This window comes from Silene latifolia, chromosome 10 (genome assembly GCF_048544455.1).
Source record: "Silene latifolia isolate original U9 population chromosome 10, ASM4854445v1, whole genome shotgun sequence".
NCBI classification, from domain to species: domain Eukaryota; kingdom Viridiplantae; phylum Streptophyta; class Magnoliopsida; order Caryophyllales; family Caryophyllaceae; genus Silene; species Silene latifolia.
In genome coordinates, this window is record NC_133535.1 from 112,652,346 (window position 1) to 112,724,434 (window position 72,089).

The window sequence follows — 72,089 nt, forward strand, 5'->3', positions numbered from 1 at the left end:
AAGAAAGGGTTCTTACAATCATTGTAGGAGGTGAAGATGGTAAATAGGATGCATACATAGCAATGTCACGAGCCAAATAAGAGAAAAAGGTGAATTTCGGGGTTAACCCGCTCGAGTCAAATATACCCCGCTCGAGTTCAGCCTCAACCCACTCGAGTTGATTTCGACCCGCTCGAGTTCAGGCTCTGGGACGCCCGTTTTCTCAGAAAATCGCCCGGGTTCTCTTACAGGAAGAATTTTTTTCTTTCCTTAGGTTTTAACTCGCGCGAGTTGGGCTCGGTCCCCACGGATTGATGTAAGAATTGGCCCAAAGCTCGAATCCTTCATTTTCTTCATTTCCTTGTATTTCCCATCTTCTTATTTTCATCAATTTCCTTCAAAAATGCTCAATCAAAATATGAGACCCCTCCTTTTCATCTCTCATGCGATGAATGCATGCAAGGTTACACTAAATGCAAGCTTGAGAAAGTATATTACAAATATTGGTTTGAGAAAGGACTCCACCAAACTAGGACAAATGACATATTTCATTATCCATGGAGCTTAATGCTCTTAGAAACCGATCAAAGGCTTTTGAATAGGCCTCAAATAATCAAAAGTAGGACCTTGGCCACTTCAAAATGGAATAGAGTCAATCCTCCACAAGGGGCTTTTCATTGAAATTTCTCCCCTTCACTTTGGCCTTTCCACCATAGCCTTTTTGGTTCTCCAAAATAGCAAGCTTAGAATTCTTGTCATCGGGAGGTTTCCATTCTCTCCCGTCTCCCTCAAATATGGTGATGATGATAGCATTCTGATTTATCAATCCTTCAAGAGTAGAAGGAGAATTCTCATAGCATTGATGACAGGCTAGATTAGGAATTGAGATTGTGGGTGCCAAGTCTCCACAAGTAAGCTCATTCCTAGCTTTGCTCTTGAGCTTCTCCACCAAGTACCTTTTATATAACAATTTGACCTCTTGGAGAAGGTGTACCATATCATCTCCAACAATCATAGGTTCCATGGTGGGTGCGGAAAGGTCTTCATAGTCAATAGGAAAGAGACGTTCATCTTCTTCATGGAAGCATACCTCAACCTTCTCAAGGATGGGCTCCTCAAGTGAGGCAATCTCACAACTCCATTCCTCTTCTTCATTCCATAAGTCATTGCAAGATACATGTTCCGCATAATCTTCTTCCATAGGTTTGTCATCATCACTATCTCCATACGAATCATAGATAGGGGCTTCACTCCTCCTCATCAACTCTTTCTCCAACACCTCAACATTCACATCAAATGAAACACCCTCATACTCACAAAGGTTAAGAGTATTTGGCTTACTCAACCCCATATCTTCCTCATCAAATACCACACTTTCATACTCATAAGAGCTCAAGGAGATTGGCTCCTCCCACTTCTTATCAAAGGTAACTCCTTCAAACTCGCATTCATGATCAATGTCTAAGGAATGGTGAGGAGTAGTTACTTGAGCTTCCTTTATTTGGGCAATTTGAATTGCCAACTCCTCACCATGGGTAACAATGCTTTGAAGAACATTGTACCTATTTTGGCTCTCCTCTAGCACTTGTTTGAAGAAATTTTGTTGATCTCCCATCATTTGGAGAACCATATTTTGAATGTCCAAGTTGGGCTCATCTTTTTGTTGTGGGTGGGTGTGAAAGTTCTCATATTGTGGTATTTGAAATTGGTTGTAAAGTGAGTTTTGGTGGGTGGTTGTTGTGGATAATGGGTGTGGTGACTTTGGTGGGGAAAGTTGGGGTAGTAGTTAGGACTTTCATTGTATGAGTTTTAAGGTAGGTTTGTGTTGACTTGCTCCTCAAACTCCCCATACCCATAGTCATACTCAAAAGATCTACCACATACTCCATATGTCAAGTTTTGAGCCATCATCATAGCTAAGACAAGGAAACAACTACAACCAAGGAAACTACACAAAAACGGTAAGAACGAACCTTGAGGAACAAGTTCCTCAAGGTTAAAGCACAAGAAACGAAATCCCCAAGGAACCAAGGCTCCTCAAGAAGAAGCACAACTAAAACTAGACAAAAGAACGATTCAAATACACAACACCGTCCCCGGCAACAGCGCCATTTTGATGAGCGTGTCGTTGTCCGCTCTCAAACACATTTATACCTAACTACTAGCATAGCAAGAAAGTCGGGGTCGAACCCAAAGGACGAGGGTATTTTTATTGTTCAATCTAATCGTAGTTGCGCTAAGGGTTGTCACAACTGAAATGGGTTGATGATTCTAAACTAATAAAAGCAATGGAAGTAAAACAAGCAATAAAGCAAATAAATATATAAACAAATAATAAAGGGATATTAGGATGTCATGGAATCATAATGGAATCATGGTAAGATAGCATAAATGAGCTATATAGATGCAAGCAATTTATTATTGTTGGAATTAAGTTAGTTCATGTCATATAATTCATAAGAAGATTTGGGTCCCGGAGCCGAGTCTTTTGTGACTTTACAACACCTACAAGTCGACTTAATTCTTCCTATTAAACTACATGTATGATAAACCAATTCCTAGGGAAACTTACGTCTCGGAGCCGAGTCGGTTAAGACTTTATAATACCTATAAGTCGACTTGGGTTTTCCCTGTTCAACAATATGCAAGGTCTAACAAGGCTTGAGTTGGTTTATATCTTACAAGCCTTGTTGAAAGGATAAGAGAAACATGCTAGGTTGTCAATCAAGCATTTCATCAAACATGATATATGCACAAGTTGAAGAACAATAAGCAAGCATTCATATGAACTCATTAAGCATAAATCTGCCCCATGATTAACTTCCATAATCTCCCACAAGTCCTAGTTAAGTAACTACTCACCTATTATCATGGAAAACATGTTATCAATGATGTCAATCATCACAACAAGTATAAACATGACAAGAGAGTGAAGAAATAAGCAATAAAGAGTAAAGAGTAAAGAGATTATACCAAACTTAAGATGAACAATTAGAAAGGAAAGAATAATAGAAGAAAACTTGATTGATTGATGAAGAGTTATCAATTCTCCAATAATAACCCAATAGTCTTCAATTACCCAATAATAAACTTGAACAATAATTAAGGAAAGATTAATGTGTAATTTTGTGGAATGATTGAGATTAATCTATTCTAATCTACTCCTAATGAAAGCTTTGCCTCTACTAAGAGGGCTCTCTCCTCCTTTGATTACTACAAATGGAGTATATATAGTGGTACATCATTAGGTTAAGCAAGGGTAGATTAGTAAATATCATGCTTAAGTGTTGAATAGAGCTTTGCAAGTCCCGCAGGGACATGCGCGTCCTAGCTTGCAACTCCCTCAAGGACACGCGCGTCCTGGCTTGCAAAGAAAAGCTTGCTGCATAACGATCCGCTCGTCCCGAATGAAAAACGCGCGTCCTGAGCATCAACTCGAGCGGGTTGAGATTGACCCGAGCGGGTTGAGGAACAACTCGAGCGGGTTGTTCTTGACCCGAGCGGGTTGAGCTGCAGAATCCTTTTTCTTGCTTTTATGCCTATGATGCTTCTATATACTCCTTATTTCTATCATCTTTGGTCATCATTCTTGCCTTCCCTTCATACTAGTCCATCTAAGATCATCAACAAGCCTCCGAATATGCACGAGAGGTGGGAATTCCACCTCATTATCTTCTTTCCTACGAGACATATAAAATGCAATAGGAAAGCAAATAGGAAGCAAATGACGAATAAAATGGCTATGAAATGCTATATTGGTATGCAAAATGAGGCTTAGTAAGGGGACTAAATGTGCGTAAATATGAGCCACATCAATAGGACACAACAGATGTCACATATATGCAGAGGAAAGACTTATATATATATATATATATATATATATATATATATATATATATATATATATATATATATATATATATATATATATATATATATATATATATATATATATATATATATATATATAGACATATATATTCCAATATAGAACATGACTATATTACTCTTTGAGTATTTCATATATAGTTATATAATAAGATCAATATTTATAATTGTTAATATATATAATAAAAATTAATAATTCCCTTCAAGGGTTATAATAATTCAACAACTTTCAAATTAGTTGTATCATTCGACTATTTGATTCACAATATACCATATGTTGGTCACATTATCACTTTGATCTAAAAAAATGAAGTAAATGTTCACTACTGGTGGAAATATCACTTCTTCTTTTTTTAAATAAACACATCATTCATGAAATTATCCATGTTCTTGAACTTAACCACTGTTGGTGGTATAAATTTCACACTTTATATTAGATCAGTAAAGCGATGTCATATTCGCTTCAGGGAATAATAGTCTTTAAATCAAATTTATTATTTTTTTTCGATTTGATATGATTCTCATTTTTTTAAGAATATCTCATATTTTGCAAATATCAATGTTTAATCCTGAGTTCATTTTTAATATTGATACTGGAAAATAATATTCAGTATACGAAAAGTGAAAATATATGCACTATGAACTACAGGCCACAATTTTCATTGTCATAATTTTTTTTTTTTATACTCACATTATGGACTTCAGGTCACAGTTTTAATATCTGTAAACATTATGAACTGCAGGTAATAATTTAGTATATGTAAACACTATGAACTTCTGGTCACAGTTTATTATTTTTTAGACAGTATGAACTTCGGGTCATAGTTTTATAATTTGTGAGCACTATGAACTTCTGGTCATAGTTTCAGTATCCGTAAATACTATGAACTTCGGACCATAGTATAAATGTTAATCAACTCGTCTATTATTCTTTTCTTATTCATATCGAACTTTTAGCATACATATATGAGTCTCACATGTCTTTTCATGAGATTTTTACTTATATGAGATATTTTCTTTCAAAACGTATTTGGCTCAAGTAAGGCCACATTATACATTAGGCTCTATTAATTTCTCTTTGCCTGGCTCACCAAAATACCAAATATCACATTATTAGGCTTAACATTTTGCCATGTTCTCGATCTCTACTACATGTTGATCAAGAGTGCTTATTAGATGTTACATTCACCCTAAGAAAATGATCAAATTTCAGATTTCATTATATTGTTCAACTTCAGATGAACAAAAATCAATTACAAATAAATTTACCTAGGTAAAGACCTCTTTATTCATTTGAAACTCAAATGCGGTTCATAAAATCACAGCTTTGAACTTTTGACCACTAGCATTTACATGTGGACTTCGGGCCGCTTACACTTAAACAATATGATTATATTGTATTTATAAATCGGTGTTAAATTATTATACACCGTTAAAACATTGAACTTCAGGTCAAAGTCATAATATGGATACATCTGTTTATCTTTATAAAATTTGGAACTTCAGGCCCAAAATATTATGATATGTTATTTTCAAAACTTGTTGACCACATATATGATACCAAGATCCAATAATATACAAAACTGATAAATTTCATAACATACGCCATAATAAATATCACTATATTCAAGCAAATATGTTAAATAGACATTAAAACATCCAAGTTTTAACAATTAATAAGTTATTAAATTACCCGGGGACACCATAACTGTAACACCCCGCGCTTTTCTTATATTTTAAATAAAATTTTTAAGTAATTTTATTAAATAATTATTATTTAAAACTTATTTTTATAAAATATCGCCGTGGTCGTATAACGATAATAATAGTGTAGATTTTAATAATATTCTCCGTCTTGAATTATAGTAGATTTGAGACGAAAATCCTAGTGGAAACCGACTCATTTTGAGTTATTGGGCTTGTATTGACTCATAGGCCTTTTCCTTCTCTTTTCTCTACACAAAACCCCAACTAAACCTTCACAACTTCATCTCCCTCACTTCTAATTTCTGAAATTCCTATACAAACACATCACCATTGTTAAACCATTTCCTCTCAACCCTAAAATCACCATATCTCACTCAATTCTTCACCAATCTCGTTCCTTTTCGCGCCATTCTCTTCCTTTTCTCGTCCCCCTTCTTTCTAAGTAATAAAGTTGCCATCTTCTCTCTTATTTTGAAATTCTTATCTTACAAGGATATGGATTCTTGACTTAATACCTTTATTTTTGTGATTAGGGGAAGACTTAGACAACCCGGAGGAGGATAGCTACATCATTGACGAGTCTTTAGAAGATTGAAGTGCAAAGAAGGTAACGGTGATGGGTTACTCGACTCTTATGTTAAAATTGTGTTGTTTTATGTAGTAATAATCTCATATGAATGTTAAAAGTTGTATCTTTCATGATTTGTGCTAATGTGTATGTTGAATAACATGCTTGTTTGCAAATTCTCACATGTTTGGGTGAAAGTCTCATGCTTTATCATTTAAATCCGTAATTGCCATTTACCTTCCCAAATATGTTGTTTTCCGAGTTAGAATCATGCTAGGATACGTAAATATTTGTTGGGAAACGACTTTGATTGGTTTCAAAGGGGTTTGAAAGTCATTTTTGAGCCAATCGCGTGCAGTGTTGTCCCAGCCGGTTGACCGGCCGCCGGTGCTCCACCCGGCTGGGAGTTCCCTGTAAGTTTTGACGATTTTCCACTAAGCATATATTCCCAGCCCGTGGGTCGGCAGTCGGTGCCCTACCCGGCTGGGAGTTCTATGTAAGTTTCATGGAATTTTGGTATTTGCTTGCGTTCCCAACCGGTCGGCCGGCAGCCGGTGCCCTACCCGGCTGGGAGCCTCCTGTAAGTTTTGTGACTTTTGTACTTTGGCATGTACTCCCAGCCGGTGGCCCGGCAGCCGGTCCACCAACCAGCTGGGAGAGCACTGTGAGTTTTTATTCATTTTTAGCATTGTTGTGTGCCCCAGCCGGTGGCCCGGCCGCCGGTACCCCTCCCGGCTGGGAGTCCCTTGTATCTTCCCTTTCATTCGTGACCTCTAATAATCATCGACTTATGCATGTATCTTCTTCCTTATTGATAAATTGGTTACTTTAATACTTATTCATGTTATGATCATGCAAAATTATTGACATTCTCTTTGGACACAAGTGTGACGATTTACATTATGTGACGACTTGACATTTCCTTATTTACCCTTTCGGACCTTTGGTTACGGACATGTGTGCCATGTTTCCGGATTGGGTTATCCTTCCGCCTCTTCGGACCTTTGGTTACGGACTGTGTGCCATGTTTCCTATTTGGGGTTACTCGACCTTTGGTTACGGTCTGTGTGCCATGTATCGAGTCTTGGATGCGCATAGGTCACCGCATGTCGAATCGGGTGACGTCCATCCCGAGAGTCTGGAACTAGGTTTAGACTAGGACCGTATTATGATCGTCGTCCTACTAGGAGGTTGGAGTCTAGGATGTAGTCTTGCGTGAGGTATCTCGGACATGCTTTAAAGGTAGCCTCTGAGTCGGATACTCCATCTATACTTTGTATTTGTCTTGCATTTGAGTCGAATTAACAGGTGACTGATTGACCTAATGATCCCTCTCTCTTCTGTGCATCCTTATTCCTATTTCACTATGCTTACTAATCATGTTTTTCTTGTTACCGCACGTATCTATCCTTGTGCATTGCTTGGTTGTTTAATTAAGTTCTTAATTACTTGTATTTTGACATATTATGGCTGGGAGAACCCTGAGTTACTCCCCACTGACTGTGGCTTTCATATTTATTATGAATGACAGGTTGATGATGAAGCTTAAGTGGGGAAGACCGTGTGAGCTAGCGAGTTCCTACCTCGGACCTTATTTAGTTATCACTTTAATAGACTCACCTACCTTTAGACTCATGTTCATTCATGGGATATCTTTTCCCCAATAAATAGACTCGTGTTGTAAACTTAAACTTAACTAACTAAACTTATTTATCGTGTTGGTGATACCTCGCGTTGGACTTCAATAGAAGCCTTAAAAGTTTTTAAAATTATCGTGTTTCCGCCGCGATTTACTAGTTATATTCGTTACCTCAACGAGGGGTGTCACAGTTGGTAACAGAGCCTATGTTGCTCCCGACGCACACACGTGTACCCCGACTTAAATTCTTAACCTGACCTTGAATAATGAATGAGAGATGGGTAGAAATTAAGGACCTAAGTTGGTAGTCTTTTTGTGAATGTTTTGTGGTAGGTTCTAACTTGTTTACTCTTGTGCGAAAAGATGGTACGACCAACCAATGTGGAAAATGCTATCATGCAAGCCCTCACTCAAGTGCTTGCTAATCAACAAAATGCTCAACCCGCTCCCCCTCCACATGAAGCTAACCGCCAAGGAAGTTATGCTTGGATTGCAAGTCAACTAGCAAGGAACAAGGCTAGGACCTATGGTGGTGAAGTGGATCCCGTTTCTCTCTCGGAGTGGTTTCGTGATATGGAGAAGAACTTCTCTCTCTTTGATGCCCGAGAGGAGGACAAGGTGAGGTTAGCCTCTTACTTTCTTGTGAAGGAAGCCGATAGGTGGTGGACTTTGACCGGTCCTACCGCTACTCAAGACCCCAACTTTGATTGGAGCCGCTTCAAGTCACTTGTGGAGACCCGCTTCTACCCTAAGGAGCTCAAGCAACAAAGATTGAAGGAGTTCATGGACTTCAAGCAAGGGAAGCTATCAATTCAAGCCTACACCGACAAGTTTAATGAACTTGCTCACTATGCCTCCAAGTTCGTGAAAGATGAAGAGGATCGTGTCTACTTCTACAAGAACAAGTTGAATCCTAAGGTGGAAAGCATGGTGATAAGAAGCTCAACTACCTTTGTGGAAGTCTATGATGATGCTATTTGGGCCGAAAGCTCTTTGAAGGCCATTGAAGAAGACTCGAAGCCCCACTCCTCTTCTCATTCTTACCGTTCTAACTTTCATGGTAAGAGACCCTTTGTGCCTTCTACTTCAAGCTATGCCAACAAGAGGAGGTTTGTGCCAAGGATACAAGACCTTGGAGGACAAGAACCAAGAGTTCAAGAACCAAGAGGACAAGCCCCCACATCAACTAATAGGCTTGAGAAGGACCGTAAGTGCTACCATTGTAGGCAAGCTCTACACCCCGGGATTGGATGCTATGGCAAACCCTTGACTTGCTTTCATTGTAAGAAATAGGGGTGTTCAGATTAAACCGAACCGCAATAACCGAACCTCAAAATCGAAAAACCGTCCATTTTTAAGGTTCGATTAACCGAACCGTTTCGACAATACGGTTCTTTGAACCGAACCGTTAACTTTATTATGGAAAAGGTTCGGTTAAGGTTCACAATTTTATATAACCGGTTAACCGCGAACGGAACCGTTTCACAAAAAAGTAAGCAAAAAATTAAAATATTATATAAAAAACTGTTCGTTCGTTTAATTTTCTTAGTGTATCCAAATTTAAAATTTCTTAAATTGATTAATGCTAAAGTTTAGCTTATTAAATTTATTGTTGGGTATAATATATAATGAAAATTTAATTAAATTATTAGAAAAAATTCCCAAAAATTAACGAAAACTGAAAAAAAGTAATATAGAACGATTATCAGTTAACCGGTAACCGAACCACTAATAACCGTTTAAAGTGGTTAACCGAACCGTTTATAACCGTTTCTAACGGTGCGGTTCAGGTTCGGAGTTTTGCCGAACCAAACCGTGTGCGAACCGAATTAAATTAGAGGTTCGGTGAACCGAACCGCGAATGAACACCCCTAGTAAGAAGCCCGGACATCGTGCCGTTGATTGCCCCGAGAAGAAGGATGCTCCTACTCCAAACGCTAGGCCAAGAGGAACCACCTTTGTCATGAGTCGAGCCGAAGCCGCCGCTCATCCCGATATCATTACGGGTACGTTCTCAATTTTTGATCAACCCTGCCTTATTCTATTTGATACCGGCGCATCTTTATCTTTTATATCTTCCAAATTTTCGGAGAAATTAGCCCTTGAACCTATTCCTAGTGAGGAAACTTCTATATCCTTACCTTCCGGAGAAATGTTCTCTTGTTCCCTTTCTTTCTCCGACATTCCTATCTCGATTTCGGGAACCTTATTCCCCGCTAACCTACTTCGTTTTCCCCTTGAGGAATTCGATGTAATTTTGGGTATGGATTGGTTGTCAAAGTATGATGCAAGATTCGAGTGTAGAGACCAAAAGATTTGCCTCAAGAGTCCGCTAGGCACCCGTGTGTCTTATAGAGGAGTCCGTTCCCAAGGAGGTGTGAAGTTGATTTCCGCTTTGAAGTTGATGAGTATGAAGAGGAAGGGTTACCAAATCTTTCTTTGTGTGGTGACTTCTCTCTCCCCTACCTTACCAAAGATCGAAGAACTGCCCGTGGTTTGTGAGTTCGCCGATGTCTTTCCCGAGGAATTGCCTGGGATCCCTCCCGAGCGTGATGTTGAGTTCTCTATCGACCTTGTACCCGGAACCGGTCCGATTGCTAAAGCCCCATATCATATGGCGCCAACCGAGTTGAAGGAGTTGAGAAAGCAACTTGATAAGATGATTGAGAAAGGATTCATTAGACCTAGTGCCTCACCTTGGGGTGCTCCCGTTCTCTTTGTGAAGAAGAAAGATGGATCCATGAGACTTTGCATTGACTACCGCGAGCTTAATCGTGTTTACCATCAAGAATAAGTATCCTCTACCAAGAATTGAAGATTTGTTCGATCAACTCAAAGGTGCTTCTACTTTCTCCAAGATCGATTTGAGATCCGGTTATCATCAAATTCCCGTTCGTGAGTCCGATATCCCTAAGACCGCCTTTAGCACGAGATATGGACATTTCGAGTTTAAGGTGATGCCCTTTGATTTAACCAATGCCCCTTCTATCTTCATGGACCAAATGAACCAGACCTTTAGTGAGTTCTTAGACAAGTGTGTTGTGGTCTTCATTGACGATATCCTCATCTTTTCCAAGTCCGAAGAAGAGCATGCCGATCATCTTCGTATCATTTTGGAGATCCTCCGTCGTCAAAAGTGGTTTGCCAAATTCTCCAAGTGCGAATTTTGGTTGTCTAAGGTGTCTTTTCTAGGCCATGTTATATCTAAGGATGGCGTCATGGTAGACCCTTCGAAGATTGAAGTCGTGATTGAGTGGAAGAGTCCAACCGATGTTGGTGAGATCCGTAGTTTCTTGGGTTTGGCGGGTTATTACCGTCACTTTGTGAAAGATTTTTCCAAGCTTGCTAGACCGATGACTCAACCTTTGAAGAAAGAGACCAAGTTTGTGTGGACCGAAGCTTGTGAAGGTGCATTCCAAGAGTTGAAGAAGAGGTTGACTACCGCTCCCGTGTTGACCTTGCCCGAGGATGGAGTTGATTTTGATGTGTTTTGTGATGCTTCTAAGATGGGTTTAGGTTGTGTCCTTATGCAAATAGGAGAGTTATTGCCTATGCTTCGCGACAATTGAGAGTTCATGAGGTGAACTATCCCACTCATGATTTGGAGTTAGCCACCGTGGTTCACGCCTTGAAGATGTGGAGACACTACCTCATTGGAGTTCATTGTCGTATCTACACCGATCATAAGAGTTTGAGGTATATCTTCACCCAAAAAGATTTAAACATGAGACAACGACGATGGTTGGAATTGGTGAATGACTATGACGTGGAGTTGTTGTATCATGAAGGAAAGGCAAATGTGGTTGCCGATGCCCTTAGTAGGAAGTCTACTCATTCCTTGAGTGTTATTCGTGTGCTCCCCGATGACCTTTGTGCCGAGTTTCGTAAGTTAAGTTTGCAACTCGTGGAAAGTGGTTTTGATCATCTTGGTGCTATGATCGCCGAACACCTTCTTCACCGTGAGATCCTTGATAGCCTTGTGGACGATCCTACCTTTAAAAGTTTTCAAGTCAAGCTTCTTGAAGGGAAAGCTAAGGATTGTGAGATTGATGCTAGAGGTTACCTTCGTTACCGAGGACGCATGTATGTACCCAATGCCGTTGATTTGAGGAAGAGGGTCCTAGATGAAGCTCATCTATCCCCTTATTCGATTCACCCCAGAGGAGACAAGATGTATAAAGATTTTAAGCTTCAGTTTTGGTGGCCTAACATGAAGAATGACATCGTGTCATACGTTGGAAGGTGTCTTACTTGCCAACAAGTGAAGATCGTGCATAAGAGACCTGGTGGTTTGCTACAACCTTTGGATGTTCCTTTATGGAAGTGGGAGTCCATTTCCATGGATTTTGTGATGGTTTTGCCTAAGACCGTTGGTGGAAAGGATGTCGTATGGGTGGTTGTGGATAGGTTGACCAAGTGTGCTAGGTTTATTCCTATCAAAGAGACTTGGAGTTTAGACCGACTTGCTAGTGCTTATGTTGAGGAGATCGTTCATTACCATGGTGTTCCTAAGGAGATCGTATCGGATCGTGACCCGCGTTTTTGTTCGAGATTTTGGAAAGCTTTACAAGATGCTATGGGTAGTAAGTTGTTGATGAGTACCGCTTTTCATGCCGCTACCGATGGACAATCCGAGAGGACGATTCAAACTCTAGAAGACTTATTGCGTGCTTGTGCCCTTGATTTTCATTCGAGATGGGAAAAGAGCTTACCTTTGGTGGAATTTTCTTACAACAATAGTTATCATGCTTCTATCAAGATGGCCCCTTATGAAGCCCTTTATGGAAGGAAATGCCGTAGTCCGATTTGTTGGGATCAAGCAAGTGACGTTCGTGACCTAGGACCCGACAAGTTAGCCAAGACAATTGATCAAGTGAAGCTCATCCGTGAAAGAATGAAAGCCGCCCAAGATCGACAGAAATCGTATGCCGATGTTCCCCGTCGACCCTTGGAGTTTGAAGTTGGAGATAAGGTGTTCTTGAAGGTGTCCCCGATGAAAAGATTAAAGAGGTTTGGAGTTAAAGGGAAGTTGAGTCCGAAGTACATTGGACCTTATGAAGTGATAAAAAGGATTGGTGTCGTGGCTTATAGATTGGATTTGCCCCCGAGTTTGGGTAAAGTTCATGATGTTTTCCACGTATCTCAACTTAGGAAATACATTAGCGACCCTAGTCATGTGTTGCGAAATGAGATTCCCGAGCTTGAGCCTAGTCTTTCTTTTGAAGAGAGACCGATTCGTATCTTGGATGTAGAAGAAGAAACTTGGGAGCCGGAGGCTACCATGCGTGTCAAGTACCCTAGTTTGTTCTCGTAAGGTAATGCCTTTCGTTTCAAGTTTCGAGGGCGAAACTTTTTAAAAGGAGGGATGATTGTAACACCCCGCGCTTTTCTTATATTTTAAATAAAAATTTTAAGTAATTTTATTAAATAATTATTATTTAAAACTTATTTTTATAAAATATCGCCGTGGTCGTATAACGATAATAATAGTGTAGATTTTAATAATATTCTCCGTCTTGAATTATAGTAGATTTGAGACGAAAATCCTAGTGGAAACCGACTCATTTTGAGTTATTGGGCTTGTATTGACTCATAGGCCTTTTCCTTCTCTTTTCTCTACACAAAACCCCAACTAAACCCTCACAACTTCATCTCCCTCACTTCTAATTTATGAAATTCCTATACAAACACATCACCATTGTTAAACCATTTCCTCTCAACCCTAAAATCACCATATCTCACTCAATTCTTCACCAATCTCGTTCCTTTTCGCGCCATTCTCTTCCTTTTCTCGCCCCCCTTCTTTCTAAGTAAGAAAGTTGCCATCTTCTCTCTTATTTTGAAATTCTTATCTTACAAGGATATGGATTCTTGACTTAATACCTTTATTTTTGTCATTAGGGGAAGACTTAGACAACCCGGAGGAGGATAGCTACATCATTGACGAGTCTTTAGAAGATTGAAGTGAAAAGAAGGTAACGGTTATGGGTTACTCGACTCTTATGTTAAAATTGTGTGGTTTTATATAGTAATAATCTCATATGAATGTTAAAAGTTGTATCTTTCATGATTTGTGCTAATGTGGATGTTGAATAACATGTTTGTTTGCAAATTCTCACATGTTTGGGTGAAAGTCTCATGCTTTATCATTTAAATCCGTAATTGCCATTTACCTTCCCAAATATGTTGTTTTCCGAGTTAGAATCATGCTAGGATACGTAAACATTTGTTGGGAAACGACTTTGATTGGTTTCAAAGGGGTTTGAAAGTCATTTTTGAGCCAATCGCGTGCAGTGTTGTCCCGCCGGTTGACCGGCCGCCGGTGCTCCACCCGGCTGGGAGTTCCCTGTAAGTTTTGACGATTTTCCACTAAGCATGTATTCCCAGCCGGTGGGCCGGTAGCCGGTGCCCTACCCGGCTGGGAGTTCTCTGTAAGTTTCATGGAATTTTGGTATTTGCTTGCGTTCCCAACCGGTCGGCCGGCAGCCGGTGCCCTACCCGGCTGGGAGCCTCCTGTAAGTTTTGTGACTTTTTTACTTTGGCATGTACTCCCAGCCGGTGGCCCGGCGGCCGGTCCACCAACCGGCTGGGAGATCACTGTGAGTTTTTATTCATTTTTAGCATTGTTGTGTGCCCCAGCCGGTGGCCCGGCCGCCGGTACCCCTCCCGGCTGGGAGTCCCCTGTATGTTCCCTTTCATTCGTGACCTCTAATAATCATCGACTTATGCATGTATCTTCTTCCTTATTGATAAATTGGTTACTTTAAGACTTATTCATGTTATGATCATGCAAAATTATTGACATTCTCTTTGGACACAAGTGTGACGATTTACATTATGTGACGACTTGACATTTCCTTATTTACCCTTTCGGACCTTTGGTTACGGACATGTGTGCCATGTTTCCGGATTAGGTTATCCTTCCGCCTCTTCGGACCTTTGGTTACGGACTGTGTGCCATGTTTCCTATTTGGGGTTACTCGACCTTTGGTTACGGTCTTTGTGCCATGTATCGAGTCTTGGATGCGGATAGGTCACCGCATGTCGAATCGGGTGACGTCCATCCCGAGAGTGTGGATCCAGGTTTAGACTAGGACCGTATTATGATCGTCGTCCTACCAGGAGGTTGGAGTCTAGGATGTAGTTTTGCGTGAGGTATCTCGGACATGCTTTAAAGGTAGCCTCTGAGTCGGATACTCCGTCTATACTTTGTATTTGTCTTGCATTTGAGTCGAGTTAACAGGTGACTGATTGACCTAATGATCCCTCTCTCATCTGTGCATCCTTATTCTTATTTCACTATGCTTACTAATCATGTTTTTCTTGTTACCGCACGTATCTATCCATGTGCATTGCTTGGTTGTTTAATTAAGTTCTTAATTACTTGTATTTTGACATATTGTGGCTGGGAGAACCCTGAGTTACTCCCCACTGACTGTGGCTTTCATATTTATTATGAATGACAGGTTGATGATGAAGCTTAAGTGGGGAAGGCCGTGTGAGCTAGCGAGTTCCTACCTCGGACCTTATTTAGTTATCACTTTAATAGACTCACCTACCTTTAGACTCATGTTCATTCGTGGGATATCTTTTTCCCAATAAAAAGACTCGTGTTGTAAACTTAAACTTAACTAACTAAACTTATTTATCGTTTTGGTGATACCTCGCGCTGGACTTCAATAGAAGCCTTAAAAGTTTTTAAAATTATCGTGTTTCCGCCGCGATTTACTAGTTATATTCGTTACCTCAACGAGGAGTGTCACAATAACTTTTATGTACCCACTCATATAGAAAAATAAAAAGGAATATCAACCATTTTGTCATAATCACAAATCATAGTAATGGTCAAATGAATAATGCCTTTAATGACTAGGATCATAATAGTGATATAACATATAGACAGAGAAATCATAGCTTTTATGATTATAATATTAGCCGTTAGCAAGACATAGCCCATCACAATTGAAAACAACAAACTTCGTAGAGTTTGGATTGATGGATCATGATTCATTATATAGAGTGATAAAAATATGACTACACTAATGATTTTATGCATACGAAAACAACAACTAATGTATAAGATTGAATATATAATGGACAATGCAAAAAATTGCTAAATAAAGTCTAGAAAAATTAGTTACTGCGATAAATATCCGATGAAATCATTCATAAAAGAAAAAAATAAACCAGAGATCATATGTTCTTAAGAAGTGCCACATAAATTCTTAAACAATTGTTTCGATTCAAAATTCGTTAAACTTGAAGTCACAATATAAGTTATATCATACTAGTAAAATGATAAACTAGTTTTGGAACTCGTGCAGTGCACGGGTGGTAATGAAAAGTATTATTAAAAGTAGAAACTTACGTATATATTGGAATGAGTAAATTACTAAATTTTAGAAAATGTTACTTTGTCTACCAATACACTTTTGTCTACCCTATTAAACTTTTGAAATACTCGACTTTTTTCTCTAGAATTTTCTAACTTGTGAGACGTGAAATCTGAAAAGCGGATATATAATTAGGGTCTTGATTTTCGCAGTACACATTTTACTCATCGCAGTACGCTATTGACAATTATACCCCTCTCATTTCCCCTCCCATTTTCCCTCTCTAATTTCTCTCTAATCTATTCTCTCTAATTCACACCTATTTTCCTTTAGTTTCAGGCACTCTATGGCTACTGTAGCGGGTTATGTGGTCGCCGACGGAGGGGAGAGTTCGCTGGCCGACCAGACCACCGACCATAGGGTTTCAGTGGTGGGTCAAAGGGTGGGTCCGTAGGTGGGTACCAAGCATAAAAGCAATAACACACACCTCTTTTTCATAAGATCTGCTAGTGTGCATATTTTCGATTTTCCGCCATCGAATTTATTGTTCCATTGGTCCGGAAATCAAAAATATCATATGGTGCAATTGAAAGTTGATAACCTAATTATAAAAGTTATTTTACCAAAAAACATGTCAGGGGATGTAGCCATTAATTTGTTATGCCATTAATTTGTTACTGTTCCAATTTAATCTCCGACCAACCACCACGTCAATCACCGCTATATGCTAGCGCCATCAACCGCTGCCATAGACCACCGCCTTATATATTCCACCGTCGACAACCACTATCGCCCTAAACCACCGGGTTTATTGACGTTAGAAATGACGGGATTGTGCGTGGGCGGATGGTTGGTATGGTGCGACGAGGGTGGGTTTGTTGGACGAGGTAGAGGGACGGTCTGGACGGAGGGTGAATGAGGGAGTTCGATCGTGGTTGAGCACAAAGAGCAATGAAGGAGGTTGCTACCACGAGGGGATAGGAACGGCAGTGTGGCATCGCGGTCTAATGGCGGTGATATGGCGGTAGGGCCGTGGGGGGTGTATGGTGGTGGGTTAGAGTAGTATACTACGTAGATCACATTTTATGTTTTTTTATTAGGTTTTTTGTGAACGTAGTATATGGTTTTCATACCAAGGGTAGGTAAGGGGAAAAAATGAGTAAAAAGTACTATAATGAGTAAAAAATGTACTGCGAAAATAAATTACGTATAATTATTGTAAATTTTATAACTTGTTTATTTACGCAAGATAGATTTGATTATACTCATTGTTGTAACCTTGCTTTTTATTTATCATATTACCCCTATTGTTTCTTCTCAACTCAATTCTCTAAATTCTCTCTCATTTCCCCTCCCATCTACCATCGTCTGGAAGTAGTGTTCGCCAACTGACCGACTACCTCAAGACTCATCAGCAGACCCTCCACCGCAGTGTAACCGCACTTAACACCTCAGACCACGACATCCCTCTCAAGTCTTAACCCCCCCCCCCCCCTCCCCAACCAACCCGGCCCCCACATAACCAATACCCAACAATTCATATCCTACTCCCTCCTGCCTCCACCATCCCTTACATCCCTCACCATGCCTCCAGCAGAACCACGTTCCCCGACCAAAACCCATCCATGATCCCTAATCCTTCTCGTAACCTTATGCGACTCCTTACCCCATCATTACCCATACATCACGACCTCTCCCCTATCACGACCTCCCACCAGCAACCCCGCCCATTCATTCGCTTTTTAAGTTGTCATTGAGTCATGTTACCACTTACCTCTCAACATTGTTAATCATTATGTCATGCAACACAGTTAATTTGAGATGAAAATTTGAGATAATTTTTTTTGCTAACACCTTAGCTTATTTACTCATTACCTTTCAATGTCATAATATTTTGCATTAGTTGTTAGATAATTTTATAAAGTCATTCGAACTTATAAAAAATGAAAATAATACTAAGTATCTAAATTGAATTTTTAATAGTTTTATATTATCTATTACTCATGATCTGAGATATATTATGTAATAATTATTTCTATTTTTTTTTTTGTAAAACCCAATATCAGAATAAAGTAAGATTATTTCAAGGTAATGAAATATTTTCTTTCGCATCTTTCGTTAAACGATGCACTTTGATTTAGTGAAAGAATTAAAATTTATTATTAGTAGCAAACTTACTCGTTATAGTTGTTTATGAGATAAGATTTTGACAATGACTCATTGGCTTGAAAAATTGGTTTAAAAAAACAGAGAGAGAATCTTGATTTAAAACTTAAGTTTGTTAATATTGCAATTTATAATATGAATTGACCCGGTTAAATATAATACGATCCTATTGTTTGTTGTTGCACACGGTCTATTATCACTAAATAACTTGAAAATAGCTTATACGAAGATGACCCAGACTCGACTATAATTCTTGCAAACCCAATATGACTTAACTCGAACTAATCCGATCAGAATCCGACCGGGTTGACCCATTTGCTAAGTCTAAACCCAGTGACCTATTTGTATGGCAGATGTAAAGACATTGTAGGTTGATACTTGGGTTTCATTTCATCTATTTCACATATTTTATAGTGGTGGGTGATATACTGAAGGTCATTTTCTATTTGTGAGAGGTAACCCACGTGCGAATGGATCTCAGGTTTTCATCAAATACAATGACAAAATTAAGATGAACAACATCTCGCAGTAGTAAGTACGTAATCATAATGCTGACCTCATTAAGTATATGATCAATGTTCCAATAGTTACCCTGGACAATTGGCATAACCTATATGTGTGGCAGAGGCGGAAACATGATGGTGCGGCGAGATGATGGTGGTCGAAGGTGGGTGGCATTTGAAAGTAACCATATGATCGTAGTGGACAATTTCGCACACATATTATAATTGTTCAAAGTAATAGAAGATCAGAAAGAGTAACAATTACTTGATACACTGCGGGGATACCAAGTCCTAATAGTCTAATACTCTTGGTGATATTAATTATTAAAGGTAAAAAAATGGATATTAGTGGCTAAAAACGGCAGAAGATAACATGCATTTTTTTTTTCCAAAAACAATTGTTATTCACTTATACTTCGTATTTGCTAAGTTCCTTCTCTACCAAAATCATACAACAGTAAATTTGGAAATGATTCTATGCTAGTATCTTTTCAGAATCACGAATCAAGGCTTAAATGTAACACCCGCAATTTCATATTTATGGGTAACATATTAAAATTGATAATTTAATAATATTCGATTTTATTTGGTATATTATTTATTTGGTTTTATATTTTCAAAATCGTGTTTTAGTTTCATAAAAATTTATTTGGTTTTGTTTTGACCCGAAAACCCCCTTAAAAATCGTGTCGTGAGTCTTTTAGTGCAAAACCGAGTCACAAACCTTGTGCCTTTGATTTTGGGCCTAAAAAAACCTATGGACCCTCTTTAAGACAACCAAAACTCCATCTTTTAGGGTTTTATTCTCAAAATTTCAGCAACTCTCCTTCATCTTCTTCCCTTGGAAAATATGTGTTTTCCTCCATTAAAGCCTTCACAAAATCAAACCTTAAGACGGATGCCATTGTGATAAGAGACAGTTGTTATACGCTCCTGGAGGCAGCTGTTATACGCTCCATTGTGATCACCCACCTAGCGGGGGAGGATTCTGGTTTAGCGGTTATGCTCCCAAGCGCAACGAGGACGTTGCATTGTTCAAGTGGGGGTGATTGTAACACCCCACGTTAATTGAAGAGGTCCAGTGATAAACTTAAATGACTAGTGCTTAAAGGGATTGAAAGTACTACTCATATCAACAAAGTGCACTTTCTTTTATGGTCATCCATGCGAAAGAACTCCAAAGTTAAGCGTGCTTGGCTGGGAGTAGTCTTAGGATGGGTGACCTCCTGGGAAGGTTCCCGGGATGCACATGAGTGAGGACAAAATGCGCTATAAAGGACCCGTGTTGATTTTTGGGCCATGTACACAGCCTGGTGAGCTATCATAAGTAACCGCTCCCGACCCGGTTTGGGCTGGGGTGTTACATTAAATTTCGGTTTGTTCAATTTTATGCACTTTCTAATATCTTACTTAAGGATTTTTAACCTGTCATTTTTAAAAATTTAAAAATTTAGTGGGGCCAAATAAGATGAAAAATTGACAATCATTAGTTATTAGTTACTAATTTGAATTATGATGATTAAAATAATTATGATTAAATTAAATGATTTTGAATCTATGAAAAGTTTAGGATAATATGATTTAAAGTAAGATTTCTTTTTTTGAAACTCACTGGAGGATTCTTAAAAGTATTCAAAAATATCATCATGTGTATATTCTACCCTTAATTAGTCATATTTAAAACTTAATTAGTCAAATTTAAGTAATTAATCAGCATGTTGTATATTCTTTAAAAGATACTCAAAAATTATCCTAAAATCGTAACTGAACAAATATCCTAAGATGTAGGCTGTAAAACCTAGGGAAATAAGTTGTAAAAGAAATTTTATGATGGTATAAGCTGTAAACGAAATTTTAGGATGATTTTTAATTGAGTTAGGAACATCATATATTATTGCCGTTATTTAAGTTTGAGATTTCGTATTATATGTCTAGTTGACGACTTGATTAGTTAGTAGACCTGGCAAAATCAACCCGACCCGGTTGACCCGACCCGAAAAGGATGACCCAAGACCCGAAATCGACCCGAATTGCTGAACCCGAATGACACCCGAAGCCCGAAGTGACCTGACCCGACCCGAAAATGACCCGAGCTTTCATGGACCCGTAATGACCCGACCAAAATGACCAATCCGAAACCACTCAACCCGAAAATGACCCGACAAAATATAACTTTAATTGACCCTAATAGACTTGAAATGCCTCTCTTCTCTTAATCTTTGACCCGAAAATGGCCTCGACCCGAATTAACTGGACCCGCTTGACCCGAAACACACCCGACCAACAAACCTGAAATAGACCCGTAACCCGAAATAAACTGACCCGATCCGAGCTAACCCGAAAAGTTGAGAAACCCGAAATGACCCGACCTAAACTGGCCCGACCCGAACCCGACCCGGTTGACCCGTTTGCCAGGTCTATTAGTTAGTTTGTATAAATGCACAACAATTATATATTATATATTTGTATAAATGGAAAATTATATATTTGTATAAATGGCAATCAATATTAAATATATCATGCCTAGTTGATTAAATATATCCCGCATATATAGGCTTCAGTTTAGGAAACCGTATCATATTTGTTAGAAATACAGCAAATGACACGTGGCGTATGAACAGGTGTTGACACGTGGCGATTAAATAGGTTGCTGGTTGTTGCTTTAATATAATATATGATATATGATATGATGTGGAGTAGGTCTCCTAAGAGACGGTCTCTCAATAGCTTATTGAGAGACTATTTTACAATTTTAAGAAAAAGTGGTAATAAAGGTAATAGAATAAGTACAAATCATGATTAAAGATAAAATGGGTACATTTATTATGTAAATAGGTACGAAATTACTATGTCACAATCAACAACAAAAGGGTCACGAAATACAAAGAAAAGGGTACAAAAGACTGGTCTCTCAATAACTTATTGAAAGACCGTCTCTCCCAAGTTTTAGTGATATGATATATGATGATATGATGATGTTTGATAGTTAACTAGTATAGATCCCGCGCAAATGCGCGGTAAATATAGGCCTTTTAATTTTTACTGTATTAGTTATAGATTTTAGATTTATATCTCACGAATTTTTATAAAAAATAATTAATAATAAAATTAATCAAAAGAATTGAATAATTCCACGAATTGTATTTTTTATGAAAATATTTTAACTACCTCACATTATTTTAATAAATTCTTTTTTCGTCACGAAGTTAATAATAGGAGATACAGTTTATATGTATAGATTATTTTAAATGGAAAATTAGTTTAATAAATGAAAATCTAATTTGTTTCCATATATAAGTTTGAGCACTTTGGAGGGAAAACTTTAGAGAAGTTTCTCTTAGTATATGAGAGGATTTATACTTTTTAAATTTGCACCTCATTAATATTTATCAGTTCACTTCATTATATTTTTATATGAAACAAAAAAATTTAAAATGGAAAACTAATAAAAAAAATTATTTAAGTTGTGATTTTTTTAGTGCATTTGTTTTTTTTGTCACGAAGCTAATAGTAAGAATGTGTCAAGTTATATTTTAAATGGAAAATTAGTTTTCTAATTTGTTTCCATATAAGTTTGAGCACTTTGGAGGGGAAACTTTAGAGAAGTTTTCTCTTAGTATATGGGAGGATTTATACTTTTTAAATTTGCACCTCATTAATATTTATCAGTTCACTCCATTATATTTTTATATGAAACAAAAAAATTGAAAATGGAAAACTAATAAAAAAAAAATTATTTAAGTTGTGATTTTTTTTAATGCATTTGTTTTTTTGTCACGAAGCTAATAGTAAGAATGTGTCAAGTTATATATTCTCTACAGTAATAATTATTGCATTACTGAAAAATTTAGCAACTTATAGTTTATAATTTAATATCAATTTTATTTTATTTTAATGAAAAAAACATAATTATGAATTTATTTAAAAAATTAGAGTTTATTTATAAGAATATATTCATTGAAAAGATAATAATGTAATGAAAGAAAATTTTACTTATTACCTTATTTAGCTAGATGCTTTTTGGAGGGAAAACTAAGAGGATTTTTATTCTCTTAGTAGTAAGGGGGATGATTATTAAATTTCTCTGTCAAACAAATACAACATACACCATTACACCGTATTACTTACAACGCATTTGGCAAGGAAGAGAACAAATACATCATAGCGATGAATCATATAAAAGCAGTTAGCATACAAACTTTAATATGTACGACTACTTTGGAATTCCAATTTAGCATGTGCATATGTAAGCAAAATTAATTAATTCAATATAAAATAGAATCATTAATAAAGATAGATAGAAAGAGCAATTTACCAACAAATCCTTGAAAATTTATAAATCAAAGGGTGGGAGATAGTGATCAAAACCCAAATCGTTGGTGATGATAGATTGGTAATATCCCCTCATTCGTACAATATAAATCTCTTGATTAGCTTGATTAGTAGAAAAAAAATAAGATCTTATACAACCTTTCTGATTATCAAATATGAATAATAGATGAATTATAATTTTAATCAATAGAACTCAGTTGGTTAGAATCCATCGTGCTGATAACGTGTTATAAAATGTAGAGAATGAGAGTGAGAGATGGTAGAGAGTTGTGTACTTCTTATTAGCATAAAGGAGCATATATATACATGATTACAATTGAGAGTTATGTCATAGGAACTTGAAGAGACAAGTCTAGAAGCATCCAACATTTATAGACATCCATACATCCATCTCATAACACATAATGTTTATTATTGAATGAGTTGGTAATAAAACAAAACCTCAATTGCAAGGAAATCATCAAAACAAAACTACCCACCAGCCATTGGCGTCCCCAAAGGGGGTGCAATGGCTGCAACTGCATCCCCTGAAAGTTTAATAATAAATAAAATTTGGTGCAGCATAAATTGAATGAATGTCAGGTGGTTAAGCGGTAAGACTTTTGCTTTGTAATTAATTGGTCATGTGTTTGAGTCCTAATTAGGCTTTTTTTTTACTTTAGCAATTTCCATATTTGTCAACAAATATTATGCCAGTTACCATAATTATAATGAAATTCCATATTAATTATCATGTATATTTACTTCTCCAAGGCTTTTTTTTTTGTGAATTTCTTAGTTCAAGCCTTTAGATTAGGAGTAGTTATTTAAGTTTTATATTCTTCAACTTTTAACTTAAATGTTTTTTTTTATGAACTCAAATCATGTTGTTAATCTAAAATCGACTACTAACTTGATATCGGTAGGTTGAAATTTTGCATCCCTCATAACTAAATCCTAGATACGCCACTGCCATCAGCCCCATAAATAAATAAAAATATAAAATGCTTATTGTGAGGCTTGAACACAAGTAGTCTAGGGGAGAGGCTCACAACTTTACCATTTCAGCCCTAACATATTACTACTAAAATCACGATCTTATTTATAGTTATATATGAGTATTAATGTGACACCCTTATCTAGCCTTAATTAATTACGTAAATTCTACAGAAAAACTGGTAGGATATGTTTGTAATTGGTTCAACTAGCCAAAAACCTGTAATTTCAAACTTTTATTTTCTAAACCAATCACAACATTTCCAACATTCCCAAGAGGCGGGTGCCAAAACCTGCAATGCTAACGAACTACTTTACATGCCATAGCTAAATAAGAAAATAGAATAATACAAACCAAAAATAGAAAAAGGAGACATATGTCCCTTCAAATTATATACAAAACCAAAAGGGTAAAAGGTTTACTAATAGAATAGCCAAAACTAGGTCCAAGGTTCCTTGCTCACTAGCTCGTCTGTGACCCCAACAAGCATCAACAACCCACAATCGCATTTTATACAAACACGAAAGCCACAATTCAGTGGGGAGTAACTTCGAGTCCTCCCAGCCACGAATCGTCAAAATTAATGTAACATGTAGTAAAACATGTAAACAATATGATAAACAATGTAATTATCATGTAAATCTAACCTATGACCCCTAAACTGACCAAACTAAACTATCATGTGAATCATATAATTCAAATAGTAATCCAAACTTTATCAATCAGAACCGGCTTACATCTCACCTATTACAGTTCATAAAATCACCATACAAGAAAGGGCAATATATCAAAGACAGGCATAACTTCTTAGCACGGTCAATAGTCACTCTGTAACTCGAGTCTATACCACGAGGTAAGGAAGGTAATCGAACCAGTATCTTGGCTCAGCGGTTAATATTAATAAAACATGGCCAAGAGACAACACAACCCTAGCCTAAAATCTGCGCAGACCTAGACATGCGGATACACACCACCGCACCCAAGACCCACAATTTTTCTAAAACAAAGTGAGTACCCTAAGGAGTCCACCAAAGGGTTGACTAGTACTTAAGCTGACCACTTACTATCAAAATAAGTAACTGAGGTCATGCCCCAACTTGGATATAAATCCACTAGTCAGGAACACAGAGGCTATCAAGCAGTGAACATATACTCGTCAAAGACTATAAAGACCTATCTATGATGAAGGCCGAAATACTCACCTAGGACCTAGTCCCAGCTAGTCCCAGCTTGAATACTTTAGCCCACACCACACAAGACTCACCACACAAGTCAAGTAAGACACCTACTTAACCATAAGAGGGCAACGAGTCCTACTTACCAACATAAATTCTAACATTCTATCATGTGAAAGGCTATATAAATGTCTATTCAGCATACAAATCCAACATTATCCTCAATAAGTATTAAATACCAATTTTCAATTCTAACAATATTAACCATATTAAAGGCTTCAGGGAATCTAGGGCCGTTTCTACAATATAAGAAGCTACTTAAATTCAACTAACTACACATGTGAAATAGAGATATAATAAATGGCCTAAAGCAAGAAAAAGGCCGATTATCTAATTCATTCAACCGAATTTTTACCCGCAACCCCAGCCCTGCGACAGTGCAGGTTAAATTAAATGGTGACCAATCACTCAATTAATCGACATCACATCGATCAAAGGGACTAAGGCTCGATTTTCGGACAATCATCAAAACATGGCAATTATTGCTATAAAATTTACCTTGAGCCTAATCATTACAATTTCAACTTATAAACTATCCTAACATGTGATAATTATCAATATAAGAATAATTTCTACTACTAGTATGATTCAATTTAAAAGTGTACTCATATGTGACCTATACAACTTTAACATTAATTAACCCGAAATGACCAATATTGTACGAAAAATCGCGAAACAAGCAACGGACCGACCCGGGCCAGCCGTGGGCCTGCCGGGCTGCTGCCGGGCCCGCTGCCGCCCCCCTACACCTCTCTTTTTTCCATTTTTGTTCAATAAAAGACCGTCTAAACACTAATTAATCGTTCCCAATTCAACTTTGTTAGCTAAAACTAACAAAAATACATGGATTAAACATGCATGCATCAAATTTAATCATGTGAAAATTATTACTCAAACAAAAATCACAAAACATCCAAAAACAATAAAGCATGTGACGATCTTTCGTCGAGTAACTCGAAATATGTTACCTTAAGCTAGAAAATGAGCAATTAGCACCTCAAAACCCAAACCCTAACAACAACTAGCCGCTATCCTCGACAATATACGAGTCCCCAAACTCGTCTTCCAATTCTTCACCTAAATAAACAATAAAAACACAATAAATAAGCATGAACACCGAAATTTCCGAAAATTTGTCTTAAAACAACTTCAAGAAAACTGAAATTAAATTATACCAGGTTGTAGATCTCGACGAGGGGATTCCGGAAAGGTAAATTTCGTGAAAATCCGATAAGAAATGAAGAAATTATGGTGATTTTAGCTTGAAAAGAAGAAAAATGGTGGTTTTGTATACATAGAAGGTTGAAGATGAAGATGACAAAGGAAATCAGAAAAAAAAAAGAAAAGGGGAAGGGGTTTTGGTCCGCGGGAAAGGGAGAAAGGAAAGGAGGGAGTCGGGTTTGAGTCGGGATTTTTCGAGTCGGTTTTGACTCGTTTCAATAATAATTAAAACCGTAAGTCAAATGCAAATTCCGACAAGACCAAAGTTTTTAAACACGAGATTACAAGAAAATTGAGTATTCATACGACCCATTTCCAAATTCGTTTACCCAACGTTCATAAGAATTGTCATTTTCCCTCCGATACGCCCTTATTTCGAAATAAAAAGCTTTACACGGTTTAAACTATTTTTAAACATCTCGAAACTATCAAAATAAATACTTTTCTTCAAAATATAATAAAATTATATTTCTTTGAATTATTTTTACTTTAAATACTTAAATATCAACTTTTATTTGATTAATAAATTATTTTCAAATATATTAACGATCCAAATTACGGGCGTTACAATCACCCCTCCTTTTAAAAAGTTTCGCCCTCGAAACTTAGAAGGAGAAATTATAGCAATAAGAAAATATAGGTATCTTTTCAATGAAACGGTGATACTCTTGTTGATCAGACAAGAACATCCATATTCATATCAAGATATAAAAATATTTCTACACCAATAAATGAGAAAACCCATTATTGGGACGTCTCCAACAACGAGATTTAACATTCACTAATGTTAAAACCATTGAAAATCATAAAAGCATTTTCAAACTTTTAGTTTAAAACTCTATAATAAGAACAATATCTTTACTAATTATGATTAAATAAGGCTTAGTAACTCGGGAAAAGAGTAAGAAAAGGAATCATTACACAAAACGAGAAATAGCTTAGATATCCAATCGAACACTAGGGTTGAAAGAGAGTGAGAAATCATGTTCAAATGTTATAGAAAAAGGTCAATTTGTAAATTTACTCCAAGTAAATGAACCAAAAGTTTACTCAAACTATATAGAATCTATGCAAGATGGAAAACAACTCGGGAATGAGAAGTGCAAGTCGCGATAGGGAACTCACACCCAACAGACAAGAAGGAATTGAACTTTTACAGGTGGAATTTTTGGATGAAGTCAATAAAGATGTCAACGAACAAGACGCTTTACTCAAGAGGTCAAATGAGTTCCATAAAGGCGAGCACAACGGAACAAGCAAGAATGACAATTGTCGGAGATCGGAATTAGGAAGATCGGTACATCGAGAAAGGTTCACTCAATTATCCAACCACAGAGTCATCCTACTAGGTCCTCCGAACATCAATAGGGCAACAACCAAAGGCCACACTAATCCAAAGAGCCCTCTGAACCACTCCTCGACAAGTCTACTCATAAGCTAATCCTTAAGACAATCCTATCCTCTACAATTATAACTTAACAGTTTCCCAATCAAAATGTTTCCACCAGTATTCTCCATCAAACAAACGCAAAATCCAAAGTCGAAACTAGTAACAATATTATACCCTTACCAAGATTCAATATTCTCAAACGCATTCATGCTTGAAACCAACCCACAAGCAACAAGTTGCACTATCTAATCCATAATTAGCACTAACTATAAGATAAATGGGTTCATCACACAAATCATCTGATCGGTTTACTCAAGGTTCACTATCCTACTTCCCAACAATATTCCAATTCCAATAGAAAGATTCCTCAAAGGATTAAATATAAGGTCCAAATTTACAATAACAATCCACAGACTTAACTATCAATCCCCAATTCCGTAAAGTAAGGATCAAATGACAAACGACAATCTCCGAACGACGATGCCCAAAACAAATCCAAAATAACCATAGAAATACTCCACCCAGGTAAACTAATCCCATCAGTCTCATCATCAAATTGAAACCAAAGTGGGTCTTATACCACCAAAACACGCGAACCTTAACTCGCAAGGAGACTACATCATTGCCATCATAAGAATTCCATCAAAAATCTAGCTCTCATATCGCAGGGTCAAATACAGACACAAACTCCTACACTAATTCCCGACAAAATCAAAATACAAAAATCCTCAAATCATATCCCACTAACTCTGTAAACATGGTCAACAAGGTACCAACTATACTAAGTAGATAAGGAGTTATAACGGAATAGAGGAACGGTAAAAAAATTTTTCGAAGGATGCATGAGCATGACAAGTTAGGAAACTAAGGAGTCGGACAGTAAAAATAACGGTTGCCAGAAAGAAGAGGTACTCGAGTTAAGAAGATATTTCGGGCAAGAAGAAGATACGTAAACTTCGGCATAAAAACAGGGTTCAATAAATGCTAAAGAGAAGGAAAGGAGAATAGAAGCGGCACAAAGAAAGGGTTACCGCTTACCAAACACTCATCCAAGCTTATGATCGATATGATAAGGTTACCTCACTAAGGTGCTCAACAAAGCCCCAAAAGTCTACCAAATTATAGGACTAACAAGGACTCCACAATGGTAGGTATTCCTCGACTCAATTGGTTCTAAGAGCCAAAATCAATTCACCACACAAATTCATTTGTTACTATTCAAGTCCCAAGGTATCTCCTTTACAATTCTCGTCATCGAACTTCACTTGCTATGTCATCCACAAGTACCATGGCTTGTTTACACTATCATCTCACCACTTTGTACTTCTAGTCTCCGATACCATAAATTAGAATCGCATCTTTGAACTCACGAACTACATCGAACAACTTTCCACCAAATTCCCAAATTCAGATATGATTAATAAGGTCAATAAGGGCTACTCTATACTAGATTTGGTCAACTCAAAAGGTTTAACAAACTAACTATTTCCAAAGTATGATACCAATCCATTAAGCAACGTCCATGTCCTAATGTATTCCTTTCATGGCCTACCAAGTTTGGGGCTAACTATCATTCCTTTAATTCTCCATAAGAAACATCGAGACTCTCAAATGAAGTCGCTTAGGTTCATTTCAACTTATGTGCTAAGGTAGTACCCACGCTCAATCACCTATAACAAACAAGCTCTCAAAAGACATAAATCCCAAAGTATATCTCAACTCCCTAAACTCTCACATTAAGCACAACTAACAAGATTAACCAAAGGATCCCAAGTTATATTCTCCTATACAACTCAAACCTTAAACAATCAATTTCTCAACTCCTTCACGCCCTCCAATGATACATTCTCTCAAAACCGGGTTCTCTTGAACAAGGGAACTATCCTGCGGAATAAAAGGAAGGTGTCCACATGGACTTTATTATAAGAAGAAAACGAACCTAAAAAGAATCGGGAGAAAGAATTGAAAGGTAGTTACCAAGGCGAGAGAAGAGGAATTTGAAAGACGAATAAACAACGAGATTGGAAGACTAAGGTAAGATTGCATTATCTACATCTATTGGAGAGCCATCTTACAAAAGAGAAAATCAATTAGTACCTAACAATTAGCAATCACAAACAGACTACCACATAAAATCCTAAATCTACCCATCCTACCCATCTCTCAAGTTTATTATTTAAAGGCCAAATGATTTTAAGTGGGGTGCACAAACGTGCGTCGGGAGCAAATAAGCTCTGATACCAACTGTGACACCCTTATCTAGCCTTAATTAATTACGTAAATTCTACAGAAAAACTGGTAGGATATGTTGTGATTGGTTTAGAAAATAAAAGTTTGAAATTACAGGTTTTTGGCTAGTTGAACCAATTACAAACATATCCTACCAGTTTTTCTGTAGAATTTACGTAATTAATTAAGGCTAGATAAGGGTGTCACAATTAATTATAGCCAAGTTGTCGTTATGCTCACTCGATATTTACACAAAATCTCATTACATGACCCACCTATCAACCCCACAATTACATGACCCACCTATTTTTCCCTCTTTACCCCTATTTTTCCAACTTTTTTTAAATTCTCCATTTTCGCCAATGTTACCTTTGATCTGGGTCAAAAGGAGTATATATATTATGTGGTATTCACCATATGACACTATTATATTCACTTTCAATAAGAACAAAAATTAACTACTCACTACATGTGTTTCTTCTTCTTTTCCAAACTACTAAATTTATTAAATTTAAAATGCTATCAAATTCATATTTTTCATCTATTTGTTCTCGAATTTATCAAATTATAGTTCTTAATCATTAAACTAGGGAAAAAATACAAATAACCACCACATATTTACGTATTTTTACAAATTACCACCACGTATTTGCATTTTTACAAATAACACCCAACCTTTCATGTATACTTCCCCAATCACCACTGTATATTTTTTCCGAGACTCATTTTTCTTATTTTTCTGACTCGTTAAGTAACTATTTATGTGAAATACCCAGATTACCCTTATCGATTGCTCCCACACAACATATCCCTCTTTCATATAATCCGCAAATCCCTTCTTTCCCCAATTAATTCCTAAATCCCCAAATTTAATGGAACGGAATCATTTTATCTACCATTCTTGCTGTTTAATACAAATCCCTTCATTTCCCAGCTTATTAATAGGAGTATATGGGTTACCCACAATTACAATTACAAGAATGTCTGTTCATAAAAGAAAAACCTCTCATTTTGATCCTAATTATCGTTCCAAAATTTCCACCTTTTCTGGATTTTCTAAATTCAAATCCAACAAATGGGATTTCACTCCTAAGCTGCTGCTTCTTTTTCAGTTGTTGTTGAAACTGTTTACGCCCCTCTCTTTTTCTTTTTCTTTTTTATAATGATGATGATGTTTGTCTGTTCTATCAGACGGGATTTCAAGTTAGATTCGATATTTTTGTATTAATTCAATTGTCTATCTTAGGAGGATGAATATATGCTGAAAATTGTTTCAATTTTTTAAGGGAAATGCTGGAATTGTGTCGGGGTTTTAAGAGTCCTTGGATGCGTGTTATGAATAATCAAGTGTTGTATTCTGATGAATTTATTTAGTTTGGTGTGGGAGTAATCGATAAGAGTAATCATGGTATTTCACATAAATAGTTATTTAACGAGTCGGAAAATAAGAAAATCGAGTCTCGGGAAAAATATACGGTGGTGATTGGGGAGTATACATGAAAGGTTGGGTGTTATTTGTAAAAATGCAAATACGTGGTGGTAATTTGTAAAAATACGTAAATACGTCGTGGTTATTTGTAATTTTTCCTTAAATTAAACACCGTATTTCACTAAATTCAAAGTGAATATAATAATGTCATATGGTAAATACCAATTCTTATATCCTACACCCATGTGTAGGATACTCCATACTCCCTCCAACTCCCCCACTTCCCATTCATCCTAAACTTCCTCTTTTTTATTTTTATTTTTAATTTATTTTAAAACAAAAAATTAACTTTCACTTTAAAGAAAGTTACCACTGTCATATTCAGTTTAAGTGTTACGTAGTGTTACATTCACAATATGACACTATTATATTCATTTTAAGTTTAGTGAATATGACATTGTTGTTTAATGAGTATGTGCGCTTTATATTGCGATATTCACAATATGACACGATCATAGTCACTTTCAGTTTAGTGAATATGATATTGTAGTTTGATAAATACGTATTATGTAGTGTGATATTCATCCTATGGTTCTATTTATATTCACTTTCAGTTTAGTGAATATGGCATTTATAGTTTAGTGAATATGACTTTATTTGTTCAAATATATTGAACAATAATCATGAACGTTTTATTCCATATCAAAACCGCATAATACAAATAAAGGAATAAAAATAATTATATGATATGATATGAATATGTCAATTACGTGATGTAAATATGTGAGGGAAAATAAAATAAATAATAAAATATATCAAATATGATCTATATTTGTACAGAAATAAAAATTGTGAATAATAATTTTTTTTTTTTCTAATTTATTATATTTAAGATTTATTCTTTATAAGAACAAATTAAAGAAAGAGAGTACCATGCACTATACTCCTAGGTGCATGGTATAATTTACCTTACTTTTTAGCAAAAGAAGTGAGTAATGTAATAGATGTGTATTTAGTGAAGTTTATAAATATGTTCAAATTATTTTAACGAAAAACATTTGCTTCAAAGCTAATAATGGCAACTTATAATTTTATTTCATATGGAGTATGATCAGTCCTTATATTATTAAATTTTACCGATTTAATTTATGTCAGAATTTGAGAAATTGTCGATTTTGCTAATATAAGTTTATACGTCAAAATTAATTTCACATATTTGATATTGGTTTAATTCACGCCATCATTTAATTTATATTAATAGTTGTAAATTTGGCGATTAACACACTATTTTTGTGACTAATCCGAAATAAATTAATATAATGGTATTAAAAGAAAGAAAACTATATAAATAGAAGATTTTTAAACTGAGTCAAATTTAAAAAAATACATATTCTCACGATACTTTGCGACGCATAAATTGAAAATGAATCAAGCCAAATGTTATTTTTTAGAGTTGATAGTTCAACTTATATATTCAAATTATAATTTTATGTTTGACCATATTCTAGGTTTGATTGTATTATACCCAATTCAAAGTTTTATCGTGTTATCCAGAAAAATTTGGAGAATGACTTAATCTTTTACTCTCTCTTTTCAACTGAATTCCATAACACGGTCACATATATACTAGTATACTAGTATGCTCTTTTCGAGTCCACCATCGTTATGGGATTTGGGATTTATGGTGTGAACTATGAACATATTCCGGGACTCTAATAATTGCCAGAGGTACGATATACGATAGTGGGCAGTTAGCGAGCATAATGATCCGATCAGTTCCACATAAAGGTTAGTCCTTATTTTCCTACAACATAAAAAAAAAGTGCAGGAACACTTCAATTAAATAACTGTCACGAGAAACAAAACTAGTTAATATAGACAAACCTTAATAATTAATATAATACTTTAATTTCATATGTAATCACTGAATTAATTGCGAGGTAATATTACGATTACTCATATTATTGATGGGGATGTAAGAGAAAATCGGAGACTAATGACTATAGCGACGACCGAGGATGCATGGGACACGCTAAGAATAGATGCACTATTGTATATTTATGTAACACGTTATAAAGAAACTACACTGTATTTGTGAATGACAAGAAATTATACATGTATTGATGTATATTGTGTTTGTCAATAGCCACATACTACGCACCACCAGTATTTTATAGATTATAGGGTAAAATTTTGATAGTACGCAATAAATATAATATCAAAGGTGATATCTCACAAAATACATTTTTATCAAGTGTTATTTGACAAAAAAAACACTTTTATTTAATTAATCCAAAAATTTGTAGAATCAAAAAAATAAAAATGGGGTGAGAGAGGCTCGAACTCTCGACCTCAGGATCACTCAACATTAGCTATGAGACCTACGCGCTAGCCAACTGCGCCACCACCCCCTTTGTTGAACTTTTGGCAATTAGTATTTTAATTTCCCCGAAAACGTATGTCATTCTCGATTTGTTTTATTGGGTTCATCGGAATGCATTGTCATACTTCATCCAAGGAGACAAAAATTACTCCGTATGTTAGATCATACAAAGTGATAAAACTGCATCTATTTATAAATAGTTCGGTAAGTCTCTTGTAAAAGAGTTTTACATTATTATATTGTAAAATTATATAACGAAATACTTTAATGCTCTTACTATAGAAAGTGACAATTGGTGGAAGTTATTTTAGTGGGACTTTTAGGTAAATAATCACTTAGTTTTACAATAATGGTTATGTAAAACGGTTCTATAGCGTTGAATCAGATGCATCCGTTGAAGGCGCCGGGACCAGACGGTATGAACGGCCTTTTCTATCAGACATACTGGCATATTGTTGGGCCTGCGGTGATAAGGTTAGTGCTGAACATTCTTAATGGGGCCCCTATTCCAGTCGGCCTGAATGATACTAATATTGTTTTAATACCAAAGAAGAAGGCGCCTGATAAGCTGGCTGATTTTAGACCAATTAGTTTGTGCAATGTGATTTACAAATTGGTTTCGAAGGTGCTAGCTAATAGAGTGAAGAGGTTTTTGAGTGATGTTGTGTCGGAGAACCAGGGAGCTTTTACACCCGGTAGGCTGATTAGTGATAATATTCTGGTTGCTTTTGAATTGTTTCATCATATGAAGAATACAAGGAGTAGTGGGGGTCATTTGGCGTTGAAACTTGATATGGCGAAGGCTTATGATCGGGTTGAGTGGGATTTTTTAGAGGCTGTTTTATGGCGAATGGGATTTCATGGGCGGTGGGTTAATACGGTTATGAGGTGTGTTAGGTCGGTGCGATATTCGGTGCTTGTTAATGGGCGTCGGTCTGATACCTTTTTGCCGGGTAGGGGGTTACGACAAGGGGATCCGTTATCGCCATATCTGTTTCTTTTATGTGCGGAAGTGTTGTCTGGTATGTTGAAAAGAGCAGCAGAGAGGGGGTCGATTCATGGTATTAGGGTTGCTCCTCAGGCCCCGAGTGTGTCGCATTTATTCTTTGCTGATGATAGTATAATTTTTGTGAAGGCTAGGGAGAGTGAGGCTAGGGAGGTTAAGCGTATTCTTGATCGCTATGAGCAGGCTTCGGGGCAGTTAGTGAGTTTACCGAAGACCACGGTTTCTTTTAGTCGTGGGACCAGTTTGGCGAGGAGGCAGCAGATAGGGGGTGTATTTGGAGTGAGGCAGGTAGCGTTTCAGGAAAAATACTTGGGCTTGCCGACTGTATTGGGGAGGTCTAAGAAGGGTCTTACGGATTTGATTCGGGACAAGTTGAGTAAGAAGTTGCAGGGATGGAAGGGTTCGTTACTCAGTAAAGCGGGTAAGGAGGTGCTTATAAAGGCAGTGGCCCAAGCTATACCAACTTATGCGATGAGTGTTTTTCGAATTCCGTCTAATTTCTGTGACGAGTTGAGGTCTCTTGTTTCGAGGTTTTGGTGGGGTACGGAGAATGGGAGGAGGAAGATACCTTGGGTCGCCTGGCGGAAACTATGTTTACCTAAATGTCGAGGGGGGCTTGGGTTTCGAGATTTTGTCAAGTTTAATAGTGCTTTGCTGGGTAAGCAGGCATGGAGGCTACTTACTGATGAGGATAGTTTGATGTCACGGCTATTGAAAGGTAAATATTTTCCTTCCACTTCTTTTCTGGAGGCAGGTTTGGGCACCAATCCGAGTTATTCTTGGAGGAGTATTTGGGAAGCAAGGTCCGTGCTGTCAGTGGGTTTACGGCGTAGGGTGGGAGATGGGCTCTCCACGGTGGTGTGGCGGGACCCGTGGGTTGGGGGAACTGGTTCGGGGATGATTATTTCGCCTAGGGGAGAGGCTGATCCGGGGTTACGTGTGGCGGATCTTATGGAGGAAGGGGGGAGGGGGTGGAATATTGAGTTGGTTGAATCTTTGTTTCTCCCGTTTGAGAGCGAGAGGGTTCTTAGGATGCGTGTTGGTGAGCAGCTGGTTCGGGATGAGTGGTTTTGGAGTGGGGAAAGAGATGGAGTATATACTGTTCGTTCGGCTTATAGACTTTTGGTTAAGCAAGATGGGGATGTGGAGGGACCGTCGAATTTTCTTTCTGATAGCTGGTTGTGGAATAAAATTTGGAAGTCACCTGTTTTGCCGAGGATAAAAGTGTTCATGTGGCAGCTGTGTAATGAGGCTATTGCTACTAGAGGTAATATTTCGGCGCGGATGGGTTCGATTGGGGGCGAGTGTGTTCGGTGTGGGGATTGTTTGGAGTCATGTTTACATGTGGTTCGTGGGTGTGGATGGGTTGGTGGCGTGTGGGAGGGGCTGGAGGTGGAGGTGCCGTCTTGCTTAGGATTTGCTAGGGTTCGGGATTGGGTGGAGGTTGCTTTGAAGGAGCTGGAGATACGGGAGCAATTGGTTTTCATGACTGGGTGCTGGGCTATTTGGGAGAGGCGGAATAAAGCAATTTTTGAAGATGGGGATTGGAGGGCGGATTTAGTGGTCAAACGGGTTGGTGATTTGGTAGATGAAATGGAGGGGAAGGGGAGTTTGGAGGACGCGGTGGGGGTCCGGGAGGTGGCGGCTGATGGTGGCGGGTGGAGAAGGCCGGATAGCGGGGTGGTGAAGGTAAATGTGGATGCAGCTGTTGTGGAGGGTGTGGGAGTAGGGTTGGGTGCTGTATGTCGAAATGATAGGGGGGAGGTTGAGTGGTGTAGCGTGGAACAGGGTTCGGTGGCGATGGATCCAGAAGAAGCGGAAGCAGCTGCTATTTTGTATGGACTCAAGGAGGCTCGAAGGAGGAATAATCGAAAGGTTATACTGGAAGGTGATTGCTCGAATGTTATCCATGATCTACAGCTGAGACGGAAGGGACGCAGTAGTATTTTTTTGATTTATATCGACATTTATGCTTTATGTAATTCTTTTGACTTTGTTTCGTTTAAGTGGTTGCGTAGAAGTTTTAATAAGGTCGCTCATGAGCTAGCTCATCTGAGACCATGGACTTTAGGTTCTCGTAGGTGGTTGGCGTCTTTTCCGTTGGACATTTCTGATGTAGTTCGTGCTGATTCTGATAATATATCTAATTAAACCCGTGTGGGTTTATTTCAAAAAAAAAAAAAAACGGTTCTATATAAGAATTATTGTAAATAATTAAAAGCAAGTACAAAGAAAGGAATTAGCCTACAAAACTCAAGTGTATTCAAAATATTAACCCCCTATAATTCTCTCCCTATTTTCTTTCCTATAGTAGATCCAAGGAAATTTTTCGCAATGCAGTCAAAATTCTCAAGTTTTTTGTGCACCATAAAAACCCCTCGAGATTACAAATAACTTAACTTGCTTCGCTAAGTTATGCATCTTCCAGTTTAAGGAGCAGGGAATAAAAATAGAGGAAACATAATGGAAATAAAGCATAAAAATGGTAATATCAATAGCTACGCCTTCGATGCTATGGTGATCGGTCTCCACTTCCAAGAGCTGTAAAATCAGCCGCAAACAGTCGAGAGTACAGCTAAGTGAAGCATCGTTTTATCAAGCACCCATGCTAAGATGTTCCACACCTCGATAGCTTCAGCTTGAAGAGGGTTTTGGCACAAAATTTCCTTCCCAAGCAATACCATTCCGTGTTACCGATAGGAGCATAGAAGACTGCCTATTTTTTTGTCCAAGCGACATCTACTTTTACCCTAACCATGGGACAGCTACAAATAACAAGAGAGGTTACAACTTGCAATCCAGCAATGAACCTTCGCCTTGCTGCTAATTCATCTGAAGGTCTAAAAGGGAATTTCTACCAAAGTACCAATATCCTCAATGGCATATTTTTCCCGCCCCATTTTGCAGGCATCTGGAAAACTAGCTCTATAAAATCCATGATACCTCTGAAAATCGCAGTATTATGCAGTGTCCAAATCATAGAAATCAGATGAATAAAGACCATAATTCCTCACGTTTTCCAATAAGCATCTTATCCAGTTAGTAATCCAGAGTTTTAACTTTGCAGTCAAGAGTCTCACGACCCATTCCACTTACAACATGGAATACAATCAAATTTTGTTGTTGTCTGATGGACATTGATAGCATTCCAAACTTCGTCTTGGAGCTTCCAGGAACTTCACAAGAGTGCCATTATTCCAACAACATATTTGAGTATAATGGATCAACAACGGAAGAAATTGGCATGGCGTTTCATCACTTTAAGGGACTAATAATCCAACCGGTGATGGGATTTTGTTTACGAACCCTAGATGGTCGATGAGAACCACTTTGTAGCCGCTCTAGAATTGAGTAAGTAATAGAGTCAGGAGTCAAACCCTGTTGCTTCAATTTAGCATAAAGATCTACAGCTTCACCTGTTTTGCCACTTCGCTCGAAGCAATCAAGCAAGATATTGTACGTCACTATATTTGGACAGCATCCTTGAGCAACCATATCATCAAACAATCTACTAGCCATCTCAACTTTATCTGATTTCCCAAAGCACTCAATAAGTGTACTGTAGGTGACCACATCAGGACTGAAACCCTTCTCCTGCATTTCCTGGAACCTCATGTGAGCTTCATCAACATCACCATTCTTTCCCAAACAATTAATCAAAGCATTGTATGAAACAATATCGGGTTTACAATCGCTCTCTTCAAGCTGCTCAAAGATTTTAATGGCTTCATCAACTTTTCCAGCCCGTCCAAAACTCGATATAAGAATATTGTAAGTATAAATATCGGGTGAAGGACCGTCAGTTATCATCTTTTCATAAAGGTCTAATAGATGGGAAATCTGCTTTAACCTACCTAGAGCAGATAATACTATGTTGAACATCATAGTATCACAGCTAATCCCCTTCTCATGAATCTTATTTAGTAAGTCGATTGCCTCAATTGTTTTGCCACCATTACACAAGCTCTCTAACATAGACACGCACGCTTCCCTGTCGCCCTTCTCGTGAAATGCCCACATGTTGCAAAAGAGACGGTGGGTTTCACTTGCATGACCTAGTTTTCCGAGCGTCTTCACAAGAAATGCATATATTGCTTTAGTTATGAATTTCTTTGATAGGTCAATAACCTCATCTAGTCTACCAAGTTGTCCTTCCGCAACAAGAAGAGTCAGAATAACACTATAGGTGAATTCATTTGGCCGACAATTGTTTTCTATCATCTTTGAGAAGAGAAAAATTGACTTGTCGACAATGCGATTTTTGGCAAGTGCCTCAATCATTGTATTATATGCCATTAAGTTAGGACATATACCCTTTGAAAGCATTTCCTGAAACAATGCCAAGCATTCGTCAGGCTTCTGCATCTTGCCCGCCATTCTGATCATGATAGTGTAAGTAAACTCATCAGGCTCGCAAAACTTCCTCTTCATGTCTCCCAAAACCATGTAGGCCTTATCAAACTGTAGAAAACCGTGCATTAGAAAATTAAAATTTACGTTTGAACTGGATAAAAAAAACAGATTAGTTTCAATTAAAAATAGATAGAAAATTCCTTACGAGTTGCATCTACGAGTCAACAACTAGTAGCCTGATCAAACAAAGAGAAAAAAAGGACATCATTTTTTTAATAGCTGACCATCTTATTAAAGAAGAAAACCACAAACTTGAAAAGAAAAACATTAGATAATTATCCATTGCAGGATAATCACAATCCGCATTTCACACAGGAAGAATTATAAAGCCATACAGAGATAATAGCTTGCAAATTTACTCATCAACAGTAATATTTATCTATATTATACATTTACACACAAGCAAAAGGCCACAATTTCAAAGACGCCTCAATCATGTATCTGGGCCAAGCAATTTATTGACATTGTAGGAGTATCAATGACAGTAGGCTCCCAAAGTGCATTTGAGACCATTTATATTACTCATCACCCAGTGTAAAGTGAAAACTTTCATTCTCCCATTAGGAGTTAGCAATTTGGATCCCAGATACTCCCTCTGTCCCGGTCATTTGTTGTCCTTTTCCATTTTGGGTATCTAGGTCAATTGTTGTCCTTTCTATTTTAAGAATGAACTTGATGAACAATTTGATCATTCACACCCAATTTGATCCACTTGTCATTTAATAATTGGCCCCTTCCTCTTTCCTTGTCTTTGTGCCAAAACCAAAGGACAACAATTGAGCGGGACGGAGGGAGTAATTTTTATAACTCCGAGGGGTAACCGGGTAATTATCCTCAACGGTAATTATATAGGACGTGATTTAGAGAAGCCTGAGCAAAAAATATCAATAAATGTCCTATAAAGAGGTCAAATTAAAATGAAAAAGGCATTTTGCTTGTAACATTTTCAATTTTGCTGCAAGAAGAGAATTCCAATGCAAGTGACGCCAGCCCCTTCAACCCAACCTATCGCTCAAGAGAAGGACCAAACTACCAGAGCATCAGGCATACATTACAAAAAGATACTGTTCTAACTATATCGGCTGTTATCCAGTTAACAAAATAACTACAATTCATATATGGTTGATGATTACAAAGTACCATAATGAAAAACCATCAAAAGAAGACAAAAGGCATACAGAAGGCAGTTAGAGTTACCTTAATTTTCTTAGCAAGATTATCAAGGAGCATATTGTAAGCAATGACATCAAGCTTAGACCCACACCTCCTGATAAGCATATAAACCTCGAGTGCCTTTTCAGTCTCATATGCCCTCAAATACGCCTGCAGAGCGCAGCGGTAGGTGTACGAGTTGGGTCGCAATCCCCATTTCTTCGCCAACTCGAAGCACCAGTCAATACCCGAAGCACCCATGGCGCCAATCAAAATGTTGACCGTGCTAACATTACCGACAATGCCGGTCTTGTCCATATGAGCAACGAGATCACGGATGATGTCATTGTAATGGTGATTATAGTGGTTAAAAGAGAGAGTGAGCAGGAGACGGTTGTAGGAGAATGTACAGTGGCGGAAGCCAGGGAACTGGGAGGGGCAGGATCTGAAAAATTGGAGCGAGAGGGAAGGGGATTTGGAGAGTGATTTCAGAATTAGAGAACATTCGGAGGAGGTTAGGGTTAAGGATTGTTGGGGTTTTAGGGTTTGTAGGAATGCGAGGAGGGAGGGGAGCGGAGTTGGGGAAGTGGTCAAGATTTGGGAAATTTTGCAAATTAGGTCGCGCCGTGGGAGCGGGTAGCCACGTGGGTCGGAGGGGACTGATGGGGAGGAGACTTCCGCTGAGAGCTGGCAGCCAAGGTTGGTGGTTGAAGTTATTTTTGCGGTGTATGCGGTGGCATAGTGGCGGAGTTGACAGTAGTGAGAGAGAGGGTGGGAGAGTTTCATCTGGGAAGCTGGGTTTGGGAGTGCAAATTTGGTGAGAAAACTATACATGCCCAACAGATTTACTTCTATTAATCATCATTTTCCCACTCAACTTTATTACTACCAGCTATGAGACTTTGTTCACAAGACTTGAATACATGTAAATTCTCCATTCATCTCCCTCCTTGCGCACATCCCCAAACGCTCTTGTGTAGTACATGTACATCCATCTCTAACTACACATACACAAAGAAAGGTCACATATTGAATTTTTTTTTCAAAATAGGGTTATTTAGGGTGTGTTTGAATAGCAAAAGTGGAGGGAAAGAGAGGGGAGGGGGAATGAGGGAAGGGAAAGGGAGAGAAGGAGGGGAGGGGGAATGGATCAATGGAGTATGTTTGTTTGAATACAACTAGTGTAGATCCCGCGCAAATGCGCGGTAAATATAGACCATTTAATTTTTAGTGTATTAATTATAAATTTTAAATTTATATCTCACAAATTTTTATAAAAAATAACTATTATTAAAATTAATCAAAAGAATTGAATAATTCCATGAATTATGTTATTTATGAAAATATTTTAATTATATCAAAGTTTTTTAAAAAATTCTTTTTTCGTCACGAAGTTAATAATAGGAGATACAGTTTTTATGTATAGATTATTTTAAATGGAAAATTAGTTTAATAAATGAAAATCTATTTTGTTTCCATACATAAGTTTGAACACTTTGGAGGAAAAACTTTAGAGAAGTTGTATTATTATCTTAGTATATAGGAGGATTTATATACTTTTTAAATTTGCACCTCATTAATATTTATCAGTTCACTCAATTGTATTTTGATATGAAACAAAAAAATTAAAATGGAAAACTAATAAAAAAAATTATTTAAGTTGTGAATTTGTTTTAGTGAATGTTTTTTGTCACGAAGCTAATAGTAAGCATGTGTCAAGTTATTCTCTACAGTAATAATTATTGCATTACTGAAAAATTTAACAACTTATACTTTATAGTTTAATATCAATTTTATTTTATTTTAATGAAAAAATCATAATTATGAATTTATTTCAAAAATTAGAGTTTATTTATAAGAATATATTCATTGAAAAGATAATAATGTAATAAAAAAAAAATTTATTTATTACCTTATTTAGTTAGATGCTTTATGGAGGGAAAACTAAGAGAATTTTTATTCTCTTAGTAGTAGGGGGGATTTCCCTCCAAATCTTGCCTATTGTGGAGAGATTTTGATTAGGCTTGAATGAGGGAAATTGAATCCTTCTAAATCTCTCTCCCTTCATTTCCCTCCACCCTCATTTGCTATCCAAACAAAGAATTTTAGATCCCCTACTCTCCCTCCATTTCTTTTCCCTCAAAATCAAAATCTCTCAATCCAAACATACCCAAAGGATATGTTTGGATTGAGTGATTTTGAGGGAAAAGAAAGGGAGGGGGAATAGGGGATTTAAAATTCCTTATTTGGATAGGAAATGAGGGTGGAGGGAAATGGAGGGGGGGAGATTTGGAGGGATCCAATTTCCCTCATCCAAGCCTAATCAAAATCTCTTCACAATAGGCAAGATTTGGGGAGAAATTGTATCCAAACACCTACACCTCATTCCCCCTCCCCTTCCATTCTCTCCCTTTCCCTTCCCTCTTTCACCCTCCCCTCCCTTTCCCTCCACTTTTGCTATCCAAACATACCCTAAGTAAACTATTTCTCGCTTTAGTGTTGGTTTCAAACTATTTCTTTCCAATGGGTCTACGTCATCACTTTTCATTTTTTTTTACCAGATTTAAGCTAAATCGCTATACCAGATAGCGATTTTACTCATTTTGTATAAAATTGCTATCTGGAATAGCGATTTGATACTTTTCATTAATCCCACTAAAAAGAATGGGCCTGACAGAATAAGAGGCAAATCGCTTTGCTAAATAGCGATTTGGCCTTAAGTCATTTTTTGTTCTAAGTGTGTTGTGATTGTCGGTGATGCATGGGATTGAAGATTGAAGATTGAAGATTGAAGATTGAAGATTGAAGATTGAAGATTGACCAATGTGTTATTTTTCATTTGTAAAATGTACCCTCTTTATAATCAAATCAGTGAATTACCAAATCAAAATCTCTGTCATTTATCTTGTTTTCTAGCCCCCTCACTCCTCATCAGGGGCATTAGCCATTAGCCTCTCATGTTGCGACTTGCGAGTTGCTCTTTCATACAAGTGTAAAATTGTACTCTGTATCTCTACATTGATTTAGCATATTAGATGATTTGTTTTCATTGACCTCATGCACTAGCTAGTTCTTCTGAAATTGCACACGTGCTACTAGAAAGATGATTATGTATGAATCAGCTTGAGATTCAAGGCGGAGCCGAGCCTCGATGGTGGCACGTCGTATGACAGTTAGGTTGGAGCTTGTTATTTGGCACGTCCAATTTTGATGATCAATAACGTTTGCATAGTAGTATCTAGTTAATGTACAAGGAAAATACTTGTGTCCTCGGGGAGGACGTCCTCCTTACACTCAAAAGAGGCCTTTGAGTATAGCCTAGGAGTGTAAGGACGACGTCCTCTGAGAGGACACAAGTATTTCTCAATGTACAATGCATTTAAGTACTGATCATACCCTTTCGTCGGAAACACGCCACAGTTCTCTTCTCTGTTATGTAGGGCACACCAACATCGAATCCAGACTTGCTAATAACTATCTCATCTATCATAATCACTTAATGCATTGAACACACATTTGTAGTTGCTGCTGTCAGATTTGGTAACTCCGATCCGGTGTGGGGAAAATAATCTCTAAACACAAGTTACAGTAGGTTTTGTTTATTTAAATTAGGCAGAGATTTTAATTACTAATCTGTTCATGAGAAACCCAGCAATAATCAGAAGGATGTGTCATGTGTATATACTCCCTCCGTCCCGGTCAATTGTTGTCCTTTTGTTTTGGCACAAAGACCAAGGAAAGAGAAATGAGCCAATTACTTAATGACAAGTGGAACAAATTGACTATGAATGATCAAATTGTTCATAAAGTTCATTCTTAAAATAGAAAGGACAACAAGTCACTGAGACACTCCAATATGGAAAAGGACAACAAATGACCGCGGAAGAAGGAGTACAATATTTGAATGATTATGTTACAGGTGGTTTTGTTTGTTGCATTAAAACTGACTCAAAGGCCAAATCGCTGTTTGGCAAAGCGATTTGCCACTTTTTTGTGTCAACCCCATTCTGTTTGGTAGAGTTAATGAAAAAGTATCAAATCGTTGTTCCAGATAGCGATTTTATGCAAAATGAGTAAAATCGCTATTTGGCATAGCGATTTAGCTTAAATCTGATCAGAAAAATGAAAAGTGATGATGTGGACCCATTGGGAAGAAATAGTTTGAAACCGACACTAGAATGAGAAATAGTTTGCTAAATAACCCTATTTTGAAAAAAAATTCCACATATTGGCCACTATTGAATTACATGGCACACATGCAAAATTATATGTATGTCACATATTTCTTCTTGTCGAGGACATTTGTTTACCTTTGGTTTTCGACACAAAGACCAAGGAAAGAGAAGGGGACAATTTTGACTACTGTTATTGGATGACAAGTGGATCAAATTGTATATTCATGTAGCTGTGCATTTGCACAAGTTGTATACTGTATGAATATAAGTAGATAAAATTTCAGGGTTGAGAATGTGAAACTTTCATTAGACCATAGAAATTTAAATTAGTTACTACGAAAACTGTATCCTGTTACATTATAGTCCATATATTGAAGCTTAGCGTCAAATAGGCGACAATGTCACAGGTAGTTGAGGGAAGAGGAAGTGTTACAACAAAAACTTAGCTTGCCAAACCAAAACTATCTAACTCCTTTGCCAATCAACAAGTATAATAACATTAAAACCCAACTCGGCCAAACTACCAAATCCTTAACCCCTTAAAAAGTTTAAACTTGGGGTAACTGTAGCTATGAATAGTGCCCTCACAAATGCCTCCTCCACCGTTGGATTCCCCCTCTAAATCTCATCCCTCCATTTCTCCTTCACTTACAGCCACACTCTCACAATCTCACCTTTTCTTTCTGTCATTCTGCTCCACTCATTCTCACACAACTCTCTCTTCTCACTCCTCAATACAAAAACCTAGCAGCTCTAATCGGAATCGGGATTCCTCTCAAAGGTATTTTATCTGAATTCCATTTTTCTCGTTTATTCGATTTGATTTCGTTATTATTGTTGTTAGAGTATTATAATGATTCATCTCCTCCCTTCATTTTTCCTAAACTCCCAGCTACATTCTACCCCGCTCATTCGCATCCACGTCTCTCAATGCCACCCCTCAGCAGACGCTGACAACTCTCACCCCAATCGAAACTTTGAGTATCCTCTTCAAGGTATTTCCTACATATTCGGTTTTTAACATTTTGATTTCGTTGTAATTTTGAATAGGATGGTTGGATATTAATTGTAGTCTGTGTTATGTGAGATTCGTAATTTTTAGTTGTTGTTGTTGTTGTTGATGATGATGATGGTGTTGTTGCTGTTGTGATGGTTGTGTTGTTGTCTAACTTAACTGTTTTTTCCCCATTTTAGGAACAACCAAGTATACTGGCGCCCCATTTCTCTCTCTCTTTTCCCATTCTGAACTCAGCTGATGATTTTAGCTCCCATCTCCGATTATCTTAGAACTGGTGAACTCATCCTTTTCATTTTTTCTGGGCTTGTTGTCGATTAGTGTTGTTCGTATTATTGTTCTTATCATTTCTTTGATTATTAATACTACTTCGTTTACTATTATTATTGTAGGGTTTACGGGTATGTGGTCACAGCCTCACAGGGTATGAGAATACTGTTGAGGATTCCAGTTGTATTGGGTTACGGAGTGAGATATTGAGCTCAGGACACGAGGTATTTGACTGCTAATCGGAGTTACATCCTTTCTTTTATCATTGTTTTTGTAGTAAATAATACTGTATTCCTGGGATTTTTGACTCCCAATCGAAGTTGTGGGCTTCCTTTTGTGGCTTTTATATAGGTATATTGCCATTGTTGCGATAACAGTTGCCTCGTGCTGCAGAGTGGATGCGTGCCCTTAGAAAACAAGGGTTGATCCTAACCCTAATTAATTGTGTTCTAATAAATTACTTTGCGTTTTTACGTCTTATCAGTTTACTATTTTAGTCTCAGTTTGATTCGGTAGCTTGTGTTTTTTTGCATCAGCCATTGCTCATTAACACACAACTATACACTGACAGTACTGTTGCTGGAATTTCATTGTTGTATGCTCCAAGGCCATTTAGTATGAGATCAGGTTGAACAAGACGTGCTGAAGATATACCACTTGGCTCAGAATGGTTCAAGTAGCATTGGTAAGTTATCCTTTCCCCATATAATTCTAATTACCATATTTACATTTAGTGATGAATATCTTCCTATTCAGAGATGAGTATTGTTTTTGTTTCCTGTTCTGATGCTTATTCACTCTGGTTTTAATTTGCAGCCCGTTATCATATGCTGTCAAAGTGAGAGACAGTTTCCAAAAACTGTTAAAAAGTGTTTTTTTTTGCTGAACGAGCAACATCATAGACCCCCTGAAGCTCAGAAGAATAAACATCTTTTCAGACCTCGTGCTGCCTCCAAGTTTTTCCAGAGTACTGAACTTGATTGGGTAGTTAAAGTTTACCAAGCTCAGAAGAATAAACGAGCAGCATCATTACAGTGCCATGGTGATGTGATGATGCCGATTTCTTTCTTCCCTACAGTTGTTGCGCATCCATAAAAGTAGTTATCATCCTCTATTATGCTTTCGTTGTTGATTATTTTCATTGGTGTTTTTGTTCAGTTTAATTTTATTTGATTCGATTTATTGTTAATTATATTATTGTAGTTGAATTAGGCGATTCTTTCGATTAGAGTTGGTTAATTTCAACTTTAATTTGCTTTGTGTTTATCGGCTGCTTAATTATCTTATTACGCTGAAAATTAGGGTGCTTTTGGTGTTTTGATGGAAAATATTGAGCACGTGAATTTAGGGATTTGATGAATTGGGGATTTTGTTGTTGAAGTTGTTGTAATTGTGTAATTAAAGTTTATCGCCTGGTTAATTACTGTATTAAATTGAAAATTAGGGTTCTTTGGTGGTTTGAAACGTAAGAGTTGAAGAATTTGAGCTCGTGAAGTTAGGGATTTGCTGAATTAGGGATTTTGGAGTTGATTTGTTGTTGTATTTGGGGATATTGATGGTTTTTAGTGGAAGTTAGGGTTTGCTAATTTTGGAAGTAATTAGTAATTATGGAAAAGCTGCAGAATTTGAACTGGAATTATTAGGGATTGCTGAATTTGAGTTGAATTTGGGGTTTTGTTAGAGTTTAAGTAGGAAAGTTGGAGGAAGAATAAAGAAATGTTATATTCACAGTTTATATTGGCTAAAAAGGGGCCTTTGGGAACTATTAGGATTGCAGCACATTTAGAGAGGAAGCTGAGGAAGAATCAAGTTGCCGATACCGATATCAATGCTTCTGTTGGTTAGTTTATGTTGGTTCATTTCGCACATGTTTTGAATTTTGTTGTTGTTTGTATACTTTGTGAATCTATCCTTAACCCCTTAAAAAGTTTATACTTGGCTGCACTGTAGCGATGAATAGTGCACATCCAAGTTCCTTCTCATCCGTTGGATTCTATTTTTTGATCTCCTCCCTCCATTTCCCCTTTAACTCACAGCCGCTTCCTAATCGACACATTCTCATCCAAATCTCCTGATACCATTCACTCATTAAACCCTAGCAGATCTCACCCAAATCGCAAAAATCAAAGATCCTCTTCAAGGTATTTCCTACAAATTTCATTTGATTTTGATTTAATTATTATTTTGGTCAGGTTGTTATAATGATTCCTTTATTGGATATTGGTTGATGTTGGTGTTGTGTGAGATCTGGATTCCCTAACTCATCTTGATTTCAATCTCCATCAAGAAAACTAAAGATAAATTCCTTCTTATTAGCGATTTTGCGTTCCTCTTTTTTACCTGTCCGGATTTAGTGTCGTTTTGCGGGAATTTTGCACGGTTTGATTGTGCTATTGTTAGATTTGTTGTTTTGATGATTCTATTTTCAGGTTTGTTGATTTACTCAAAGGTGTTTATTATTTCTACCTCTTATTGATGATAATTTGTGATGAGTTTTGCCTTTAGCATGTTCTTTTAGTGCTTGTTACTTTAGACTAGCTGTTTACCCCACATTTTCGGCTGTGATCTTTGCTTTACGGGTTTTGAGTTCCTCTTTTTACTCATCTACCGAATTCTAATGATTAATTAGGGTTTTGTTAGGTTCTTAGTTTGCTTAATTATGGGTTTGATGGAGCGTAGCCACTGTATCATTCGCCTATTTTTTGTCAATCAACTGGCTGTTAGGCTTAGTTTGTTTACATTTGTTTTTCCTTTTTCTTGTTGTTTGTTATTTGGGTCTGAAATCCTCATTTTGAATTTAAAGGTGCTAATCGTTGCAATTTTTGCGGACCTGGCGTCAGGATGATTTGATTTCAACACCACTATACAGCTAACGATTGCATCGGCAACGCCTACGTACTGGTTTAATTCGCCTAATTCATGCTTGTTCGTTTTATCATTTTGATCCACTGTTTTAAGGTTTGTTTCAGTTATTATTTTGTTGTTGCTATTGCTTTATTATTATTACTACATACTGCTATTATTATTACTATTGGCCTTAAATCCGAGCTCATTATTTCTTAACCCTTTGTGAACCTGGGGTTAGGCACTATCCTCACAACAGCTTGCTTCTTAGCCGTCAGGCGGTCAACACTGCAGTTTCCGACGAGCCGAGTGAGATATCAGTTTGATTTTTGTAGTGCATCTTGCTAAGCCATTCATATTTGTTAAACTGAACCACAGGTGCTGATTCAACATCCCTACGTGTGCCACCTATGTTATGTATGTGCCTATTACTAATTACGGTTTCTGTGTTTCGGGTGACTGGCTGTACCGTTCCACTGCCGTGCTTAAATTCCGTTCCTATGGTCGTACCTCAGTGTAGACCAGATGAGTTCAGAAGCTCAGGTGAATTTTTCGCTCTGTTAAGGATATTCATAATTTTATTGTAATTGGTCTTGTTGGACTACCGAGAAACAAGCTGTAGGGATACCTCATTGCTTAGATATCTGATCTCTCAATTTTCTTGTTGCGTCAAATTTCACTGCCTGCTACTTTTTAATATATTTTTTCTTAAGAGTTTTCCGCATGTAAACACATGACATAATCAGGAAACACGCTGAAATGTTGAGTCAAGGAAACAAATATGGAGCTCTTGCCAGTACGCCCGGGTTATTAACATGGGAGAAACCCTTGCATTCAGAATTTCAATGATAGGTCAGGTAATAACAACAGTATTTTTGCAGGATGTTGTGTGGCTTGATCTTGGCTTATAGTAAGGACATTGCCTGGTCACTTCTCTCATATATTATGATAAGTATGCAGGGAAAGAGAGTACGCTGCATGGACACTTGTCAATGGTTATGCTTTGAAACATGTCACGATTTCTACTCATCAACTGAAGTCTAACTTGAGAACCATCGATGGCCCCAATCAGCTCACTGAGGATAATGGATTTAAGTTATATTTTGAGGGAGGGGTCCTCAAAGGTAGGTGTTTCCTTCATACTTCTCAGTTACACCAAAGTTAGATAAATACGGAAAATGAAATAATCGTTGGCATTAAGTATGTTTTTAGAAACCGCTTGGCATGTTCAATTGTTGTTGCATCACCTGGCTCGTGGGTTAAGCGCCCTTTAACGACGAATCAAAATTGGATCTTAGGTTGCAGATTTTATTATAGGTAGCACCTTTAACTATTAGATATGTCGTCTAGGTTTAGTGATTGGCGTGAGCTATTTAGATACTCTCTCATCGATCCCGACATGCATGCTTGACAACCCATGCACAATTCACAAGCTAATGATCATCAAGTCCCTTGTAGGTCTGTTGAGTCAAATGAATTCTATGTGATTGTGTTTGGTCTACGCATCTGGTTAGTAATCCGTATTTGTTGTTGTTGACAGAGTTTTGATGCTCAGAGAGAACTGTTGCTCAAACTATAGATCTCGTAGAGTTAGTGCAACAGTAGGTTAGTTGCTTTGCTAAGAGCATTTTATTCTAAACACGAATGTTAATGTGAATTAGATTCTTATAATGAAGTTAGCGACACACATTGAAACAGATCAGTTGTAGTTGGTTTTTCAATTTAAGGCTGCTAAGAGTAGGCTTACAAGTTCGCAGGAGAATCGGCGTAGGAGTTCCCAGTCTAATAGGCCAGTCTACAAATGTTTCATGATAGCGACCGTCAATAATATTGCTGAATGTATACTCCTTGTGATGTTAACTTAAGTTGATTGTTTTGGGACACGCTAATTCTGAACGTGTGATATCGAGTTTGAGGATCAAAAAGTCAACACCACCAGTTAAGGTCCATCAATTTTGGTGGGAAACGTTGGTCGGTTGGTCAGCATGGGTTTGTGTCTGAGTCATTATCCTCTAAGTTTATGAATAGTCTTTATTCGTGTTATCTCAAGTTCAGTCCGTTCATTTTTGAATGCAAACTGCCGTCTTCGTACAACTTTTGGCAGGATTAATGACCCTAAGTTAAAACTTAAAACTTGTGTAGGAAAGAGACGGTTTATTGTTTAGATATATGACAAGATATTTGAATCAGGAAAAGTGTTGGGGAAGGAGGGAGAAGGAGAAAGGGAAACAGAATGGGCAAGAGAGGGAGGAGATGGCTGAAACACCCATTGACTTTGACATAATTTAAAGTAAGATTTTTCTGAACTTTTCCTAAATTTCTAAAATTTCCCAGATTAAATCATCTATTAGCGATTGTCTTCACTTGTTTATGAATAGGAGCTTACTTGTAGAATCTTGAGGCTAAACGTAAACGTTGGTTTACGTGTACTGTCTTCAGATTGCTGGTTGATTATCTTAATTGGGCTTGGCCTTTAAGCTTTGATTTTGTGTCCAGATTACTGGCTGTGTTGAGGCCGACTTTTTGATTGTCCAGGCAGCTATGTTTACAAAGGTATCGCTTTTAGTCAGGATGCGTTGAATATGGTATTGTATACTCGCTTTCGTTATTGGGTTATTTCATAAGAATAATCCAAACTATTAGCCGCCTTCTAAAAAAAAACTGACCTACATTTTAACTGAATATACACTATACAATTGGCCTCATCTACTCATACACTATACCTTCATTATCGCTCCCGCTTTTTTTTATTTTTATTTTTCTAACCTTAAATCTTTGCGTTCCACTCTGTTCGTGTTGTGTAATGTCAGGTATTCTAGGTTAGCCACCCCAAACTTCTGATTCTATTTGTTTATTTTAATCTTAAATGTTAGATGGCAATGATGGTGCTATTGTTGTTGATGATGGAAGTCGACGATTGTTGAAACAGATTATTGCTAAAACCTTCTTTATAAGTAATTATTTCTCATTATCTACCTAAATTGTAGTGGGTAATTATTTATATATGACCCCTTCCAATTTACCTTCTTGTTGCTTCTTAATTGGTGATACTTATTTATTTACCCTTTAAACTAAAGGTAACCTATTCTTTGGTAGGTCAATCTTATAATTTGTTGTGTTTTCTGATAATTGGATATAGGACGAAAATGAATACTAAGTTCAGAGAAATCTCATCTAGCTTATTCGGAATGAAAGTAAGACACTATTGAGGAAGGCTGTTTGTGAGCTATACTCTCACTAAGCACCACATGTTTTCTGTCTTTCTACAACCATTTGCTTCCTTCTCATCTGCCTTTCTTAGGAACCTCATCCAACCATTTCGCTTTCTTCTATCTCATCTGGTGGCTACGCTGTTATCCTGTTATGCTCATCCACACACTTTCTGCATACTCTCTTATATGGTGAGGTGCCCTTCAATTTCTCATTTGTCGCTCTACTTTTAATGGATTATTCACATATAAGTTACCCTTTGATTTTCTATGTTATATTTAGTATTGAATTGATATCTACGGTTTACTCTTTTATTAAATTTGGTTGATCAAACGCCCACTATTTGTCCATGCAATCCTTTTTTATTGTTCTTTCTCTTACGTATCTTTCAATTTACGTTATTCCCCCACTTTAGTCCTCACTGCTCAGTGCCTTAGAAACCCCAAATTTTGACACATATAAAGGAATTAGGAGATTTCCTTCAAATTACTTGTTTTCCTGGCTAATTTGAGGTTTTGATTTAATGACTTGTGCTTAATTACTTATTTTGATGGGCTTATTTGAGGTTCTGTTTTAGAGGACTTGTTTTTTTCGTGTGAATTAGTAGCTTGTTTGTTTGTGTAATACCAGTGTAAATATGTTTTAGCTGTGTGGGGGGCTTAGTCGCTTGGGTAATTAGTTTTAGTTCAGATTATTCGAAGCGTAAGTTGGATTGCTTGGAGTAATTCCTTGCTCTATATGACCGAACCTTTTGTTCTTGGCATTATAGGTTACATCATAGTTGTCTTAGCTCGGATTTTGCATCATGAAGATTCCACTTAAGAGCATATTACATTATAGAACACTTTTGAAGGCAGCATGTAATCTTATTTTCACATATTTTCAGGTCATAGTACTTATGTAACTATCATTAAAACCTTTTAAGATGTAACAACAATAAACTTGATTTGCGTATCAGGAGACTATTGCATTGAGGAGACAAGAGGAACTTATACATGAAAAGTCTGTGGGTGTGTGCAGGAGATAAGGACACTAAATCAAAGAAAAACAAGTGGCTTGCGAAAACATTTTTTCTAGATGGAGTAATTTTTTGTTAGCCGTCTTTTATTCTTTTCTTATAATTCTTTCATTTTTTCTTTTATGTTGGGGTCTTCTTAAGATAGAAATCACATTTCACTTAAAGTTACGCCCCCCTTAAACTACTAATTTTATGCTTAGAATCCTTGGGTTTTCTGCATACAGGAAGTTTTTGTTCTTACCACTACCTGTTCGACGAAATGCCACTCTAGAAATGCTGCTGCTGTGTTTTTTTTTAATTGTGTTTTCACGAATTAGAATTACATATGCATACCGACTTGAACTGTGTAACCTATGATATGATTTGGGTTGAAGCGTGGGTATGAATTGCGTGAAATTATATCTGATACATTGTGAGGAGCGAGGGTGCAGGTTCTAAGTGGAATATTATTCGACCTCAACGAATGCATTCTTGAACATTTGCTTTTTGTTGATGATGGTATGTACAGAGTACTAGAGTAGTAGTTTAATGCCTTCTTGAAATAGATTACATAAAACATTAGAAAACAAAATTTCTCTCTCGCGCCCCATTTTTACTCTTAAACTTCCCTATCTTTGAATTTGATTTGAAGGGTTTCTGAAATTTCTGATTGATTTGTTTGTGTGAGATAAAGCGTATTTAGTATTTTTTATTGTTTATAAGAATGATTAGGTCACGGGTTTGCTTAAAACTCTGTTTAAACTAAGTTTTCTTCTCTTAAACACCAGCTGAATGAGTGAGACATAGAGGCTTCACAAAGAACAAAAAAAATTTGGAGGAACACAGAAAAACTTGGAGTCCTGCTGTTTTTTTGTGGAGGGCGGGGGGAGAACATGGGTGTGTGTCATCAAGGTTAGAGGAAAAAGAAGTGGTTTATTATGTGTTGAGAGAAAGAAGCTGATGAGACTAGAAGTATTGTTGGGATTGACAAGTTTATGTAAATAGTGACCTAACGGTACTGGGGTCTTGATCTTGGGTTTTTGTTGTCTGGAAGGTGCAACTGCATATTTGAATTGACAAGTTTATGTAAAAAAAGATGCAACTTTGTTATTACATTGTGTTTTTTCATGAGGAGAAATGAACCAGCTAAAGTAACTATAGAGTGAAACATGTTAACTGTTTGTTTGATTGGGTTAAAGTTCAGGGTTCCTCCTAATACGATTGCTACTTATATTTGGATACCAGTTGTTGATAGAGGATGATGAAAACCAGACTATTTGATGCCGAAAGTAGACTTAAACAGGTGGAGATGCTCTGAAGTATTTTTCTTTTGAGTTGCTAATTTCATTTCATTTAGTTGACTTCTTAAGCGTGTTATTATTTTTACAGGGCGTGGAAGGCTCGAAGCTCAAACTCTAGCTAATGTTTATGTGGTGTTAGAGAAGAACTTAGAAATCATACCGGTGTATGTTTTATATATTCTTGTTTATCTTTTGTTGGTAGTTCCTTGGGTTTTGTTATACATCAACTTATTAACCTGATTGTTTCGTGCCTTTTTTTTCGTTATTTGTTTTTTTTTTTTGGTAATTAGTTTCTGATATATATTGAACTTTCTGATCATGAATACATTACCTGCATTTAAGTTGTTCTACGCTTATCGCAGGTTCTGAACAAGATAGATTTGCGCGATGCAGAAGCTGATCGCGTTGATAAGGAGATTGAGGAGGTTCGCTCGCCACTCTTCAACACAACTACGTCATTATTTTAGCACTGTATCAAATCAATTTGCTTATAGTTGCTTTTAGTCAGATAATTCCTACATCCCTTACAACTGTTGGCCGAAGGAAATTACCTCAAAGAAGAGGTATATATTCTTTATCCTTGTGTAGATGAGTTGCCATTGTCGTTTTTTTTTTCTTTTTCTAGCTGAGTTTTTCACAGTTTGTTCCAAACCGTGAGAATCGGTATCCTTTTGATTACGGGTCCTTGCAATCAATATGCATTGTCATAGGGTAGACACCGATTTTGAGTAGGATATCTTATGAAAAATGTCCGTTTAAAAACAGGCTGTGTAGGCCTGTAATTTTTGGGTGACTGGTCCAGGAAGGTTATATTAGATACGACACTGTCGAGTCACTTGCTACAATAATTTGTAATTCTCTGTCTGCTAAAGACTTGGTATTGTCCTCTTCCTTAGATGATAGCTCCAAGCCGGCAAATTCTGAATTTGTTGGATCCGAATATTTAGGTATATATTTACGGGTAATATTTTCTTGAATGGCGTGGGGAGGGGCGAGGTAAACAGGTATAGAGTCGTGAAATGGCCCTACTTCACGGAAACCTGTTCATTTTACGGTAGCCAGACTGTTCAAATCTAATCCGCCAGAAGAGGTTCTCTCGACCATAATATTTTGGAAGGTTGCAAATTGAAATACAGAGTACTACAGAAAACATAGAACCTAGATAATACAAGCTTACCAATAGGCCATGCTAATGTGCTTGGATTATTCACAGGTGAGGTGCCCTGTTGATTCATGTGTTGTTCATGCTAATTTAGCCATTGATGTTAGATTTTGCATGTGGGTGGTGCCCAACTCATGTATTCTCGAGTAATGGTAAATTATGGAATTAAATTTATGATCTAATGATAAATGGAATTTGATATTAGTTTCCGCCGGTAATTTGTTTGGTTATATGTGTACATGTTTTACAATTTTAGCGGCTTGTATGATAAACTAATGGAGATATTGATTTCCTGCAATATAGTCTTTGTTAGCAACGACTTTGAATACGTATGACTTCTACTGTTGTTGTGGTGCATCATGGTGCTGTTAATTGTTTGTGCTAGGTTGTTGACTATTGACTACATGGACTTGACTGAGAAGGTGTGTGTTCGTTCTTCTCTTATTTACGCCTTTTTACAGGAGTAACATGATTGGTAGTTAATTGTAGGACATGGCGAAGCCAAAAATTGAACTGCGGGATAATGATAGCAAAAAAAGGGGACTATTACAATGTTTTTCTTTTGACATTTGGTAGTAGGAACGCAAACTAAGGACTTGACAAGTGATAAGAGTTGCATTACCGTTCTACTGATCTCTAGCTTTTAGTTCTGGTTTCCCTGATTTTAGACTTTTGACCTTTTCTCACCTTGGCGTCTGGGGATTTTCGTGACAGTCATGTTTTGTTTTCAATACCTGATTGGCGACATTGTGCCTAACCTATATCCAGGTCCAAGTTACAGTTCCATAATATTGTTATTCGAGCTCTTTATGGTAATTCTACATCTCAGTTACATTGATTGGAATTGAAGTGCTACCCTCAACGCCTTATATACCCTCTGACATGCTTTTGACAATGTATATGTTTTCAATTTAATTTTTCAATTTTTTTTGTTGCAGTGAAAGACTAATGGTGGAAACTGTGTTTAATTCAGTGTTAGAAGGGAATAAGCTTGTCAAGTATGAGAATGAAGACTCCGTCTAAATCTTGCTTTTTTTTATTACTTTCCTTTAGCTATTTTGTGCACCATCTAATTTTGAATACTCTTCTAATTTCCAGGGGTATCAACAAGCTAAGCAACAAATGACACATAAGGGGACTTTCAAATAGCTGCCGGGCCAAGTTGAATCGGCTACACTCAGGGACATCACCGGCTCAAATTCCAGGTTTATTACCTTTCCCTTTAAAAAGGTACACTTTGTTTCAACAGCTTTGTACCCAATTTTAGATGCTCATGATGCATTTGTTGTAGAGGAACGTCAACCCCCACTTATTATTGTTTAGCAATTCTCGAGGTTTATTGAGGATCTGAGCAATTGATCAGTTAATTTATGTTTTCAATGTGTTTTATGCGACAGAGTGAGAGGGAGGTGTAATGAAGTGGAGGCAGCCTGGGCGGAAAGTGTTGGAATTAATGAGAGAATGGAGAGAAACTGAGGAAAAGAGAGTGAAAATCAGGGTTATTTGTTTAAAAAAAATTTCCCAGTCTAAGTCCCCACCACCACTACGTCGTCAGTAACCTTTTTCCCACAGTCTCGCTGGTGTCGCGGGTTATTTGTTTAAAAACTTTTGTATCGTGCCAGGTATTTTATGTATGAATATTTTCTGATTTGGTTTGCTTTCAAAAATTGATGAGTTCTGACTTCAACTCAATTACTGGATATACATATATATATAGAGGTTTTAACTTTTGAAAGTGTGCGTTATTTTCAGTTGAACACGGAGAGGGAGTATGCTTAAATTTTGCTTGCTAACCGGGTATATCTTGAACGATTTACCTTTAAAACTTCGTTTAAATTTGGCGGAATGACTTTGTGATTGCTCTGGAAAAAGGAAAATGTCTTTGTCGGAGGCCACTTTCACTTGGCCGTTCTCTGTTTTGTAAACTGTTCTGAGATTCGATTACCATGTCTCTCCACTAGGGCAAAACCTAAATCTATGCATGTGTATATACACAAGTGTGTGTCACCTCTCTTTTTCCCTTGCAAAAGCTGTTTATGTTTGTGCAAAGCCAAGCGAGTTGGTCATTTATAGAGAGCGAGGAAACAGAATGAGGGAGAGATCATTCGGCTAGAGAGGGGGAAGGGGAAAAGGAGGGAAGGGGGATAGTGAGTATGATGGGTATATAGTTGGGAATTGTACCACTAAGTTTATAGTTGTAATTTAGTGGTGATAATTGAATAGTTGCTTTTAAATTCTACTGTACATTATTATCTCAGATAAGGATTTAAATTCATGTATCAAGATTGAATTAGCACGAGAGTTTTATGATGAGTGGAATTTTTTATGGTATTTACGGAATATAATTTGCTCAAATTTGTCATTATCTTGTGCCTTGCATCATCATCTTTAAAACAGGCCATACACGAGGCGCTATTTAATAAGGTTTCAAGATAGCTAGGGATAAAAGAGTCATTTACTCCATGTTGTGTTGCTGTGGCTGTAGCCTCCACTGCTAAGCTTAACCAACCACTCTACCCTTGTATTATTTGTGAATTGTTGAACTCACTCGGGGAGGCCTTGCCTATAATCAATCATTCATCAACATTGTGTTTGCCATTTGTTAGTTTTGTTTGATTTTGAAATATAACCATTTAATCTAAATTTAATTTAATTTAGTTTGGGATTGATTTCGGGATTAAGCCGTGTTTATAATTTGTTGCGTGTGCTGCTTTGTCAGGAAATATCTTTGTCCTTGTTGTCACAATAATGATTAATATGGAGATTTTGGGGGTGACTATTTGTCATCTGTTAAAAGATGGATGGCCTTCTTACTAATTAAAATGAAGCTTTTTTTTTTTTTTTTTTTTTTTTTTTTTTTTTTTTGACAACGGAAGGAGAATAACTTACAATATTCTACCAGTTACATTGTAAGCTACTCGACTAAATAGCACCAGAAAACCGACAGCTAACTCTAGCACTACAAAGCCATACCTAAGAAAAACATATAAATAATATAAAGCTAAAGTTACAACATTAAGATAAACCATAACAACGGAGCAATGATGGTAGCTGACAGAAGATTGGCCAGGGGCGAGAGTACCAGCTTCATAAGCATAAGTGACCTCCAAAAACCGTCGATACATACGAGCCGCAGAGAGACGATAACAAAGTGTACTTACGCTCTTGCGAAAAGAACGTAGAAAGACAAATTGACAAGCAAGACAAAGAAGTCTGTTGTCGACGGAGTTAAAACTCCTACACCTTAGAGATCGACTTCTTTGATCATAAGACCAACTGAGCCAGAGATACGAAATGCAGTGAAGAAGGACCAAAAAGAGCCCCGCAATCAAATTCCGAGCCAAAGCAACCACCTTCAAACTAGAGAAAACGTCAGACGAACTAAAGGACAGGACACCCCAGTTCGAATAGGCCATTATTAGAATATGCAACGAAATTATTTAGAGGGAAAGAAAATAAAAGCTATTTTGATAAGCTGATATTTAATCTGAAAAACCTCCGCAACCGACACACCCAAAACCATGGACCACCCCATATCGACACAACCTAGACACACCATTTTTGTATTGATTAACCAGAATACCAATTATAACCAAGACAAAACAGAGGCCATCCAACCAACAAAAACAAGGGAAATCAAGAGCTGCAAAAGACGCAACCAAACGATCAGAAAAAAGGACCAAAAATCAAAGCCTCGGCCGATCCCAAAGAAAGCCAACAACCCAAAGACGTCAATCAAGTCCAAGAGGGAAGAGGACAACAGACAAAACGGAACAGACCCGTCACTTAAGGGGACATGCAAGACCGAAAAAAGACACCCGATTCACCTAACGACACCTCTCAGGACCACCGTCATACAAGCAACCAAACGAAACGAAAGGAAGCTTCAGACAGACACTAGAGATAAAAAAAGGGACCGATTGATGGGGGAAATGGGGGGAACATCAAATCTGACCCAAAACACGACTACATAGAACAGCAGCGCGGCAACCGGATGAGCTATACTCATCGACACGTACAGACAAGACCAAGAACAAGAAAACCAAGCCCGAGGTGGGGGGAATGGGGGGATCACCTCAGGAATGGACACTTCAACAACGGCAACAGGACAAGGGAACGGAGGGACGGGAACTTCACCGATTCAGATGCATGCAAAACAAACAAAAAACGATCAACAACTCGGAGATCGACGACTCAGACGGGAAGAAATGAGACGGAAGAGGCAATGACCACAGAAACAAAGCACCGCAACGAAAACCACAGCCTTGATTAAAGGTTGGAGGACGAAAAAAAAAACGATACAACCCCATCCAGAAAAAGGGGGGAAATTGGTATGTAATGAAATAATCAATGACGGAAATGGTGGTTCGCCGGAGATGAGCGCAATCAAAGCTTGATAGCCTTATCTCCGGCGAAAGGCAATGAGATATGGGGTAGGGAATGGCAGGATAGCAGCGGCGACGGTACAAAAAGAAGAGGGGTTAGGTTTTTTTGGGGGGTTTTAGAGGTGGTTTTAGTGAGAGAAATTTTCCCTTTAATACAAAGACTAATACAACAGCTAAAAATGAAGCTTAATACCTTATAGATGTCAGTAAAATTCTAAAAGTCTTTTCAATATACCATGTAAAACATGTTCGTCTATGTGTTAATTCAGCTTGTTAACAAAGAACAAGTTTTGAAAGCAATAGGATATTAAGTTCAATACAAGAAAGTCTACCTGTTTTACCTATTTTGTTTAGTATTCATAAACAATTAGTCTTGCTGAAGACGGGTCGGAGCAAGTGACGGGTAATGCCACTCACAAAACGGATATGGGGGACAAGGTGGGGGCACCCCCATGTGCTTCCCTCTCTCCTCTATTTGGGTCATTTGTGAGAGGAAATGGTATTCGTCACTCCGAAGTGACGGATATGTGCCGTCTTCAATGAGATTTTGTGATTCATAAATTGTTCGGTACATGGCCATTAACTGAAATAGGTTATGGGTATTTTAAGTTGAAGTGTCCGTAATAGATATTCATGTCTATGAAGCATATCATAAAATATGAACTCCTATATGGATTATGGACATATGGTTTTCTTCATTATTTTTGTGTGTATTTCATAAGAGTTTTGTCTTCTTGATTTGTAAAATCTCAGTGGTTTGAAGTGTTAGATGGTCTGCGCCTCAGGCTGATACAACTTTTACCTTGTGCAAGGTTGGTAAAATGTTCTCTCTTTTAGGTACTAAATTTTACATTTATGCCTACTACAAAATTTATTTATTTTTTAGAATAGTTTGATTATTGTGTATCTTATTACTAATGTTTGTTAACTTTTGAACTTAAACTAAGAAAATCAAGACAAGGAGGTTGACCAATTTCAAAAATAAAACGTATATGAAAGTATATAATTAGTATATGCAACTTCATCGAACTTTTGATACTTGATTTTATTCACGTAACATTATTGACAACATTGTTATGTCAATTTTAGGCCAATTATAAAGAAATGTAACGTGGGTTCAAGGAGCAAGGAAAGGACATGCGGCTGATGTTAGTGTTGGTGAAGCGGAGTAGGTTTCAAGTTTATTTGTTGTACGTGTTGTAGCTTAGTGAACTTATTTGTTATATGCATTTGCGAACATTCTCGTAGGTTGATCAATTAGTTCTAGATTAATGTTGGTAGAATTAAGACACTGTAGTTTGACAAACTTTGTTTAGATAGTGTGGTTTAATTGGAAAACATTTAATTAATGACAAATTTAACAAAAATAATCCAACCTTTGATATGTCTTCCAAAAATAACCCAACCTTTTAACTTAAACAATAATAATCCAACCTTCATATTTTTGTCACAAAAATATCCCAAAATCTCACTTAAACTAATTTCTACCTAATATTGAAAAATGATATTTTGTAAAATAGTTTCATAAATCTTTATATAAAATTTATTTTGCGATATCATACTTAGAAAAAAAAATCATAACCAAAAAATTTGAAAAATTATAATTTACTTAGTTATAAATGGAAAATTAATTAATAAAACAAATATATAATTTTTCGAAAAAAAAATAGTTTGGAAAAGATTGGAAGTTTCAAACTTTTTTAATGTTAGCGAAAATTTGTAGAGTTGATAGCCATGTTTGTGATTTCTCAATGAATAAAAAGTTTGGTGAAGATGAAAGTTTGGATCTTTTTAATTTTCTACTTGATTATTTGATTTTATGTAGTGTTAATAAACTTTAGGGTTTTTTGATAACTACTACCTTTATACTACACGGTTTTAAGAACTACTACCAAAATAATTTTCGTTTAAACACTACTACCTGTAAGTTTGATTTTTTTTAAAAACACTACCAAATCTCATCCAAACCCAATAAAACACAATTTTAACCATTTATTTTTGAATTTCCATCTTAAGGTGTAAACTTTATCCCTTTAGCATTACCAATACTACCGTTTGCCAATCATTTTGGGGCAAAATCACTTTAAATTAGTTTCATCTAATTCATCTATCTAACGTAATTAAGGTAAAAAAGTTGCTTAAACTTCATCAAATTAACTAGTTTAAGGAATAAAATTAACAACTTAGGATGAAAATTAAAAAATAAATGGCTGAGATTGTGTTTTATTGAGTTTGGATGAGATTTAGTAGTGTTTTTTAAAAAATTCAAACTTATTGGTAGTAGTTTTTAAGCGAAAATTATTTTGGTAGTAGTTCTTAAAACATGGTAATACAAAGGTAGTAGTTATAAAAAAACCCTAAACTTTATATAAAGATTTATGAAACTAATTTACAAAATATCATTTCTCAATATTAGGTAGAAATTAGTTTAGGTGAGATTTTGAGATATTTTTGGGACAAAAATATAAAGGTTGGATTATTATTGTTTAAGTTAAAAGGTTGGGTTATTTCTGGAAGACATATCAAAGGTTGAGTTATTTTTGTTAAATTTGCCTTAATTAATTTATTTATGATTTGGATCATGGTTTGGGTGGAATGTTAAATTGTTGTCATTATCGACTTGTTTAATTAGTGTTTAATTGGAGCAAAGATTATAAGCGTATGAAAAAAGTAAAAACAAAAGATTTATTACATAATATACTAAGAACTTGTTGGAATATGTGTCCTCCGACAATAATGCGATCACGACTGTTGATCATGATGATCACATGTTTAAGTCTCATTAAAATGAATACAATTGGGAAGTAATATTGTTCTTGTCAACCCGGTCAACATATATCGGTAATGATTGGTGACTAGAGTTTGACATTACTTGTCGTGTGACGGTGGTGATCGATTGACCCCTAGGTCATACCTAAAGGGCAATACTCTTAATTGATTATTTAATTAATCGTATAATGTTACGAGTTAATTAAATTACTTGAAAATTGACGGACGATTTTGGAAGTAAAATTTACGTATCATATTGAAATGTGATTAAATAAGGTACGGTCTGAGTAATTGAATTGTATCATTACTCGGATAAAATAATTGTTTAATGTAACAATTAAATTGAATGAATTGATATAAATACAATATGTTGTGATTTATAAATTGGTAAAATTTTTGGCACAAGTAATTATGAAATTACTAAGTCGATTTTGTATATGACGTATTTTTATTAATACGTTGATTTTTAATATGATAAAAATACATAAACAAATATATGTGACATGTGACATGTAACATATAGACAATTGACAAAAATAATATGGACACCATATTATGCAAAGGGCCGAAAATTAGAAGGTGTTTAGCTAATTATAAGTTGTTTGTAATTAGTGGAAAACACAATGATTAAAAAGGAAACCTAGCCATGCAAGCCTATTGTTCCTTGTGAAGAACAATTTCTCCATGCATTGGCTCCCATTTTTCTCTCCTCTTACACGGTTTTGGGGAAGCAAATGCCATCATTGTTTTTCTTATAATTTTACCTAATAACACTAAAATGTTTTAGTGTGTATTCATTCTATCTACACTCATCCAAAAATACAAGTTTTAGAGAGAATAAAATCCTCCTCATCATCTCTCTAAAAACCGAAAATAATATAAGAGTTCATAAATATTTTTGGTTCCATTTTTCTACCATTGATTAATATTATAACTAGTATTTGTAATATTAATTATAATTAAGAGAAGCCTTGGGTATAAAGCATAGGGAGAGATCTTACACTTAGATCTTTGTTCTTCCATTGGAATAGCTCAAGAACAAGAAGAGATAGGTGATCTCTCTTGTGCCCTAATAGCCGAAATCCATTTTGTAAGGACATGATTTCTCCTCTATTTATATTATTGTTTGCATGCATAAGATCCGTTTTAATTTTATGACAAATTTATTTAGACATATAAGAGTATGTTAATATGTATATGAATCTACATTTCCTTCAATTGGTATCAGAGCCACGGTTGTTTGCATGCAAATTGGTTAAAAGTTTTTCCGAGTTATATGAATAACAAATAAAACTTATAAAATTTGTGTTATTATGATATATCACGAAATTATTACATGCATGTTAATATTTCTGGTCCTAAAGTGTTTTAGGATATTTTGGTTAATTTTTCGGATTTTTATTGTTCATAATTTACAATAATGGCATTTAAATGTGATTTTATGAGTGAAAATGTCATTTTTGGTCCAAAAATAGCTATACTTCGAATTTTCACTTGGTTTTTGGATATGTTGTTACACATATTATTTTGAGGTAACCTGTAAATTTTCATAATTTTTGCACTTGTTATGCTCGAAAAATGAATTTTTCATTATTAAATTCGGATTTAAGAGAAAAATAGGTTAATATGAGTTAAATTTCGAATCTGGTCATAGAAAATTAATATGTTGTCACATGCAATTTTACAAAATGTGTGTAAAATAATTGGCTATAAAGAAGTCTTTTAGCATGATTTATGAATTTTTGAAGAAAAATTAGCATAAATAGTGACATTATTAGTGTAAAATTAATAAAACATAATCTATGACTTAGGAAAAACGTCTAATGTTGCATTTTATTGTATTTTTCAGATCTAAAATTGAAAAGTTAATGAAAATAATTTTTCCATGTTTTTATGATTATTTTATTAAATATCGATAAACCGCAACATTGTTTTTCCGGAAAAATTTCGATATTTTTTAACCTATGATTTTGAACATTATGAGTGTCATGGATTTTTTCCAGAATGTTCATGAATTTAAATTTCAAATTTTGAATTTATTTGAAATTTTTTGATTTATTTGAAGTTAAATAGCTTATTTTTGTAATTTTGGTCCATTTATGAACAATTTTGTAAATAAAAGTTAATTATGGTCAAATTATTAGTGAAGACTATATTTTGAGTCCTAAGAGGTTAGGGTAATTAACTTATGCATAAATATGAGTTTATGTATTTTTGTGATTATAAAATGTTGAAATCACGCAAATCCGTAAAAACCGAGTAATATACGATATTGGCTAATTAAAAGGCGATTTAGCATAAAATTGAGCATGTTCATACATATTATAATGCTGCATTTTTCTTTATGATTGTCATAATTTTAATTTATGTAATTTTGAATTATGTAATTTTACTTAGTATGGCCTTAGATTTTAATTGGTATTTCCCGAAATGTATGGGAATATCGATTCGGTTGTAATTTTTATTGTGATCTCGTATCACCGTTTTGTAATTTAATAGATTTATTTTATTTTAGTTACAAATGTATAATAGGAAATTATGTAATTTATTATGTAATTTTATTCATTCCGGAGTTCCTAAAGACGGATTTCTTCAAGAATGGCGATACATAAAGACGGTGTTACCTCGAGATGCGTGCCACAACCGAAGTTCAAGGGACCAATGGAGTTGGTTTCCGAATATGTAATAGATTAATAGTTTTTCTATTTTAGGAAAGGCCATACTAGAAATTATTTTTCCTTTATGCTTGCATTTTATTTTATGTCACATGCATCGCTAAATCGCCATAACTAAACATGCATTGTCTTTTATCGAGTTTTTCGACCGTGTCAATTAGAATTATCGTAGTTCACCGCTTTAGTTCACTTAAAACGTGATAGATAATAAATTGACATGACCTCTCGCTAAAACTATCAATTGAGACATAGCCTTACCAAATAGTAGAAACCATGAAAACCTATTTCGTGAGGGAGTGCACTCGGCCACACCGGGGTACAAACCTTGTTACGTAGGGGAAGTGGGTGATGAATGTTAATCCACCGAATTCATGTTGATGAGGGATGTATCGGCCCCACCGTGCCCAAGTTAATGTGGGTTTGGATCATGGACACATTTATTCGAAATTTGGATTGAACTCAACAAAAGTATTTGATAAGGGATGTATCGGCCCCACCGTGCCCTTGTCGATGTGTTTTGGGCTATAGATAATTGTTAATGTAATATTATCGACCAAGAGTTCTAAAAGTAGAATCGATTAAACGTTAATCCACCGAGTTATATTGATAAAGGATGTATCGGCCCCACCGTGCCTAAATCGATATGAATTTGGGTCTTGGAATCATTTATCTAGTTGGGTAGAGGTCACTAGAAAAATGCTTATAACTTGTTTAAATCATACATTTTTACGAGTATTATTAAAACGACAATTGTTTTACTCCTCATATTTTGTTTTGTAGACCACTTCTTATTCATAACAATGGCAACACCAACTCCTAATGCTACACCACTCGCTACTTCATCATGGCTCCGATCCTTTATGGATCGATGTAAACTTGAAAAGAATGGGTCAAATTTCTCCGAGTGGGATGCCCAACTCAAATTAGCCGCCGAAGGTGACGACAAGCTTCGTTACCTTACCGAGGCCTCTCCACCCGAACCCTCCACTAGGTCCACCGCGGCCACTAGGGAAGCCTATGAGGCTTACCAAAAGGAGTCCGCCGCAATGAAAAATGTCTTAATATTTGCGATGGAGGCGGAACTCCAAAGGAGAGCCTTCAAAATAGGCAATGCTAATGAGATTTACTCCAAACTTGTGACCATGTTTTCACAAACCCCGCGGATCGTCCAATATGAGGCGGCCGCGGCATTCTTTGATCTCGACTTCAAAGAGGGCCAAAAGATTAGCCCTCATGTGCTCAAACTCATGGAGCTTGTCGAGACCTTGAAGATTCAAAAAGTTGAAATCCCCAAAGAACTCATCGTAGATAGGATTCTACACTCCTTGTCTAAAGTCAAGGCATATGTGCAATTTCGGGTGAATTTCAACATGCAAGACAAGGATGTGTCTCTTGAGGAGTTGCACAAGTTACTTGTGCAAGCCGAGAGGGACATGGGGTTAAATGTGAACCCTCCCAAGGATGTGCTTAACATAAGCACAAAGAGTAAGGGGAAGTTCAAGAAGAATGGGAGAAAGGGCAAGAAACAAGCTCCCACATTCACCAAAGCTAAGTCTTGTGAAGCTAGCACATCCAAAGTCAAGAAGGGTCCTCTTGACAAATGCCATTATTGTAATGGCATGGGACATTGGAAAAGAAATTGTTCCAAATACCTTGGTGATATCAAAGCTGGAAAGATCACTCCGGTAGGTAAATGACTAACCTTCTTTTTATGTTTCAAATTCAACTATGGTATTATGATGCAAAAGTTGTGATAATGTATCTTCCCTTTTTATTGTAAATAGGGCCTCCACCAAGCAAAGACAAAGGGAAAGAAAAACAAGCATGATAAACCATGGAGAAGCTAAGGATAGCTTTTATGGAGCCTTGTTTTTCATTGTCTTATTTTAAGTTATGTTTTGAATTTTTAGAACTTTAAGTTTCCGTGTTCGACATGGAAAGGTATTTTGGATAATGGTTTGTATTTTGGATGATGGTGACTTGGTTTGCAACCCAAGTCACCCGTTTATCATTTATCCTTTATGTTCTAAAATTTCATCTTTAAATGCTTGCGTTTTGAAACATAAGATTATTCACTAAAAGTGATCTAATAGACAATTATAATGACGGGTTTCATTATATGCCCACATGCTTAAGGCTTGTGTATGATCATTTATAAAGTGACTTTGAGTCTATGAACTCTCTTAAAGGTATGTCAACCACCAAGTACACATATGAAATCAATAACAATTAGTCAACCTATGAGGTAGTCCTCCTTATACTTCAACATCATTAATTTGTGTCTCATATGCTATCTTTGAATGCTTAGTGTATTCATTCTAAAGATAGAGTGGGAGAAAAATGAGGACACAACACACAAGGCAAGATATAATTGTGTACTTGTGTAAATGAAGATCTACGCAAGAGAGAATGATTTGAATGAAGGTATATCTATTTACATAGTATACCAAATAGATGAGATCTATAGTCTCAAGTTAGTTCTAAATGACTTAAGAGACCAAGTGAAGTAATCATAAGAGTTTATTCTCAAGATAACTACACGAGGAGACCAAAAGAAGTTTTGGAAGAAAAATGACTAATGTAAAGTCTTAACAAGCTTTTGACTAAGGTTATGAATCATTTGACCAATAGTTTCAATCATGAGTTTTACTTAAGAGCCTAAATGAATCATAGTAACATACTAGTTATGATCAAGTTGCAAAGATTGATATTCCGATATCTTCAATAGCCAACGTTTTAACCACGCAAATGTCATTGTTTAACCTCGCTATGAAATGGTTAAACCTCCTTCCGAAAGGGTATTCCAAAGGACCTATTCTAAATATTATTTGTATTTGAATAATGACATTGCTACACATCATTATTGTAACACTACGGATTTCCTTTAGAGCCTACTCGACCGAGTAGAGCCTACTCGGCCGAGTAGTGCTCTTTGTGTGAGTTATTTCGGTTCTGCCGAGGAACACTCGGCCGAGTGTAGTGAACACTCGACCGAGTGTAGGCCACTCGGCCGAGTGTCGTCACACTCGACCGAGTGTCCGGTTTGGCGAGGTTATATTTCGACGGTTTGATTAAGGAATGATTAGGGTATTTTATAACTCCGCGTCAGTTTCTATTATCACTTTTCACAGCGTTTACATTTCTACGTACCCTAATCTTAACCAAATCATTCCCTAAGCATCCCTTTGAGCATTTCGTAGCATCCTCGTGTCGATAATTCGCGGTGATTCTTCCGTATAAACTCTTGTTGCGTTGTTGGTAAGTTCTACCTTTGTAATTATTGTGTCTTTTGGGTTACTGTACATTTATATGGGAAGGGAATGTCGGGATTTGTACAAAGTGTAATTGTGTTGTGTGATCATTGTATAGGAGAAGACTTCGTAGAGGAGCCTTTTTGATTGTCCGTGCTTGCATCTTCTTTGTGATTACTAAGGTAGGGTTTCCCTACTCAGTTGTTGTGCTTTACATGACATGTTGTTGTATTTATCATTGTCTATTGATCATCGTTATATGGAGATTGTTGTGACAGTGTTGGTGTGAGGGGATTGAGATGACGGTAATGTCATGTGTTTGGGATTGTGGTGGAGTCACTTGCGGGAGTGGCTTCACACCCTAGTTCGCCCTCCGTGGAACCCGCCACGGGAGGGGATGTGCACATTAAGGGACAGGGATCATTGTCGCTCGTTGAGGAGCTGGACTAGGTGGGATCGGCTGCGGTCACCCACTGGCGGCGAGGATTACCTGTTGCGATGGGTAATCTGGCAGGGCTACACACTTTAGTGTGTAGTCAGTTACTGTGTGAGACAGGGTGATTGGGAGTTGACGATGATTGGACGTGTATTGCATTTGTTTGTCTTGTTGTTGCATAATACTGACCCCGTTGTTGTTTGTGTAATCTGCGGTGATCCATTCGGGGATGGTGAGCAGGCTTGACAGGTTTTGCTAGTGAGAGCTTGGGGATTTCATTGGGAGAATTGCCACCACGAGTCATAGCATCACTGTCTGAGTCTTAGCGAGTTTCCTTTTATTATTAAGACTTTGAAGTTGTATTCTTTAGACCATATTTGGGTTTGGATATTGTAAGCTTTGTCTTCTACATTACTTTAATAAATGTGCTCAGTTCAGACGCTTTTGATATGTACTAACCTCGGGCAACCGAGATGGTAACAGTCTTTCATACTTGGGTGGTCCTGGTAAGGTACCTTGGTATGAGGGGGTGTTACAAAGTGGTATCAGAGCCGAAGATTCCGGCACCTAAACAAAAGAATTTAATGAACCTAGGGAGTCCAACTAAAATGAACCCGGGGAGAGTAGTTTGGAGCTACCGCAAAGACTCGGGAGACGTCCCGGAGTCGCAACTTGGCCCTTACTAACTCAAACCGGTAACATGGGGAAAAGTGGTGAGAGTAGGTTTGCATGTACATGTATGTGATAATGAAGGCTAGTAAAAGTTGATGGTTGAATATGTATATATGTGTGTTAAAGTCGTGAAGGTGATGAAGGGAGAAATGATGGAAGAAATGGATTGTCAATGATTGTTATGTTGAAAACCGAATAAGTGTGAATTGTATGCTGATATGTTTACAATGTGGCATTAAAAATTTGATATATGTATCGCATGCTGAGGTGTTTATATCATGGCTTTTGAGTCTTACGTAATTGTTATGAGAATACTGAACATGTTAGAGGATCGTAAAGTGTTAACCTGTAAATAGTGTTACTCGGCCGAGCATGATAGACACTCGACCGAGTATTGGGTACTCGGCCGAGTATACGGGAACTCGACCGAGTGTTGTTTGAAGGAAAGTAGCAATCGCTACTGTTTATAGTAACTCGACCGAGCATGGGGGTACACTCGACCGAGTATGGTCCACTCGGCCGAGTGTTGCTACACTCGACCGAGTGCTGCTTTTTGTGTTTTTTATGTTTGTCTCTGGAGTCGATACTCGACCGAGTATCTGGGAGGATACTCGACCGAGTGTTCTATACTCGACCGAGTATGATGTATACTCGGCCGAGTGTTCTTATGGCGGGAGAGTATTACATTTTGAGCATGTGTTTACGTTTCTTTCATTCTTATCAGCTCAAAATGCCGCCCAAAAGAACTCCCGCGCAGATCCAAGCTGCGGAGATGTCTGTTGACGAAGTTGCTCGCATGATTGAGCAACAAGAGGCTCTCCTTGAAGCTCTCAAAAATGTGGGAAAAGGAAACGAGAGGAATGTGGATGCAACCCAGCTTAGCATCAACATTGCTCGTTTCCACCCTCCCACATATGACGGGGTAGGCGAACCAAAGCTGCTCGAGAAGTGGCACCGTGAGATTGAAGCTCTCATGGAAATGGTTAAGTGCCCTGAGGATATGATCGTTGAGCAGGTAGTGTACTACCTAAGAGGGGAAGCTGCGGTTTGGTGGCAGAATGTCAAGGACGATGCTAGAGCTTACTACCAGGAGGAAGGGGCTATTCCGTGGTCTGGGTTGAAGAGTGCTATGAGGGAACAGTTTGTGCCGGAGCACATCCGACACAAGATGAGATCGACTTTGAATCTTTCACTATGTCGAGGAGATGACATCACGATTACTATCATCGATTTGTGGAGCTATCTCGTTATGTGGAAGATTTGCAGCTCGGACAGAAAGGTTTGGCCCTCCGATTTGAGAGGGGCTTGTCTGCTAAGATCGTGAGTCGTATGCAGGCTGGGGTTGCTACTGACCTCAAGGAAGTGTATCTGAGAGCGGGTCAAGCTGAGAGAATGGTGGATCTCTCAAGGGAGATTGAAGAGAGGATCTACTACGAAAAGAGGAAGGCTGATAGTGGGAATAACAATCAGCCAACCAACAAGAAAGGGAATTTCAACCATGCTAAAGCTTTCTCTAGTGGAGCTGGTTTCTCTGGAGGTTCTCGTGGTTGGGGAAAGAACGGGGGTCGGGCTGTGAGTGACAACACCAACCTTACGTGTTTCAACTGTGGTGGTATAGGCCACAAAAGGCGGGAATGCACGAGCTACAAGCCCGGCAATGGTTCAGGAGCTCGATCAGGAAATTTCTCTCAGGGGCCGACTCAGAGTTTTGCTAGTAGCCGACCGGGAGGTGCATGGGGCAACAGAGGTGGACAGGGTAACCAGGGCGGTTACAACCGCGGTAGTGGTGGATCTTATCGGCGCCGAATAACGGTGTCACCCGAGATTCGGCGGCTAAGCCAAGTACCTCCAATGCTTGATTCGGGGTGGAGGACGGAAGAATAGTGGGAAGCTCTTCATGATGGATAAGCAGGAAGCACAGGATGATGCTCATGTAGTTACCGGTACCTTTCTTGTTAATAATGTACCGTCTTTTGTTTTGTTTGATTCCGGGGCTACACATTCGTTTGTGTCTAAGAGTCATGCAGTGTCTATGGGTTTGGGCAAGTTTGAGGTTGTAAAAGATGATGTGTTCATACCTTCAGGGGAGTCTGTGTCGTGTCTCAAGTTATATAAGGGTATATCTATGGTGATTGGAGGGGTAGATTTACCAGTAAACCTGTTAGAGTTTCCTAAGGATGGGTTTGAGGTGATTGTCGGGATGGACTGGCTGGGTAGGTATGATGCCAGGATAGATTGTAGACAGAAGAGAGTGTCTTTAAAGAGTCCCAAGGGTGTTAAGGTGTCCTATAGAGGGTTTGTGGTAAAGCCTAAGTGTAGGTTTATAGCAGTTATGACTTTAAAGTCATGTTTAAGGAAGAAGTGTCCCTTAATCCTCT

The 72,089-nt window shown here is 37.1% G+C and overlaps 1 protein-coding gene, 1 long non-coding RNA gene and 1 other non-coding gene across 3 annotated transcripts; all 3 read right to left on the reverse strand.

Annotated features, from left to right (window-relative positions):
• Nucleotides 1–2,977: 2,977 nt before the first annotated feature.
• Nucleotides 2,978–23,455, reverse strand: LOC141609131 (uncharacterized). Its single transcript, XR_012527235.1, has 2 exons — nt 23,099–23,455; nt 2,978–3,659 (listed from the first exon to the last, which is right to left on the reverse strand). It is a non-coding gene; the product is annotated as an uncharacterized LOC141609131 (long non-coding RNA).
• A 10,463-nt stretch (nt 23,456–33,918) lies between these two features.
• Nucleotides 33,919–34,006, reverse strand: TRNAM-CAU (transfer RNA methionine (anticodon CAU)). Its single transcript is given in 2 exon segments — nt 33,919–33,954; nt 33,969–34,006. It is a non-coding gene; the product is annotated as a tRNA-Met (tRNA).
• A 311-nt stretch (nt 34,007–34,317) lies between these two features.
• LOC141605813 (pentatricopeptide repeat-containing protein At1g51965, mitochondrial) lies at nt 34,318–41,593 on the reverse strand. Its single transcript, XM_074424715.1, has 3 exons — nt 40,595–41,593; nt 37,171–39,445; nt 34,318–34,346 (listed from the first exon to the last, which is right to left on the reverse strand). The coding sequence occupies exons 1-2, from the start codon at nt 41,381–41,383 to the stop codon at nt 38,240–38,242; spliced, it is 1,995 nt and encodes a 664-aa protein (XP_074280816.1). The 5' UTR covers nt 41,384–41,593; the 3' UTR covers nt 34,318–34,346; nt 37,171–38,239.
• Nucleotides 41,594–72,089: the final 30,496 nt, after the last annotated feature.

Bases quoted from the DNA above. Each gene is read 5' to 3' on its own strand.
- LOC141605813 (XM_074424715.1), bottom strand. From the start codon at position 41,383: ATGTATAGTTTTCTCACCAAATTTGCACTCCCAAACCCAGCTTCCCAG. The intron at 39,446-40,594 runs GTAACTCTAACT...GGTTTTCTACAG, and splicing joins ATCTTGCTAAGAAAATTAAG to TTTGATAAGGCCTACATGGT.